We start from the raw sequence: 70,314 nt of genomic DNA, 5'->3' as shown, positions 1-70,314 counted from the left end.
GGACCAAGTAAATCTAGATGAGCCCTGGCAGGGGTTCATCCAACTTGCTCTTAAAAGCCTCCAGTGACGGGGATCCCACAGCCTCCCTGCGAAGCCTGATCCAAACGGCCCTGAGAGTAGATTGACCCTGACAGTGGATCCCTAGAATCTCACCATCCTGTTGAAACACTTTGGATTCAAAGCTTCACCCGTGATCTCTGCATAACTTACCCAGGAGCCCAGACCTGGTGAAGGATTCATTCCCTGGGACCCCGGCGGCTGTTCCAGCCTCGGGATTTCTTAGGGGTTGGTTTGTGAAGTTGTCCATAGCGACCAGCCAACGTTCGCTGCTAGATTCTGTCTCAGGCAAAGTCCCCAAACCACGTCAGCAGCAATGGGCCCCATCAGTGCCCCCAACAAGTTACCGCCGCGTCCTGGCGCTGCCGGTGTTAGGGGAGCTCGTTTTCACAAGCAGCATCACGTTTCCTGCCTCCGATTTCTACATCCACCTGCAGAAATTCGCCCTTCGCTTGGCTACGGGTTTTCCAACCCCGAAGTGTCCAGTGATTTTAAGATCGTGGCATGATCCTTTCCAGAGTGTCCTTTTTCAGTGTCTCTGGCACAACCAGCTGATCCCTGGACTCATCACCTGCTGGCGCTTCACTCCCATCACTAGATGGCAGCAGAAAGTTCCTTCCCCAGCACAAGGCCGGAGGAAAGATTTCAGCTGACACTTTTTTTCAGCTGTGAGCTGTTTTGGCAGGAGGAAAGAAATCCCACCGATTGAAAAATGTTTTGACGATCAATTTTAGCTCCATTTTATGAAAGAAAAAGCACCAGGAATCTCTGGGACACCCCCCCATGCTATACCCCACTCTTCTCCCAAAGCTGGGGACAGAACCCAGGAATCTAATTTAAGGTTTCGCGTGCCGGTAATACATGTTAACATTTTTAGAAGGCCTCTTTCTGTAAGTCTATAATATATAACTAAACTATTGTTGTATGTAAAGTAAATAAGGTTTTTAAAATGTTTAAGAAGCTTCATTTAAAATTAAATTAAAATGCAGAGCCCCCCGGACCGGTGGCCAGAACCCGGGCAGTGTGAGTGCCACTGAAAATCAGCTCACGTGCCATCTTCAGCACCCGTGCCATAGGTTGCCTACCCCTGCTATAAATTCTGTACAGCATTAAATAATATGAACCAGTAGATGAGAGACCTGAGACGCTGTTGAAATCAGAGGGGGCGTGATTAAGTCCGAATGCGGAGGGCCAGGGGTGGGAAATGAAAAGGTCCAGCCGAAGCAGAAGACGGTTTGATTTAAGAGGGTTCTGGGGCGGCTTTGCGATGCTCCAGGTGCCCCAACAGCCTGTATCCCTCGTGCACAAGCGCCAGGGCTGGGCGGGCCTTGGTTAGAGGAACAGGCCTCTTGTTGTTGACAAACTGTAACCTAACTGCGCGGATACCGCGGGGGCAACCTACGTCCTTTCTGATGAACCCCCAACCCCTTGAACTCCCACGAACTGCTTTTGCTTTCCTGTAAATCAGATGTTCCCAGGAAGCTGGGGGTCCGGCCAAAATCGGTCCCCACCCCCACGGGGCAGCTCCAGCTTGGTTTATAACCCGCTGCCTCAATGCCAGGGGCTGTCTGCTCTGCTGGCTGGAGGCTGAGCTGGGCCGTCCCGACCCAGAGCTCCTGTGGGGCAGGATGATGGGGGGGCTCTGCTCCCAGCTGGCCGCACTGCTCCTGCTGCTGCTGGTGCTGCCGTCCTCAGCGCATGGTAAGAGAGACCGAGGGTTGGAGAGATGCAGAGCCCCGGGGAACAGACCAGAGGGGGTGACCCTGCAGCCTGCAACGGGGAATAGACTGGGCGGGGGGACGATCCTGCCCCAGTGGACTGGCTCTGGCTCTTTGCCAGGGTCTGGGTTCAACAGTTAGTGGCTCTGGGGGGAGGTGAGCAAAACAGATCCTGTGCAGTGAGGGGCACAAATGATTGTGCTGCTTCCCAGCTCTGCGGTGCCTGAAGGGACCCACCCTGATCCCACCCCCAGGCCCCAGGGGCCGGCATGACCCCTCCAGCCCCTCTGACTCATTCCCACAGGAGTCACAGCCCCCCTGCCAGCTGCTGTGCCCAAACCCTCCCTGCCCTCAGGCTTGGTGGGTACAGGGAGGATGTGTGGGCCACGGAGAGCTGAGAGCAGCCCCTGCTCAGCTCACATCAACGTTCCCTCTGAAACCTACTGACGCACGGTAGCCAAATAGGGTTTGGGGTGGTGTATGGGGATTATGGGAGGAGCTATGGGACAGTGCTTTCCCCTGCCTCCCACCCTCAATGGACCCTAATGCTGCTCCTCCCCTAAGGCCCCGACTTGTAATGTCTCCCCAACATTTCCGTTCGCTCCACAGGTGCTGAGGAGAGTCAAGACCAGCCAGGTAAAGAGTCAGGACTCCTGGGTTCTACTGTCTGCTCTGGGAGGGGAGTGGGATCCAGTGGTTAGAGTAGGGTTGGGTTGGGAGTCAGGACTCCTGGGTTCTCTCCCTGGTTCTGGGAGGAGAGTGGGGTCTACTGGGTCACAGTGGGATGGGGTGGGGTTGGGAGCCAGGACTCCTGGGTTCTATACCTGGTTCTGGACAGGAGACGTGTGTTTTGTGCTGTGTTAACATGGCTTCCCTGGTTTGTGCAGTGTTCAGCCGTATCATAGGGGGGCAGGATGCACAGGAGGGTCGATGGCCTGGCAGGTCAGTGTGCAGCAATATGACAACAAGCGTGAATACTACCACAGCTGTGGAGGATCCCTCATCTCAGCCCAGTGGGTGGTGTCAGCTGCTCACTGCTTCGATCTGTGAGTAACTGAGGGAGAGGGTGGGTCCCAGGTTCCCCTTACTTGGCTTCAGAGACACCATTGACATGCCGCTCTTGGGGAAGTCCACCATCCCCATGGTACGGTGCGGCTGTTCCCCTGCTGCCCCACCCCAGAGGTGGCCGCATCTCAGTGCCAGAGGAGCCAGTGCTTTGCTGTGCAGCTGCTCCCCAGACACTGTGCCGCAGAATTGGCTGCATTCCTGCCTAGGTTCGTAGTATATCCCCTCCCGCCACTGGGTTTTCCTGGACATTTCTTCTTTTTTGATCTCCTGCTCTCTGTCCGGGTGGATTTTTCAAAGAAGAGGCTTTTTGTGGAGCGGACATTGCAGCTCAGAAAGAGCTGTCTCCGTTCCCCGATTGGTCCCTCCCCTGCATCCGCGGCTGCCAGATCCGGCCCACTGTGGCCTGGCCAGCTGGCCAGGTAAGCGGAGCTGAGAGATGCTGACGAGCTGGAGCTGCCCTCCACCTCGAGAGTGAGGCCACGGGTACCCCCGCCAGCACCCTGAAATACTGCCTCATAGTACACACACCCCCTTCCGGTACCCCCAGCTGTGCCATCCCTCCGCCTCCCACCTCCCCTGGCTGGGTCCTCTTCTGGGGAACTTGAAATCTGGTAACTCTAGGTGCGTTGTCCCCACTCCTCCAGCTCTACCCCTGTCTCTGCCTATCGCATGAACCTGGGGGAGCACCAGCTCTCCAACCCCTCCCCCACCCGGATCTCGTCCCCCGTGCGTCGCATCGTCAGGCACCCCGACTACAACGAGAACACGGGCGTCGCCGACGTCGCCCTGGTGCAGCTGACAGAACCTGTCGCCTTCACGGACACCATCCGCCCCGTCTCCCTGCCGGGCCCCTCCACCCAGTTCCCAGCCGGGGAAAAGTGCTGGGTCACGGGCTGGGGCCTCATTGGATGGGGGTGTAAAGGTGAGGGGGGATGGGATTGTGATGGGTCTAATGGGTGATTGGGGGGGCTGGTATTCAGCCCCTATCCCAAGGGCTGGCTAATGCCTCCAGAGTCTGAGAGCCCTTCCCCGGAGCGCTGAACACACAGGGGTGTGTAGCCACAAGAGGGAAACCGTGCACACACACACACACACACACACACAGAGCTGCAATCCCCTCCAGCAGGGGGCAGCACTGCTGTCAGAGTCTACCCTCACTTGAAACTGGGCGGTTTCAAAGTGAGGACCCGCATGTATTCCCCCACCCTAAAATCCTAGGGTAGGTCTCCCCTTTTGCTGCCACCACCCGGTCAATTTCGTGGGCCGGGACACCCCTGTTTCCCCCCTGTCTCCCTTCAAAGACACTCCCTGGGAACACAGATCAATTCACAGAGGAGGAACCTTCCCCCTCCCCCCTCTCTCCAGCCTGCTCTGGAGACAGAGATACCTTGATTCAACTACAGAGGGATACCTCCCCCTCCCCTTTCCCTGAGAATCCACCCAAGGAAAGACCAACAAGTCCTTAATAGAAAAGAATTTATTAAGAGAACAAAAAGAAAGTACAGAATCTCTATGAGCCCAAGCTGGACACTCATAGGGTATAACCTTATCAATCTCTGGAGAGAATCCCCTCTCCCCCTTTTCTCAGTAAAAGCAATATCAGCAAATAGGAATAAAGCATTTCCTTTAACAAACACACAATTGCAAATATAGAAATCAAATCATACGACTAATTCGCCTTTCTAATTAATACTCACTATTAATTAGTAGAAACTACTCCAGGAGAACTTGGAGACATGACTGTCCTCTGTTAGATCCAAAAACAGTTCTCACCAGACAAAGGCTTCCCTCCACAGAGATTTGAAAAAATCTTATCTCTGATTGGTCCTCTGGTCAGGTGGTCACCAGGTACTACATGTTAACCCTTTACAGGTAAAACAGACCTTAACCCTGATCTGTTTATTTATGACAACTGCACACACACACACACACACACACACACACACACACACACACAGAGCTGCGATCCCCTCCAGCAGGGGGCAGCACTGCACACACACACACACACACACACACACACACACACACACACACACAGAGCTGCGATCCTCTCCATCAGGGGGCAGCACTGCACACACACACACACACACACACACAGCCTTGATCCCCTCCTGCACTGTACACACACACACACACACACACACACACACACACACACACACACACACAGCTGCGATCCTCTCCATCAGGGGGCAGCACTGCACACACACACACATACACACACACACACAGAGCCGCGATCCTCTCCAGCAGGGGGCAGCACTGCACACACACACACACACACACACACACAGAGCTGCGATCCTCTCCAGCAGGGGGCCGCACTGCACACACACACACACACACACACACACACACACACACAGCCCCAGTCGTCTCCAGCAGGGGGCCGCACTACACACACACACACACACACACACACACACACACACAAAGACTCTCCCCTGTGACGTTTATGTGCACTGTGAGTTGCAGCTCCTAGAAGGCGGCATTGCTCACAGGCTCGGCCAGTCCGTTTGACTGGGAGAGATTTTCCCCAGCCCGTCTCCGTCCTTTCCAGCTCCCCCATCCTCTCAGTGGCTCCATCCCCGGCTCTCTCATTCCAGATACGCTTCCGCCGCCCCGGATGCTTCAGGAGTTGCGGGTTCCTCTCGTCGACTCGTCAACCTGCAGAGACCACTTTCGGGACTGCAAACGTCCCATCCGAGAGGACATGCTGTGCGCTGGGTCTGAAGTCAATCGCGATAGCTGCAAGGTGAGCTGCTTGGCTTAGGGGGGCAGTACTTTGGGAAACAGAGCCATTGGATCCAAGATGACATGCTGTGCGCTGGGGCCAGGGGTGACCCTAATGGCCCCTGCAAGGTGAGATACTTTGCTTAGGGGGGCAGCACTGGGGCTGCTTGAAATTATCTGGCCCATTGTTCTGTTTGCGAACATTGGCCCTTCCTCCCCTGCTCTCCAACAAGGCCCAGGTGGGTGATGTTTTAATTTGATCGTCCGCCGCGTCTCATTGATGGAGAAAGCAGCTCTCCCAGCACCAGTGCATTCTGGGAGATCTCACAAGTCACCACAGGATGGGGGGAAACTCTCTGAGCTCCGGCCCCACCGAACTGAGAGGGTTAAACTTCGCCTGAGCTTAATGCCAGAGAAAACAAACCTAACAAGGGTGGAAGCTCTGCCCCGGCAGGGCAGCAGGACATGGCATGAGAGGGAAATGGGATTTATCCCTGGCTCTGGGAGGGGAGTGGGATCTGGTGGGTTAGAGCAGGGGGGGCTGGGAGCCAGGACTCCTGGGTTCTCTCCCAGGCTCTGGGAGGGGAGTGGGGTCTGGTGGGTGATAGCGGGGGGGGGCTGGGAGCCAGGACTCCTGGGTTCTATCCCCGGCTCTGGGAGTGGAGGGGGGGCTGGTGGGTTAGAGCAGGGAGGGCTGGGAGCCAGGACTCCTGGGTTCTCTCCCCAGCTCTGGGAAGGGAGTGGGGGCTGGTGGGTTAGAGCAGGGGGGCTGGAAGCCAGGACTCCTGGGTTCTCTCCCCGGCTCTGGGAGGGGAGTGGGGGCTGGTGGGTTAGAGCAGGGGTGGCTGGGAGCCAGGACTCCTGGGTTCTATCCCCGCATCTGTTAGAGGAAAAACAGGAGCCTCTTTGTGGGAAGGGAGCCTCTCTGACCGCTATGTCCCTCTCTCTTGACCCAGGGTGACTCCGGGGGGCCTCTGGTCTGTCCAAGGAATGGCAACTTCATCCTGGCTGGGCTCGTCAGCTGGGGGATTACGTGCACACAGTCCACACCTGTCCCACCAGGGGTGTACGTCCGGGTCCCAGTCTATGTCAACTGGATCCAGAATGTCACGGGTGGCACCGGCCTCTCGATCGTCTCTCCTGCCATACTCAGTGCCGGTACCACGCCACCGGGGCCCCTCAGCAATGGCTTAGTCTGCTCATGCCTAGCGCTGGCTCTGCTCCTTGCTGGGCTCCTGCTGACGGCCCTGTGACCTGCCCCCTGGGGCTCCCACCCGCGCCAACCCCCCGGCCCAGATAACATGGGAGCAGAACCCCCCTCCTGAGCATGAGCTGCAGAGAGAGCAGAGCTGGCAGCCCCCTGCCGGCTGGGGTGTGTATAGACCCCCCTTAGCACCGTGTGTGGGCCCCACGTTGCTGGGGTCTGCGGGACGCGGCTGGGAGAGGCTGGTGGATGAAAGCTCAGGGATGCTACAGGGATGGGGAGCGTAGGGGTGGGGGGGTTCATCCAGCCCTCCCTGCAGTTCTGCAGCGCCCCCCGGGGTGACTGGGAAGTTGATGGGGAAGGGCCCCGTAGCCATTCTGATATCGGGACTTGTGCTTTGAAAATCGTCAATAAATCGGCTTTGCAAATTCTGTCTTCTCCTGGCAGCAACCACGACTTGCCCCGTCGCAGCTGGTGCCACCTCCCGCTAGGGCCAGTCCTGCCACCCCCACAGCCTCCCATGGGCTCCGTGGCTTGGTGTTAGCTGTGGGATGGCAGAGTGCCGGCACTGCCCATCGCGCCAGGTGCTGCACAGACTCCCCCGACCAAGATTGGGGCCCCTGTTGTGTCAGGCGCTGTACAGACACTGACCAAGATCAGGGCCCCTGGGCACAGACATCCCCCCCCCCCCGAACTGAGATCCATCTCTGCATCATGCTGGGCACTGCACAGACTCCCTCCCCCACCAAAACCTGGGTCCCCGTCGTGCCAGGCCCAGCTCTGACTCCCCAGACCAAGTGTGACAAAGTGGGAATTTTCTGAAACATTTTTATGGTCTCTAGCTGTGCCTCAGTTTCCCCTGAATGCCGCATTGTCACCCCGTGTGTGGGAAAGGACTGTTTGCTCTCGGGACAGGCTGGAGACACCCCCTGGCCTGTGCTGGGAAATCTGGTCCGTATCACTATGTCACTCAACCCCAGCCCGGCACTGCCAGTGTGCCCCACTACACCGCCCCCCTGCCCAGTCCCTTCCTGCCCCCTTATACCCAGCAACCCCCATGCCCAGGGGCCCCTCACCCAGAGATCTCCACGACAGATCCTTATGCCCAGCGATCTCCCCCCACAGCCCCTCCGCACTGCCAGTGCCCTTCTCACAGCCCCCCCACTGCCCAGTGATCTCCCCCCCAGCCCCTCCGCAGTGCCCAGCACCCCCTCACAGCCCCCCCAACTACCCAGCGATCTCCCCCCCAGCCTCTCCGCACTGCCCAGCACCCCCTCACAGCCCCCCCACTGCCCAGCACCCCCTCACAGCCCCTCCCCCAACTGCCCAGCGCCCCATATTCCTGGGGAAATTCAGCACCAAAAAGTTAAATTCCGTGCAGAATATTTTAAAATTCTGCACAATGTTGTCCATAAATCAAGGTGGAGGCTCCAGCATGGCAGTGGCAAGCACTGGCCCCTGGCTGAACGGAGGGGGGGGGGATCCCCCTCCCCTCTCCTCCTAGGACAGGGACTCGGCAGTGAGATGCCTGGGGGTGCCTGTCAAAAGGCCCCAGGGAAGCGTTTGACATGATGGCCGGATGTCAGCCATGACCCCTGAGCCATTTGAATGACAAGGAGGAAACAGCTGATACCAATCGCTGAGTCCAGCCCCCCATCCAGGCCCCTGCCTGCCACCCCTCTGGCCCATCAACCCCAAATGGCCTTTTGTTCTCTCTACGATAGAGCATTTACCGCTGATCCTGACAAGAAACGAGGCGCTTGGGAGGTGCAGTTTAATAGCAAAAGGAATTCGGTTCAGGCACCAGGCGTTTTTCCTGCCCTGATTTACACCCCTGGTGGCCCCGCACGGCTCAGGGGCATCGTCCTGGGTATAACTCAGCGGCAGTTTCAACAATGCTTCAGCAGCGGGGCTGGAGCCGTTTGCCGCCAAGGCTCCTTTGAACCGTGGCCCTTGGTTTGGATTATTTAAGGCTGGTTTTAAAGGTCTTTCCCCCCGGGGAGGGAGACGGTGCTGCGCTCTTGAAGGGACCGTTCCAAGAGCTGGTCCAAGAGGTAACTATAGCAGGACCGCTTGGAAATAGTGACCATAATACAATAGCATTCAACATCCCTGTGGTGGGAAGAACATCTCAACTGCCCAACACTGTGGCCTTTAATTTCAAAAGGGGGAACTATACAAAAATGAGGGGGTTAGTTGGACAAAAGTTACAAGGTACAGTGACGAAAGTGAAATCCCTGCAAGTTGCGTGGGCCCTTTTTAAAGACACCATAGTAGAGGCCCAACTTCAATGTATACCCCAAATTAAGAAAAACAGTAAAAGAACTAAAAAAGAGCCACCGTGGCTTAACAACCATGTAAAAGAAGCAGTGAGAGATAAAAAGACTTCCTTTAAAAAGTGGAAGTCAAATCCCAGTGAGGCAAATAGAAAGGAGCACAAACACTGCCAACTGAAGTGCAAGAGTGTAATAAGAAAAGCCAAAGAGGAGTTTGAAGAACGGCTAGCCAAAAACTCCAAAGGTAATAACAAAATGTTTTTTTAAGTACATCAGAAGCAGGAAGCCTGCTAAACAACCAGTGGGGCCCCTTGACGATGAAAATACAAAAGGAGCGCTTAAAGATGATAAAGTCATTGCGGAGAAACTAATTGGATTCTTTGCTTCAGTCTTCACGGCTGAGGATGTTAGGGAGATTCCCAAACCTGAGCTGGCTTTTGTAGGTGACAAATCTGAGGAACTGTCACAGATTGAAGTGTCACTAGAGGAGGTTTTGGAATTAATTGATAAACTCAACGTTAACAAGTCACCGGGACCAGATGGCATTCACCCAAGAGTTCTGAAAGAACTCAAATGTGAAGTTGCGGAACTATTAACCAAGGTTTGTAACCTATCCTTTAAATCGGCTTCGGTACCCAATGACTGGAAGCTAGCTAATGTAACGCCAATATTTAAAAAGGGCTCTAGGGGTGATCCTGGCAATTACAGACCGGTAAGTCTAACGTCGATACCGGGCAAATTAGTTGAAACAATAGTAAAGAATAAAATTGTCAGACACATAGAAAAACATAAACTCTTGAGCAATAGTCAACATGGTTTCTGTAAAGGGAAATCGTGTCTTACTAATCTATTAGAGTTCTTTGAAGGGGTCAACAAACATGTGGACAAGGGGGATCCGGTGGACATAGTGTACTTAGATTTCCAGAAAGCCTTTGACAAGGTCCCTCACCAAAGGCTCTTACGTAAATTAAGCTGTCATGGGATAAAAGGAAAGGTCCTTTCATGGATTGAGAACTGGTTAAAGGACAGGGAACAAAGGGTAGGAATTAATGGTAAATTTTCAGAATGGAGAGGGGTAACTAGTGGTGTTCCTCAAGGGTCAGTCCTAGGACCAATCCTATTCAATTTATTCATAAATGATCTGGAGAAAGGGTAAACAGTGAGGTGGCAAAGTTTGCAGATGATACTAAACTACTCAAGATAGTTAAGACCAAAGCAGATTGTGAAGAACTTCAAAAAGATCTCACAAAACTAAGTGATTGGGCAACAAAATGGCAAATGAAATTTAATGTGGATAAATGTAAAGTAATGCACATTGGAAAAAATAACCCCAACTATACATACAACATGATGGGGGCTAATTTAGCTACAACGAGTCAGGAAAAAGATCTTGGAGTTATCGTGGATAGTTCTCTGAAGATGTCCACGCAGTGTGCAGAGGCGGTCAAAAAAGCAAACAGGATGTTAGGAATCATTAAAAAGGGGATAGAGAATAAGACTGAGAATATATTATTGCCCTTATATAAATCCATGGTACGCCCACACCTCGAATACTGTGTACAGATGTGGTCTCCTCACCTCAAAAAAGATATTCTAGCACTAGAAAAGGTTCAGAAAAGAGCAACTAAAATGATTAGGGGTTTAGAGAGGGTCCCATATGAGGAAAGATTAAAGAGGCTAGGACTCTTCAGTTTGGAAAAGAGGAGACTAAGGGGGGACATGATAGAGGTATATAAAATCATGAGTGATGTTGAGAAAGTGGATAAGGAAAAGTTATTTACTTATTCCCATAATACAAGAACTAGGGGTCACCAAATGAAATTAATAGGCAGCAGGTTTAAAACAAATAAAAGGAAGTTCTTCTTCATGCAGCGCACAGTCAACTTGTGGAACTCCTTACCTGAGGAGGTTGTGAAGGCTAGGACTATAACAATGTTTAAAAGGGGACTGGATAAATTCATGGTGGCTAAGTCCTTAAATGGCTATTAGCCAGGCTGGGTAAGAATGGTGTCCCTAGCCTCTGTTCGTCAGAGGATGGAGATGGATGGCAGGAGGAAGATCACTTGATCATTGCCTGTTAGGTTCACTCCCTCAGGGGCACCTGGCATTGGCCACTGTCAGTAGACAGATACTGGGCTAGATGGACCTTTGGTCTGACCCGGTACGGCCTTTCTTATGTTCAAATCCCGCTCAGCTCTGCCCTGTTGGAACGCTCCCCCCTTCAACATGGAGAGAGTTGGATCGACAGGAAAAAAAATATCACGTCCCTTTTCCCTACATAAACGTTTTCAGCTACTCCAGCCTTGTCAAGGGCGAGTCCATCTCCCTCCCCAGCTGAGAGCTCGCAGCCTCCCTTGGTTCTGCAGCCGCTTTCCTGCTCCAGGTCCGTCCCCCTCCTCCCACTGTTTGAGTGTCGGTGTCCTCTTGTTGACACTGGAATATTGTGAAGGGGCAGGAAAAGCAAACACCACCTGCTTTTATTTTCCGTTAACTTTCCCTCCTCCCCAGCCTGGTTGCGTGTGTTTACACCCGTTTCCTCACGTTGGCCCCGGGAGGTTTATCTGACGTCCGAGCTGTTTCCCTTCGGAGGAGAAATCGGGGCGAGGAGCCAGGCCTGCTCTTTGCTGCAGTCCCCGTTCTGTGATCCTGGGATGCCGCCCGGGTCACGTCCAAAAGTCCAGACACGTTGATTCTCAAGCCAGACGGGACCACGGTGATCACCTCACCTGAGCTCCTGCGCTACCAGCCTGGGAAGGATTCGAATTGTATCAGTCAATGTTGGGTTTCCGAGTAGCAGCCGTGTTAGTCTGTATCCGCAAAAAGAACAGGAGTCCTTGTGGCACCTTAGAGACCAACACATTTATTTGAGCATAAGCTTTCGTGGGCTACAGCCCACTTCTTCGGATGCATAGAATGGAACATATAACAAGCTCTCTAACGCCACAATCTACGGGCCATTATCCTCTGATCCCACTGAGGATTACTGAAAGAAACTGCACCATCTGCTCAAGAACCTCCCCGAAAAAGCACAGGAACAGACCTGTACAGGCACATGCCTAGAACCCCGACCAGGGGTGTTCTATCTGCTACCCAAGATCCATAAACCTGGAAATCCTGGACGCCCCATCATCTCAGGCATTGGCACCCTGACAGCAGGATTGTCTGGCTATGTGGACTCCCTCCTCAGGCCCTATGCTACCAGCACTCCCAGCTACCTTTGAGACACCACTGACTTCCTGAGGAAACTACAACGCATTGGTGATCTCCCAGAAAACACCATCCTGGCCACTATGGGTGTGGAAGCCCTCTACACCGCATTCCACACAAAGGTGGACTACAAGCCGCCAGGAACTGTATCCCCGATACCACCACAGCAAACCTGATGGCTGAACTTTATGACTTTGTCCTCACCCACAACTATTTCACATTTGGGGACAATATATACCTTCAAGTCAGCGGCACGGCTATGGGTACCCGCATGGCCCCACAGTGTGCCAACATCTTTATGGCTGACTTAGAACAACGCTTCCTTAGTTCTCGTTCCCTAACGCCCCATCTCTACTTGCGCTACATTGATGACATCTTCATCATCTGGACCCATGGAAAAGAAGCCCTTGAGGAATTCCACCTGGATTTCAACAATTTCCATCCCACCATCAACCTCCGCCTGGACCAGTCCACACAAGAGATCCACTTCCTGGACACTACTGTGCTAATAAGCGATGGTCACATAAACACCACCCTATACCGGAAACCCACTGACCGCTATACTTACCTACATGCCTCCAGCTTCCATCCAGAACACACCACACGATCCATTGTCTACACCCAAGCTCTAAGATACAACCACATTTGCTCCAATCCCTCAGACAGAGACAAACACCTACAGGGTCTCTATCAAGCGTTCTTAAAACTACAATACCCACCTGCTGAAGTGAAGAAACAGACTGACAGAGCCAGAAGAGTACCCAGATGTCACCTACTACAGGACAGGCCCAACAAAGAAAATAACACAACGCCACCAGCCATCACCTTCAGCCCCCAACTAAAACCTCTCCAGCGCATCATCAAAGATCTACAACCTGTCCTGAAAGATGATCCCTCACTCTCACAGATCTTGGGAGACTGGCCAGTCCTCCTTTACAGACAGCCCCACAACCTGAACCAAATACCCACCAGCAACCACACACCACACAACAAAAACACTAACCCAGGAACCTATCCTTGCAACAAAGCCCGATGCCAACTCTGTCCACGTATCTATTCAAGGGACACCATCATAGGACCTGATCACATCAGCCATGCCATCAGCAGCTTGTTCACTTGCACATCTACCACTGTGATATTTGCCATCATGTGCCAGCAATGCCCCTCTGCCATGTACATAGGCCAAACCGGACAGTCTCTATGCAAAAGAATAAACAGACACAAATCTGACATCAGGAATCCTAACACTCAAAAACCAGTAGGAGAACACTTCAATCTTGCTGGCCACTCAGTAACAGACCTGAAGGTGGCAATTTTGGAACAGAAAGACTTCAAAAACACTCCAATGAGAAACTGCTGAGCTTGAATTGATTTGCAAATTAGATACCATTAACTCTGGTTTGAATAGAGATGGGGAATGGCTGAGTCATTACACTACTTGAATCTATTTCCTTATGATAACTATCCTTACACCTCTCGTCAACTGTCTGTAACTGACCATCTTGATTATCACCACAAAAGTTTTTTTCCTGCTGATAACAGGTCATCTTAATTAATTAGCCTCTTAGAGCTGGTATGGCATCTTCTCTGTATGTGTATATATATATAGTGTGATAGACCCAGGCCAGTTGGGTACAGCAGAGTAGCAGAAGGCAGATATACTGGCCACTGGATTAAGTTTTCTGTTCCCTGACTGACCAGAGCAGGGGCTGCTCCAGGCTAATGAGAACACCTGACTCTAATTAACCTGCAAAGAGTCAGGTGAGGCCATTAAGCTAATGTGACCACCTGACTCTAATTAAGGCCCTGCTGATACTATACAAAGGGCTCACTCCAGTCAGGCAGGGGAGTCAGGGAGCCAGAGGAGAGGAAGTGTGGCTGAAGGGCTGGTTACTGAAGACACCCTCAAACCATCGTTAAAGGAGCCCTAAGGTAAGGGTGAAGAAGGGAGAAGCAGGAGAGCTGTGGGGAAGTGGCCCAGGGAAATGTAGCAACTCTGGCAGTGAAAGGTTGGCTGCCAACAGCTGCTGCCATTAGGGTCCCTGGGCTGGAACCTGGAGTAGAGGGCGGGGCCGGGTTCCCCCCAACCCACCACTACAGGAACAGCTCCTGGGAGGGGAAGTCAGGTCCCTGTCAGGACAGGAGGCTGAACAGAGACTGTGGGAGTTCTCTTACCAACCTCCTTGCAGCCTATGATGAAAAGGGCTCAGTAGACTGTAACCCTGGCCCTGGAGAGAGAAGGGCTACGTGGAGGGTCACAGTGAGCCCCTGAGGCTAGTGAAACCGCCTGGAAGCGCAGGACCCACGGGAGCAAGGTCAGAGCTCTGCCACTGTATGTATGTATGTATATATATATATATATACTCTTGTTATATGTTCCCGTCTATGCATCCGATGAAGTGGGCTGTAGCCCACGAAAGCTTATGCTGAAATAAATGTGTTAGTCGCTAAGGTGCCACAAGTACCCCAGTTCTTTTAGTAAATGTTAGTTTCACTGTAGCTGTTTGCAGTGCTGTAGCCGACTTGATCCTGGGCTGTTAGAGAGACAAGGTGTGCATTTACTTGCACACTGACCTGCCAGGGCCATCGACCCTCCTGGGCATCCTGCCCCCCTGTGATACAACTGAACACTGCACAAACCAGGGAGCCATGTTAACATGGGACAAAGTGCAGCTCTCCCACTCAAAACCAGGGAGAGAACCCAGGAGTCCTGGCTCCCAGTCCCCCTGCTCTCACCTGACAGACCCCACTCTTCGCCCCAAGCCTGGGAAATAACCAAGGAGTCTGGATCTCAGCCCCCTTTGCTCTAATCTCTGGACCCCACTTTCCTCCCAGAGCTAGGGATAGAACCCAGGAGTCCTGGATCTCAGCCTCTCTGCCCTAACCACTAGACTCCACTCCCCTCCTAGAGCAGGTGACAGAACCCAGGAGTCCTGGCTTCCAGCTCCCTCTGCTCTAACCACTAGATCCCGCTCCCCTCCCGGAGCTGGGGATAGGACCCAGGAGTCCAGACTCTTTACCTGGCTGGGCTTGACTCTCCACTGCACCTGTGGAGGGATGGAAATGTTGGGGAGACATGACAGAGTCAGAGACATTGCGGTAGGAGCAGCTCAGACTCCAGCGAGCGGAGCAGACAGCCCCTGGTGGGGAGGGTGGAAGGTGGGGAAAAGGGCTGGAATATAAGTTCTGCCCATGATCCCCAGCTCCTCCCACAATGTCTATAGTCTGCCTCAAATCACAGATGGTGACTGTGTGTCAGTAGGTTTCTGAGTGAACGCTGACACCCTGCCACCCCCTTATTCACTATGGTGATATAATTATGATACGTTTGCCTTGTGATGTATCATTTTAAAAGTCTCCATCGGCTGAATATTAATACCCTGTTAAATTGTATGTGTTGTTGTTGTATCTGGAATTATGAGGTTTTGCTATGAGTGTGGGACTGAAATATGTTGTGAGGTTGGGAACCCCCAAAGCCATGAAAGGGCCAGACAGCGTTGATGGCCCATTAAGGGGGATACACCCACCCACTCACAAGGATTACCCTGGGAACTGTGTACAATGGAAACCTCTCAGAGAGAGTTTGTACACGACGGGCAGGGTTGTCCCCTTCATTCTCTTCCCCCCCCCGGGGGTGGGGCAAGATTGTCCCCTCCAGTCAATTACCCGCCTAGGGGCAGGATTGCCCCCTCTGGTCTGTTCCCCGTGACTGTGTCCCTCTCTGGATCCCTTGGTCTCTCTTACCATGCGCTGGGGACGACAGCACCAGCAGCGCAGCCAGCTCAGAGCAGAGCCCCCCAATGCTGAGGAAGCCACGGCAAGTCTGAGCCCCTTATCTCCAGTCCCAGGGTCCTCTGGCTCGGAGCCCAGCGTTTTCCTCATTAAATCTCTGATTTACAGGAAAGCAAAAGCAGAAGCTCATGGACCCTTGTCTGCCCCCCTCCGCCCCCATTGCAAAAGCTGCCAGGATGCTCGTGCACCATTGACCCATTTTGGCCAGCGTGGCTTAGCTGAGATCTGGTCCTTGCTGGGCCGTTCTCGGGGGAGGAGAAATCAGGGCTGTGACTCGGGCCTGCTCTGTGAGACCATCCCCAGGCGGGTGGCCACCTGCCCAGGTTTTCTCGGGAGGTAACCGGGCCGAGCCGTCTGTCCGGTGCCCATGGCCAGCTGGAAACGGGCTGCGTGAGCAGGTCCCTGGAAGTGGTGAGGAGCAGGGGTCAGGGGGGTGCAGAAGAAGGGGCCAGCTGAGGGGATCCTGAGCCCAGAGCACTGGCCAGGAGCATCCTGCCGCCGGCTGAGCTGCAAATAGGCAGCTCTCACAATGGGGAAATGAGGGTCCGGGAGCTTTTGCTTTCGCTTTCCTGTAAATCAGAGATTTAAGCAGGAAAACGCTGGGCTCCGTGCCAGAGAGCCGTGGGATCAGCGATAACGGGCTCAGAGATGCGGTGGCTTCCTCAGCACCAACACCCGCAGCTGGGGGCTGGCCAAAATCAGCCCCCACTCCAATGCAGTGCCTCCAGCTGGGCTTATAACCCGCTGCCTCAAAGCTAGGGGCTGACTGCTCCGCTCGCTGGAGGCTGCGTGGGGCTGTCCTGACCCAGAGCTCCTGTGGGCTTGGCTGAGTGGAAAAAACAGGTGTGGCCCTGAGAGAGCTTGGAGCAGCCCCCCTTCATCTCATGCTGGTGTCACTCTGAAACCTACTGATGCCTGGCAGCCACCTGTGGCTTGGGGTGGAGACTATGGGAGGAGCAATGGGACAGTGAGCGAGGCTGCATTGCAGCCCTAGTTCTGTTCCCTGCACAGGTGCTGAGGCGAATCGAGACCAGCCAGGAACAGAATCAGGGATCCGGGGTTCCATCCCTGGTTCTGGGAGGGGAGTGGGGGCTAGTGGTTAGCGGACACACCAGATCTACTATGCTTTGGCTTCCTGGCTTCCTCTGCTGTCTCCAGTAACTCTCTGCCTGTGTGGGTGCAGGAGGGTATGAATGAGGTGAATGTGCACGTCCATGAACAAGCGTCAACCTTTTTCTGTTTGATCATAAAATCATAGACGTTAAGGGCAGAAGGGGCCATTATGATCATCTAGTCTGACCTCCTGCACAATGCAGGCCACAGAATCTCACCCACCCACTCCTGTAACAAATCCCCAACCTATGTCTGAGTTATTGAAGTCCTCAAATTGTGGCTTAAAGACTTCAAGGTGCAGAGAATCCTCCAGCAAGTGACCTGTGCCCCATGCTGCAGAGGAAGGCGTTTAATAAAATCAATATTAGTGTAACCCTGGGTTGGTTTCTAGTGAAATTGAGGTAACAAGATGTGTACACGTGAATACACGTGTGTATCTGCACGTAAGCGTGGGAGTCAGTTTCTACAGATTTATGTATATAGGTCTCTGGACAGGCGCATGTGGTTCTGCTCTATGGATCTGTATTTGGGCTTCAGGAGTGGGCCTTGAATGGACTCATTGCAGCTGTGATAATGTGTGGTCCTAATTCCACACGTAAAATTACAATATTGGCATTTATGAAATCAAAATATATTTTCATTTCCATAACCTACCACTTTTGGAATTAGAAAGTTGGCAACCCTACACCCAGATCTGGCTAAGAAAAGCTAAGAGAACTCCTTCCGTTCTCGGTTCTCCTGGGTTTGGAGAAGCAGGACTTCGTACGTTTCTTGTAAATAACCAGACAGCAGCAAAGAGAAGAGCAGCCTCCAGCCGTGTCGCTGTCTCTCTCCTTGGCCCCGAGCTTTGACTCGCTGCTCAGGTCGAAAAGGGACAACAAGGGCCTGTGTCTCTTGGGACGGGGTTTCAGCTGTAGCAGAACAAGCCCCTCTTCTACCGCCCACATGGGCACCAGGAGACTGGCTTGATCAGAGGGTGCCCGTTACTGGGGCGTTTTGGACGTCGTTAGGGTTGCCACGGTGGATCTAATTAATCCTTGTTACAGGCCGTCACCATCAGACCCCAGTCCTTGGCCTCGCGACAGAGCCATTCAGTCACCGCCCACATGCCCTGGGCATCAGCTTGGACCCCTGTCGGTTCTGCTTTCCCCGAAATCACTTGATTCCCAGCAGACTTGGGGCTGGGGAACAGAGACAGGTGTGTGAGGGGCCATCGAGGGACCGAGATAACAGGGCATTTTAAAGGAATTTGACTGCACTTATCTCATGGCCTGGGGGGTGAGGAGCAGCAAATCTCACCATTTCTGGTGTTTTAAGGCCCAGCCAGTGAGGCAATTTATATAAATGCCGGCCTGTTCCCTTTATTCCCAGGCAGTGCTTGGGCATCGCCAGGCTGGGAGCTGCGCTGAGCCGGTCCCCTGCCGAGAGCATCTGGGGAGGCTGCTCCTTGGACAGCAGCATGAGGAGGCATCTGGGTCCCCACTGGCCGTGTTGCGGCTGGCGCTGCCCCTGTTGGAGGGTGAGGGACGGGACCACGCCACGTGCTGCTTCCTTCCTTCCTTGGCGAGATACAGGGCTGGGGAGAGGAGTCGGAGAGTAGAGCCCCCCCGGGGGGAGGGAAGGGGTGGGAGGGCGTGAAACATGGAAAGACAATCGTGACCGTCTGTGACTTAGTCCCCGGGGTTCAGTCTGGACTGTGGGACCGCGGACCCCTCCCCAACACACCAACCACAGCCGGCCTTCACATTGTGATGCTGATGTCAGGCCGTGTGGGGTGTGTGATGGGGCAGGACGGGGGATGGGGAGCCGCGCCCGGGACGGGACGGGGGAGCTGCCGGTACGTCTCTCACCAGAGCTGCCCTTCAGTGCTCCTCCAGGCCTCCATCCCCCCGGCGCGGAGGCTGGTTACTGCGGGTAACCGGACTTTCAGTGTCCAGGTGGCTGGGACTGGACCCTAGGCTAGAGCGGAAGAGAGTGGATCTGGGTGGCACTCCCTATGCACCCCCAGGGGGCTGGCCCAGACCCCCGGTACCCCCCTGGATGTTCCTCTGTTCCCCCCCCCCGGGGGGGCACACCTCACAGTTCGGGGACCACTGGCTCAGAGTCTATGGAATGTGTCTAGGCTGCTGCATGCATTCATTTCATGTGAAACGTCTGTTTCCCGTGGTATAAGGCGATATGTACGTTTGGCTTTATAACTGTAACAGTGCTCTCTTTTTGCTGGTTGGACTGTGACAGGGCTGGAGCTAGGAAACAGAAGCCGAGAGCCCCAGGTTCACCCTGCGTTAGTCCTAAAAGACAGTCAGTGCTGAGAGATTACTACAACTCTGCCACCTGCTGGAACCATGGACTGTAACTCATCTGTGTCTAGCTTTGCCTGCTTTAGCCGGTAAATAACTCTCATTGCTTCTGCCTAGTTAATACATCCTTAGTTAGTTCATGACAGGGCTGGCCGCAAGGAGTGTCTTTGGCGTGAAGTCTGAGGTACAAATTGATCTGGACAAGTAACTGGTCTCTTAGGACTGGGAGCAACCTGAATCTTTTGTAGTCTTTGGTGTGTAGCAACCACAAGCAGCCAGTCCTGCTTGCTTTCCCTCAGGCAGGACCTTCCACGGAGGCACAAGGGGCTGGCTTCCCTTGTCTGCCTAGGGGAAAGATCTTTGCCTAAGCAGCTTTCTCATCTATGTTCAGTTCCAGAAACTTCAGCCCGAACCCACACCCCTTGGTTGAAGGACACAACTTCCTCAGCTTGCAAGAGCTCTGTTCCTTTGGGTCTGTCTAGTGAAGGAGGCCAAAGGCGGTTTCTCTCCTGGCTTATATCTCCCAAAGGTCAACGAGCTTGTTTCAAGAGGCAGGATGGCTTCAGGCTGTTCTTCCTGCCTGCGGCTTCCCATCCCCCTGTGTGTAAAAGGGGCTACCCTTGTTTTCATCCCACCAGGCTTAATTTGTATAGGAGACAGGTACCTAGCACCCCCCTCCCCCACAGTCTGTAAGAGAACCTGTGTCTCCCTGTTTGGCTGCAGACTTTAAAGCATATCATAAAGTATCCACATTTCCTCATATAGTGTTTATACAGACATTTCACAGTGATATTAAGCACCGGGGGGTCATTTGTTTTCAGAAAAACCTCACCCCGTACTCTCGTATAACACAGCACTATTGTATCCAATCAGTTGATTCAGTTGATTATCACATGAAGTTCAGACCAGTAAATCTTTGCAATGGACCCTTCTGAAAAATAAAACCCAAAAGAGCTTCTCTCTCCTGCTGGGTGTAGACACCAGGCTGCCTTCTCCCCCGCTTCTCAGTGTGAGCTTTGATGGGTCTGTGTGCGGCTTGAATGTAAACTGAGTTAAACACACAGTCCTTCACTTAGGATCGATCTGTTTAACAACTCCCCCGGCATATGGAGTTTGAACTCATTTTAGTGACCATTCCAGTGTATGACCATAATTCTTAGCACCCATCGCGTACATATATCACACAGGGATATGAATGGTCAGAGAGTTATCAGTTTTCAAATGATACCTCACAATGCGTATTTTGCACAAAGATTGTTACAGTCGTGTGTAGGGTGTGAATCCTGGGGTCTAGTGTCACTGCACACATGGTCTGTCTGCACCAAAGATGAGGAAGAACTGGGGTGTGATGGGGAGCCAGTCTAGGAGGCGGGGGGACGGGGTTCAGATGACCAGTCGCAGAAGCACAACAAGGAGGAGGACCCTGGGAACGGTGGCAGACAGACTGGCACCATTCGGACTGACAGTGGTAGTGAAGTTCACCACCTTGAAAGTCACACCAGGCACGTTCTCCTGGATCCAATCGTTGTGGGCGTTCGGGCGGTTGTAGACCCCGGGGTAACCAGGAGCAACAGCAAGTTCATAAGGAGATGGCAAGCCTGCTGGACAGGGAATAATTAAAGAGTCAAACAGTCCCTGGGATGAGGAGGTCGTTTTGCTGACATTTACAGGGAGCTCCTCCCGAGTGTGGGGGCAGAATGGGAGGAAGCACGAAGGGGCTTGTTTGAAGATTTAACCAGGGAGTGATGGGGGTTAGCATCATGGGCCATGCAACTGCGAACACTGTGTGCCCTTAGCCCAGGGGTGGGCAAACTGCCCTGTCTGCAGGCGCTGCCCCTGGAGCTCCCATTGGCTGTGGTTCCCAGCCAATGGGAGCTGCAGGGGCGGTGCTTAGGACACAGGCAGCGTGTGGAGCCTCCTGGCTTTCCCTATGCATAGAAGCCGGATTGGGGATGTGCTGCTGCTTCTGCGAGCCACATGGAGACACGGCACTCGCGTTTTTGTCGCTCTTATCTGGACTCTCTGCAATTGGGCCACATCTTTCCTGAAAAGTGGTGCCCAGAACTGGACACAAGACTCCAGCTGAGGCCTAATCAGTGCGGAGTAGGGCAGAAGAATCACTTCTTGTGTCTTGCTTACAACGCTCCTTCTCTTACCTCCATATTACAAGTGGCAAACAGAGGCAGAGGGAGACTAACCCCAGGTTTTTAAAAAGTATTTAGGCCACATACATCCCATTGGTTTCAATGGGAATTAGGAACTGAAATCCCTTTAAAAAATCTGGCCCTAAGTGATTTGCTCAAGATCACAAAGGAAGCCTGCAGTGGAGGCGGAATTTAAACTCAGACCCCTCAAGTCTTAGATGAGTGCCATAACCTCTGGACCATCCTTCCTTTCTCCTGTGTGTGTCTAATGACGTGTTTCTGTCTATCTAACCCCAGACATAACCATGTCTCTGTCTATCTATCCCCATAGAAAAACATCCGTCTGTCTAGTGTCTACCTGTCTATCACCTTTTCATAATTAAAGCAGGAGCTATGCTATGTATAAGAAGTCAATTAAAACCACAAACTAGGAATAAACTCTGATAAGTTCAATAACCAGCATTCTTGTTGAAATCAGTAAGATTATGTTCACACTGGTTCACTGTATATTAACTGAGGAGATATGAATGAAGAGCAAAGTTAAGCAGCGGGAGCTGAATTAAAACTATGGGTGAGACCCTTATGCCTGCTCTGGCTTCTTGCACAGCCTAAAACTGGAGTTCTGCAGTGGGGAAACAGAGGCAGCAAGTGAGTTTGGAAAAGCTTCCACCTCCAAAGAAAAGGACCCTAATGAATACCAAGTAAAACATCTCCCTCTCTCTGCCGTGCTCACATGCAGTATCTTATCATTCTGTACAATCTACGGCTACAAATCTCTATAATTTACCGTGAGTGAGTAGAGACAGTGGCAGGACCAGTCTGTCCTTCTCAGAAGATAGTTCATTAGCAGAGTCATAAAGCAACTTCCTAGAGAATCTCCACCTAATGGGCCACAATGAATTGCACGTCAAACAGCATCAAGAAAGATGATTCCCTTGGAAGCTAGGTGCGTCCAGATGTTCCTGTTCCTTCTCCCGCTTCAAACTAAGAAGAAAACTCAACTATGCAAGAGAGATTTCATTCCATTGTTGGTGTGTATCCACCCCGAACCCATGAGACCTTCTATGGGGGCAGAGAATGGTGCACTGGGGAAGCCCATTCCATACTGTACTGTCTTTTTTCACAATCTTCTCTCTCCAGGGCTGTCGACTGGGAATATTTCACCAGCACAAAACTTACTCTGGGAAATTTTAAATGAAAATGTTTGATATTCAAATAAATGAAGCACATTTTTAGGAAAAAAACAAAACCCTACATTAAACAAGATTCTTTGAAACCAAGGGGTCTTGCCCCAGCATGCGGAGCCTGACTTGACTATATGAGGTCCCTTCCACCCTACATTTTCATCTTCATATGCACAGCGTGTGAAATCTTTTAATTCATTACAGCACAATGGACCAGACACGCGGTTGGTATAAATCACCGTAGCTCTGCTGATGCTGATGGATCCGTGACAACTGACGCCAGGTGATGATCTGTCCTGATATTCCCAAACTCTGACATGCAGCGTGCAGGATAGTTTAGGCAGTTGGTCCCATTTCACTGCAAGTTATTTTGTGAGAGAAAATGAAGACAACATTTTGGGGTCAAAAGCATCAGCACTTTGAGAACAGAAAAACAATCTTTTCTCTTGGTCAACAGAATGGTTTTCGGAGTTTTCCTCAGGTATTAGAACTGCAAGAAAAATTGCCCTCTCATCTTAGTCTTTGCCCCGTAATGTTAAAGCTTGTTGTAAGATAGAGATCTCTCTCTTGAACTCAAATGAATTGTGTAATGGGAGGTGGGGTTTATTTGTTCTGCCAACACCAGGGGACAGAATTCCTCAAAGCTCTGAATCACAGGTCAGGCACAAGCGGAGTGAGTGTGTTGTTAAAATACCAGTTGCATTTCCTGGCAGCAGGAGGTCGTTAGACACCAATATATGGTCTTCAAATATTGTTCAAGTTCTTAGACATGTTGATGCTTCCTTTTGTCTTTCCCTCTGTTTCATGCAGTTCATGTATCTGAAAATCCCCCCTAGCAAGCAGCACGTCCAATCACAAATACACTTAGAGGAGCATGGCAAGATTTTAATCAATATCTGCCAGGATTAGAGCTGTGAAGATGGTTTCTTTCAGAGCAGCAGGACTAGACATCTGTGTCGCACAGCCAAAGGGCAAGGAGCATTCTGCTGCTCAGTGCTGAGCGAGAAGGAACATTTGCAGCAGCAGCATGAGAGGGTCCAGGACTCCAGTAAAAAGTCAGGAAATGCACCTGCCCGTGCCCGTCCGATTCAGATCTCGATTGAGCGCTGCCAAGGCCCCCAGCAAAGAGCCTGTCCTGCCACATGCCATTTAGCTGAGCCCTGGCGGGATCCTTATCAGGCAGGACAACGAGGGTGATGCTGCAGCTGGGAACAGGGAAGATCCTGCCAATGGCCCTAAAGGCCAGGATGTGACCTCACATCAGATCAGGAGGGCCAGTTTGGAGACGATAGCAGTGAAAACTCTGGAGAGGGGGATGTGCCTGGCCAGAGACTGGAAGTCCAGGTGTTACTGCAGCTCTCTAACCCCTCCCTCCCATTGTTTTCCAGAGAAACTGGACTTTCAACACTGAGGATTTTGTAGGTTATGGCCAAATAATTTACTGTCCTGGATATTACGCCCTGCATTGCTGTGTGTGTCTGGGGGGTTGTGCAGATGCCACAACCTTTGCATGGCCTCCTCTCCCTTCCCCTCCCCTCCACCAGCCTTTGCTGGGCACAATCCCAAGTGGATGCAGGGCACTGGGGGGAAAGGTTTCGGAAAAGCAGCTTTGCTGTTTATCCAAGAGTTCAGAGTATGGGCTGTACGGCTTGTGCTGAAGCCCACGGTCGGTAGCAAGTTCACAACTCGAAATCAGTGCCCCTCTGTCCGTTTCACCGCGGGCAGGCGGGTGGGGGTGGAGGGGTTCAAACACGGCTTGGATCAATGCTCTCCATCCTAGCTCAGGCTTTGGTTGGTTTCCTTCGTTTCCCCCCAGTCCTGGTAGCTTATTCTGGGAAGTTTCTCAGGCAGCAGGAATTCTCCATGGCCTTTCAGGAGAATTGGGAGTGCAAACCTGCTCGGGCCTCCATAATAGCCAGGTCCCTACCACATTCAGGGCTCACTTTGACTAGTTTACAAACCCTCTGGCCTTGAACTTGACCAATGTCACCATTTCAGATGTTTCCACCTGACATTTCCTGGTATTGTAACCATGGGGGTCCCGACCAAGCTGAGAGAACGGGGGAGTTCAGAGGTTGTTGTGGGGGGGTCACAGCATTGCCACCCTCACTTGTGTGCTGCCTTCAGACCTGGGCTCCAAGGGCAGCAGCCAGCAACCTTTCTGAAGCTAGAGGAGGTTCCCAGATGTGCAGGTGGGGCCCTGCTGTTGGCAGCACCTCGGCTCCTACCTACTACTTGGGAGCACCTCGGCTCCTACCATTTTTGGGGCATCCAGAGAAATGGACCCCTGAGCCCCAGAAGGACCTGCAAGGGAAGCCCAGAGCCCCCGCTGCAGAGGCCGGGCAGAAGCCCCGAGCCCAGGCACCCAGAGCACCAGCGGGAGTGGGGAGGGGCATGAAAGTCCTGAGCCCGGTGCCCCAGCACTGGCTGCAGCCACAGGGGGCCAGAAGCTCTGAGTCCGGGCAGCCAGAGACGTGACTGGAGCAGAAGCTGCCAAGGCCAAAGCCCTGAGCCCAATGCTGGGCTGATGCAGCACATTCACTTCTGCATTGCCTCTGCAGGTGCGTCTGATATCCCCACGGAGAGGAAGTCCTGTCCCCAGCCGGGCAGAGAAACAGCTAGGAGGCCCCTACTGGGTTCTCCTGGTTGGGGGGCTCCCAGCAGGACGGGGAGATCTGATTTCACGGGGCAGGGCTAATTTCATCTAGCCAAAAAAGGCACAACAAGAACCAAGAGCTGCCAGCTGAAGCCAGAGAAATTCAAAGGAGACGTAGGCCCACATTTCTGACAGTGAGGGAGACTAGCCACTGGAACAAATTACCCAGGGGAGAGGTGGAGTCTCTGTTTCCCGGTGTCCTACCATCATAACTGGTTGGGAAGGTGCCTTTTAGTGACTTACAAGCAATTGGGCTTCACATGGTGCAAAGTGTGTGAAATGTCATAGCCTGTGAAATAGAGGCCAGATTAGGAGATTGAATTGTTTCATAACTTCTATGAAAAGCTCAGTGTGGGGTGCGGAACAGACTCTGCTGTTTTACTGGGTGGCCTGCTTGCTCCCCAGAATCAATAATGAGCAAGTGGGGTGATCCGGGGTGCAGCTCAAACATCCAGCTGGGCTGGCCAGGGGCAGACATCAGGCCTGCCAGGGAAAGGTGGGTGTGGCAGTGACGTCACAAAGGCCTTTGGCAGGAACTCAGCCTATTGGGCAAAGATGATGAGGCGTCTGTGACCTCACAGAGCTCCCTTGCCAACGGCCGGGCAGGACAGGGGTGCGGGGCAGGGGGAACCTCGGAGAGCCCTGTAGCCTGGCTGCAGCAAGCCTCCAGCTCGCGGTCTCTCGCCGAGGACCAAGAGTCATTTGCTGTAGAGGAGATTTTCTCTGCGTGTGTTTCTCATATCTGTGTGTATTTGTTTCCAAGACGTTGTCATCTGTGTAGAAGGTAAGAAAAAATATAGGCTCTAAGTACAAGATAGGGGACTCTATCCTAGTAGACTCAAAGGCATCACCACCCTCTTAGGGAAAAAGTTTTTGCTAATATCCGAGCCTTCCACCCTGCAACTTGTTCTGTCATCTGCCAGCTCTAAGATTTCATGAGAATCAATCTTTCATTAGGAAAATAATTCAAAAACGCAAATACAAAACACTTTGAGTGAAATCAACCCCTCCTGATCTCTAGTGTCTGGGAGTGTGGGCCTTGGGGGCCAGACTGAGACCCTCATGGGCTAGTAACACCCAAGAAGCCGTTAAAATAATTCCAGTTCTCTTAGCATCCAAGCCTCCCTAATCCAAGGAACAGCTGAGGGCTGCGGGAGACAGAATGTCTAACTCATGACTGAAAATACAGAGATGTGTTATTGGCTTTGGTTGGGGGACAAGTAACAAATCCGTCGGGATTCTTGCCCCAAACAACAATCGCCCATTGTCCTTTAGAGCACAAGGGCCCTAACGCGCCTGACTTGCTCAAATCTCTCTCCTGCTAGGACTGAGAGAACTTTCTCCATCCCCCATGATACCGAGGGAAAGAGAAAAGAAGTGACCTCTCTTTGGTCACACAGCAAGGCCATGCCAGAGCTAGAAAGAGAAGCATAAGAAAGAAGTTGTATCAAAATGTTTTGCATTTCAAACTGACAGATTTCTTAAACAAAGGCAATTTGATGTGTGGTTCGTGAACTGAAATGATACATTCTTGTCTCCACGAGTTTCTAGATTGATGAACCAGTAGCTCTATCCCCTAGTGTTCATCCCTAGATTGAGGGAGGAAAACAAGTTTGCCTGTTTTGTGAATTCCCAATGGCTTTCTTGAATTTCAACAAACTAGTCGATTGAACTGAACGATTTGAATAAACTGAAAGGAAGACAATATTTTCTGCACCTTTCAAGGAAGCTACTGCTGCCCAAAGCTGGGTTAGCATTTCAGCCAACTTTGCTTCCGGGGCCTTAGCTATCGCATCAGTGTGTGACTGGCTGAAAAGCTTGGCAGTGAACATGTTCTACTGAATGTTATTTTTTCTCTTCTATTTAAATTATTTAAAAGATTGTCATAAATTGGGCCCTTATCAGAGGTTGTCAATTTCCAATGTAATGATGACAGTGAGGGAGACTAGCCACTGGAAGAAATTACCCAGGGGAGAGGTGGAGTCTCTGTTTCCTGGTGTCCTACCATCATAACTGGTTGGGAAGGTGCCTTTTAGTGAATTACAAGCAATTGGGCTCAATAGGGTGCTAAGAGTGTGAAATTTCATAGCCCGTGAAATAGAGGCCAGATTAGGAGACTGAATTGTTTCACAACCGATGCCTCTATGAAAAGCTCAGTGTGGGGTGCGGAACAGACTCTGCTGTTTTACTGGGTAGCCTGCTTGCTCCCCAGAATCAATAATGAGCAAGTGGGGTGATCCGGGGTGCAGCTCAAACATCCAGCTGGGCTGGCCAGGGGCAGAGGTCAGGCCTGCCAGGGAAAGGTGGGTGTGGCAGTGACTTCACAAAAGCTTTTCGCAGGAACTCAGCCCATTGAGCAAAGATTAGTTGGGAATTGGTCCTGCTTTGAGCAGGGGGTTGGACTAGATACCTCCTGAGGTCCCTTCCAACCCTGATAGTCTATGATTCTATGAGTGAGACATCTGTGACCTCACAGAGCTCCCTTGCCAACAGCCAGGCAGGACAGGGATGCAGGGCAGGGGGAACCTCGCAGAGCCCTGTAGCCTTGCTGCAGCAAGCCTCCATCTTCGCTTTACCAGAGAAAGGTTATGAGCAGACAATGGCTGGAAGTTGAAGCTAGACCAATACACACTGGAAAGAAGGCGAGGAGCATTTTTACCTCAGAGTTTGGAGCAATTCACTGAGGGTTGTGCTGGATTTTCCACAACTGGCCTCTTTTAAAATCAAGCTTGGGTGTTTTACTAAAAAACCTGCTCTAATTCCTATGGGAATTATTTTGAGGCACATTCTATGGCCGAAGTGAAAGAGAAAGTCAGACGACAGTGGTTTCCTCTGGGCTTGGAATTAACCTGTGACTCGCTGGGGGCGTTTGGAATGTGGCCATTTTGCTTCCCTCTTCCTCCTTCCCTCTTGTCCCTTCTTCTCAGTTGGAAAACGGGCCACCAGAAAAGCCTGATTTCCACCCTGTGCCCCTTCCATTCGTGCTGTAAGCTGAAGGGCATTGTGACTTGAGAGCGAATTCAGCCAGTCAGTGCTAACTCTCCACAGGTGATTTGCATAAGTCAGTAAAGGAACCTGCAGGTTTCCGCGGGAGCGATGCCCAAGGCAGGGCTCAGGCTTCGGGTTTATGCTCCGGGTTAGTGGAGTCAGGGAGCGACAGGTGGCTGAGTTCCCTCTGGTGTCACAATGTTACTGCTCAGGTTCCTCTGCCTGCTGCACCACCTGGGCAGTGACTGTCAAGGGGAAGGTTTTGTGGATTTGAAACTTAGAAACCAGGAAGCGCAGGAGAGGACTGGCTGAGAGAGTTTGGCAGTAAAATGTAGGTTTTGTGGCAATATCCTGTGCAATTGCTACTGGATCCGGGACGGAGACAGCATTCCTGCCCCTCCCACCACCTCTTAGCTGGGCCTCCATAAAAGAGACTAGCTAGAGTTTTGCACACTTGTTTGTTTGAGACTGAGCAAATAAGGCCCAACAAATTACTGCTAGGATGAATTTTGCTGCCTCCTCTCCTTGACTAGAATACAAGCAGTTTCTGATTCTCTCAGATGAAATAGTTCTTCTAAAATCAAGGGCAAGACCAATCAGTGGCTTTTTCACAACCCAGCCCCCGCCCCCCCCAAGAGCTGTTATTTTTATTTAAACTGGGTTTTTTAAATTTATATTGAAAAAGTTTTTTTTTAAACTTATCCAGTATAAAATTTGAAATGATGACAAGTGATGTTAAGGCCTCTAGTTGCTCCAGCCTATTAAAGTAATTTAAATAACTACATATATGAAGAAGTCCATGTTTGCTGCCAAGTGTCAGAGGAAGTCAAAGCACTGAACTGTTGGAAGTCATTGCCTAAGCACCTGGGGGTCCAGAAATGATTGAAACACTCAGCCAGATTTTGGCAGCACTAGCCTCTTCTGCGGGTGCAGAAAGAATATTTTCTTCATTCCAGTTGATGCAGCTACTTCATTCAAATGTAAGAAACTGATTGGGAGTTGGAAAAGGATGAAGGCTTCTTTTCCCCTTGTAAAATATGAATAAAGGCTAGAGAGGAGGAGGTGTGAGCTACTACTTCTAAAATCTGGAAGGACGTTATGAGCAGGAACAATCAGTTCAGTGCACGAACTAGAGATACTTCTTTACCTCAGTTTGTTTGAAATGAAAACAAATGGTTCAGTCAACCTTTTTGTTTGTATGTATCCTGCAAAACCAGCAAGTCAACATGTTTGACTAGATCCCTATTCCTAGCATCATAGAAGACTAGGGCTGGAACAGACCTCAGGAGGTATCTAGCCCAACCCCCCTGCTGCAGGCAGGACCAACCCCAACTTCATCATCCCAGCCAGGGCTTTGTCAAGCTGACCTTTAAAAACTTGTAAGGATGGAGATTCCACCACCTCCCTAGGGAACCCATTCCAGGGCTTCACCACCCTCCTAGTGAACTAGTGTTTCCTAATAGCCAAGCTAAGCCTTCCACACTGCAACTTGAGACCATTGCTCTGTGTTCTGTCATCGGCCACCACTAAGAATTTCATGAGAATCAATCCCTCATTAGGAAAATAACTCAAAAATACAACTACAAAACATTTGGAATGAAATCAATCCTCCCTGACCTGTAGTGTCTGGGGGTGTGGGCCTCTGAGGCTAGACTGAGACCCTCATTGGCTAGAACCACCCAGTGAGCCAGTAACAATAGCCACTCCTGTTACCGTCCAAGCCACCGCAATCCAAGGAACCGCTGAGGGCTGCGGGAGACAGAGGGGTGCTGAGAAGGTCTAACTCATGACTGCCAACCCAGAGATGTGTTATTGGCTTTGGATGGGGGACAAGGAGCAAATCCGTCAGTCACTACAACAGGTCCCACTCGGAGCCAGGGAGACTGGGAATCGAGTCCTGCTGGCACTGCCAGCTCTGGCTTTCTGGAGGAGGAGGAAGACCCCAGCTCCCCTAGCTGACCCTGAGGCACCTTCTGGGCCCAAATGGAGGTGGCCCCGGGTACAGCTATGGAGTGTCCCAGGAGCGTTCCGCTAGTGGCATTGTATTGTTTTCACAGCCAGTTTCGATTGCTGGTTGCTACCCCTTGCCCTGCTGGCAGGGCATTGAGCGGCACCCGTTGCCGGCCACCTGGGTGCGGAGGTCGAGGAGGGTGAAGGGAGGAGTAACCCTCAGCATCTGCCATCCTGCTCCATCTGATCTAGAGTAAGTAAGTGGAGTTCTCCAGAGCCATCTGCCCCGTGTGGTGGGAATATCCCACCACTGGGGCTCCCAGCCCGTCCCTTGTCAGGGTTTGTGCCCCAGGTTGAGGGTTCCTGTGCCCTGGGGTGGGATGTCTCGGGAGGAGAAATTGCCTCAGCGGAGGGGAGGTGGGCAGGGGAGCAGGCAGGCTCGTTAATGAGAGGCTGCCTTGAAGCCAGACTCATGGCTGCTCCCCACTCACTTCCAGGATGGAGCGAATCCGGCAGATGCTCAGGAAGAAGGCCGGGCAGGTGGCTCCACAGCCAGCAAACATCAGCCAGCCTGCGCAGGCGGAGAGCGGCCCCTCTGTCCCCGCGGGCGGGGAAGAGGCTCGTGGCCAGGGGAAAGGGAGGAGCTGCTTCGCCTGCTGGAGGAGGCGGAAGACAGCAGCTCCTCTAGCTGAACCAGAGGCACCTTCTGGGCCGAAACGGAGGTGGCCCCAGGTTCAGCCGTGGAGGAGAGAGCCAGGGGAGGGCAGGAGCCGGGGGCGGCAGCTCTGGGGCTTCCTTTGCAGGAAGCCAAGGAGCCAGGAGCTGCGCCCCAGGGCCCAGCAGGAGCCGCCAACCTCCATGGCAGCTGAGGGGCCCTGCGCCGGCCCAGCCTGGCCCCGGAGGAGCCTCCCGCCAGCACCATCCCCAGCCCATCCTGCCTCCGGAGGAGCCTCCCGCCAGCACCACCCTGGCCCCGGAGGAGCCTCCAGCCAGCCCCACCCTGGCCAGAGAGGAGCCTCCCGCCAGCACCACCCTGCCTCCGGAGGAGCCTCCCGCCAGCACCACCCTGGCCCCAGAGGAGCCTCCTGCCAGCCCCACCCTAGCAACGGAGGAGCCTCCTGCAAGCCCCACCCTAGCAACGGAGGAGCCTCCTGCCAGCCCCACCCTGGCCATGAAGGAGCCTCCTGCCAGCCCCACCCTGGCCATAGAGGAGCCTCCTGCCAGCCCAGAGCAGGAGTTCAGGGACTGCGGCGCGACCGACACCAGCAGCTCCGCATTCTCCTGTGGGGCCAGCAGCTCCTCCATGGGGTCTGGCAGCCCCGTGTTGCTAGGCTCCCTCTTTGGAGGTGAGGAGAGACCCAGGGGAAAGGGAGGAGGACTGGGGCGGTGGGGGACCAGTAACACCCTGTGCCCATGGGCTCGCCAAGGCGCCGGCACTGACCCACGTGAGCCCCACTGACACCAGTGGGGGTGGCACAGCCACGCCCCATAGCAGCGGATGCTGGGTGGAGTCGGGGAGCTCCAGCCTCCCCTGATCATGTTGGGGGGGGGGCTGACTGCCACGGGGCCCTGAGGCTGATGGGGCTGAGGGCGTCTCTGGGAGGGGCAGGGTGGGGCCCTCGCCGCCATGGGGCTCCTTACAGAGAAAGGGGAAACATGGAGCCTTCTCTGTCCACTGCATCCCCCCAGCAGCAGAAGGGATTAAACTTTCTCCTTCCCTCCCTGGTGCAGACACCCCCAGTGCCCAGGTGTCGTGGCCTGAGGAGGAGGAAGAGGAGGAGGAAGAGGAGGAGGAGGAGCAGGATTTCTGCCCTGAGGAAGACATCGTCCTGGTGATCCAGCAGCACCTGCAGGGCAGAGCTGAGGTACAAAAATCCCCCAGCTGCGCTGCCACCCAGTCTGTCCTGCTCCTTGTTCCATCCCCACCCAGGCAGGGGGTCTTGCACCAGAGAATCCCTCACCCCCAATGGGGGACACATCTCCTCTGTTATCTGGCACCCCAAAGTGGGGACCTGTGTCCCACACAGGCCAAGGTCCTCGCCGACACTGTCCCAGTTCCACCCCCTGTCGGCGCAGGGCGGGGGCGGCTTTCCCTGTCCAACCCCATGGAGGTCCTGAGCCCTGGAGCTGGTTTGGGTGTGGGGTTCAGGGCATGTGCCTTGATCCTGACGTGCTGTTCATGGATCAGGGGTTCAGAGGGGATTGCGTTACCCCTCCGTGGCTGATCCCAGCCTTCCCTCCTCTCCTCATTCTCTGATCTCCTGCCTGGACTCTCCCGGGGATCCTACCTCCCACCCATTGCAGTTTGGCTGGTCCATACTCTGCTGGGTACCAGGCCCTGCACAGAGAACTGCGAAGAGCAAGGATTGACGAGGCAGCAGGCATCCGGCCATGAACTCTTGCGAAGTGTCCCTGGAGTGATGTGAATGGGAGAGGCCAGGATGTGCCTCTTGAGTCTTGCCAGGGCTCCTGGAGAATCCTCCTCATTGTCCTCTGACTGATGTAGCCCCATGTCCCATGACTGACGGGTGCTCCCTCTTCTTGCAGGCTCTGCACAACCGCTATTCGCGGAGCCTGGACACCATCCTCAGGGGCCAGCTAACAGAGACCCCCACCATGGAGAAGCTGCAGCACCTCCTGGAGGTGAGTAGAATGGACGGTCTGGGGTGGAATTGCCCCTGAGCCCTGTGGGAGGGCAGCAAAGGAGAGACTAGAAGAGCCACTTTCCATTGTGTCCTCCCAGCTTGGACCCAGCCGGCCACACGTTCCCAGAGCTGCCAGTGCAGGGGGAAGGAGCTGGGACTGTCAGCCAGAGCTCTGCACGGTTGCATTAAGCACTAACAGTGAGCACCAGGCCTGGCTGGGGCCTGAGAGACTGAACCCCCTTTTCAAGCTCTGCCACCAGGGCTCGGCTACTCCACCCTGAGCACAAAGTCTCAGCCCCTTGGGGAGGGGGAGAGGCTGGTTTGTAAAGCATGTACGCCTGCCCGCTGACCCTCCCCTGCCTCCTTCTCCTGCAGCACGTCCATCGCTCTCTCCTGGCAAACAACCCCCAGGAGAGAGCCAGGGCCGTCCAGACCAGCGCGGCCCTGCTCCAGAGTGCCATCTCCCTGCCTGGATTTGACGTAAGTGACCTCTGACCCCAGCGTCCTGCAGAGTCAAGTTCCTCATCCCCTGGCTAATTGGTCCCCCCGGGTCCGTAAGGGACTGCGTTCCATAGGCCGCTGGCTGGCAGGGTCGTGCCTGGCCTCAGGGCCCTTGTTATTCTGGAGCCGCGAGGCAGCGAGGGCCCTTGCCCTGCTCCCTTTGCTCTGAGCTCCCTTGGGGGCAGAGAGGAAGAGGGCTCTCGCTCCTCTCCCCCAGCGCCTCCTACAGAGGGGTGGGAGCAGAGCTCAGGTCCAGGGGTGCTGGGGAGCTGAAGGGAGAATGGTGATGGATTCTCTCTCCTCCTCCTTCCACCAGACCTCCTCCGCCTTCTCCAAGGCAGGCGAATTCGTTCTGCAGCTGGGTCTCTGGATATCCCACCCAGCCAGTGATATCAGTCAGCAAGCCAGGGCTGGGATATACTGGCTTTACTGGCTCCTGCTCCGGAAGAGGGGTAAGAAACCCAGCTGGGCAATGGGACCCCATGGAAACGAGTCTCTGGGAGACTAGCTCCAGCTGGCCATTGGGACGCCTCCAGAACTAAGGCCTCTCTGCTTAGACCCGCTGTAGCGGGGAAGAGGAATCCCAATAGAAACAAGGCCCCTCCTTCGAGACTCCCTCTGCTGGGCAGTGGGACCCTACAGAAAGAAGCCCCCTCCTCTGAGACCGACCCCAGCTTAGATGGTGACTCTTTCTCTCCCCCTCTCTCTGAATTAGGGAGATGAGTGTGAAAGTGCCAAGGAAATTGGCTGCTTTATCTCCGAGCTTGGCTCTGTCCCCCAGCCCAGGGAAATCAGCCCACCCCCGTACGGGGCAGCCAGCTCGTGAGGGGACAGGAACGGAGCTATTGAGACACATGGAGGGAAAGAGCCCATCATGAGGGCAGGGGCAGGAGCAGGCACCACAGGGGACGGACACAAAGCTTGTAGGGTGTCACCAGTCGGGTAGCCAGGGCCAGATCTTGACTTCAGTGGGTGTGGGGGGTTCTCAGTATTAGACACCCCATGACCGTAAGGGTCACATGATTACGGTGATGGCTGAAACAAATCCCCCTTCTGGTACTAACCCGCCTGGCATGGACCCTGCGATTCCATTGGGCTGCGGATGCCAGGAGGAGCCTGGCCAGTGTGCACCCAGAAGGAAACAGGCACTGAAAGCAGAAGGCCAAACCTCCCCAATGGGTGTGTCTTTCTCCCCCAGGGCTCAACACCAGCGAGGCCCCAGACTTGTGGTGCCGGGATGGGCTCCATGACCCCGAGCGCCTGGGGTATAGAAACCTGGCCAGGGTGGGAGAGGTAAGGACTCTCGGCCGGTGCATTGCAGCAGCTCAGGTGTGGAGCTGTCTCCCGCTGCAGTGAGTGTGTCATGGACACAGGGCAAGAGCCTGCTCCTTATTTCCACAGAGTATGTGAGGCTCCTGGGAATGTCCGTGGGGTGAGGTGTGGGAATGAAGCAGATCTAAAAGACCGCGAACCTCTAGCGGGTGAGCTGCAGCAGCTATCGCTGCTGGGAGCAGCAGGGGTCCTGGGCTGTCTGTGTGAGCTGGGTTCCAGAGCGCGCAGACACATTCCCAGCATCTCATGGCACCTGCGGTGAATCCTGCTCCAGAAAGAGCTTTTTGAGGCCTCAGTGCCTGCAGCCTCCTACTGATGGGGGTTCCTGGTCCATGGGACCCCAAAGGTTGGCTGCCCCAGGACTCTTCTCCACCTTGTGAGACACTCGAGGGATTTGGAGCCTGGTTCTGGGCCATTGTAAGGGCTCTGGTTCTTTTGGTTTTAGGCCTTTGGCGAGCTGTTTACAGAGGAGCAGAAAAGATCTTTCCTCGAGGCGGGGCTGCTGGCCATTCACCACCCCCTCCTCCGCGTCAGCCAGGCTGGCCTGGTGCTGACGTATTCCTTCCTGGGGGAAGCCGGCCAGCTGCTAGAGGACGAGGTAACCAAAGAGGGGTCACCTGGGGAGAGACCCCTAGGGCCTTTCACCTCCAGGCCATTGAAAATCACTCCCATCCCATCCCCATGCGCTGACCAGGGAGCAAGGAGAGGGTGACCCCAGACAGGTGCCATTGGTCGGTGCCAGCTTCTCCCCTGAGCAGCTCAAAGCAGGGCAGACCCAGCTCCCCAGCAAGGCTATTTCCTAACAGGCGTCACATCAGCACGACACACTGCCATTGCTCATGCTAGGGGCTGCCAACTCCCCTAGCCACCTCTGTGAGCCTTTCCTCCCCCTCGGGGCCTCAGGCCGGTTCCTAGAGCTCTGGTATCGTGTTATCCCAGCCCCCACCTGCTCTGGGAGAACTGGAGGAGTCAGTCAGCAGAGGCTGCATAAGTGCCCCATTCACCAGAGCCACTGGCCATGGCATCACGTTAAGGACATGGGGATCCCTTGGGGAAAGGTGTCCACTTCCTCTCACCCCCCGGCACTACTGCCCAAAGCCTCCCAGCCCCCGGCTGGAGGGGGCGAGGTTGGCTGAGGGGACTCTGGGGAGCGGAGCTGGATTCCCGCTGGGTTGGGAGGTAGAACAGTTCTCGCGGGGGGACTGAGAGGAGTGGGGGCAGGAGTTCATTCCACAATGGTGGGAGAGGGGATGGAAGTCACTAGAGAAGAGAGAAGATTTTGTCTCGGGGGTTGGGGGGGGGAATCCGTCCCTCAGACATGGGGAGGAAATGTTGCTGGCTCCCGGTGCCGTTAATACCCTTCGTTCTCGTGGGTGTCGGAGTCTCTGATTGATCCTTGTTCCCTTGCAACAGGAGGACATCGCAGCCTACATAAAGATCCAGCTGTTTAACATCAGGGTCTTGGGCCAGGTGCCCGACGCCCTGCAGGGGCTGTGCTCCGTGGGGCAGCACTGAAGACCCCCCCCTCGCATGACCAGCTCGGACCCCCTGCTGCAGGTACTGCTCTGTCTCACTGTGCCTGGGGGGAAGGGCTGGGGGGAGCGGCCATAGAGCCCCCCGCAGCACTGAGAGAAACCAAGGCCGAGCACCTCGCTCTGGACACCCTGCCCCACCCGACCCCTGGGGCTGGGGCCAGGCCAGATACTGGTTGGGAAGAATCAGGCTGTGGGGCTGGCCCAGAAGTGAGAGCATCCGCAGAGCCAGGGGTTGTGCTCAATAGCCATTGCAGTCTGGGAGGGGTGGCCTGACATGGGGCCCCTCCCCCGTCGTCACTGCTCAGACCCTCCCATGGCCTCTGTCACCCTGGACGCAGCGAATGTCCGACCATCCCCCACCCGGGGCCCAATCCACCCACCTGGTATCTGAGCCCTTCCCAGCCAGGAATGAAACTCCCCCCGAACACCCTGGGGCAGGGGAGGAGCCTCCCCGTCTGGCAGGTGGGAACAGAGATGCAGAGGAAGGGCTGTGGGCCTGGTCACACAATCCTGGGTGTAGATCTGGGAAGTGGACTGGGTCCCGGCCTAAAGCCTTTCCCCCAGGGGCACCTTCGCTTCTGCCCTTTATTCTCCCCTCCGGCCAGGGGGTCTGTGCGTGTGAAATGAACAGGGAGGGGGACGGGGTCCTGGCACACAGCCTGGATGGGAGCTCCCCTTGGCTTGGAGCCCAGGCTCAGAGACATCTTTGTCACCCCGCTGTCCTTCTGGTATTGCTAGGAAGGGAGTCCCCCGATGAGGGGTCTCTAGGGCTCCAGTAAGTCATCCTCATTCCCGCCCGCATGTACCCCCTGCCCTGCCCCGCCCTGCCCTGCCCTCCGGTTTCTCGCTGTTGACTCTGGCTGGACTCTTGACTCCGGTCTCTGGCTATGACTTTGGTGTGACCCTTCTTGGCTCCAGATTTGGGTTCTGAACCCCGGCTCAGTATTCTCCTTGCCTTTCTCTAGCCTCGCTCCAGGCCCTCCACCCACCCGCTGCAGCCCTGCCACCACCTCCTCCTCCTGATCTTCTCCAACCCCTTCAATTTTGACTGCATGGCTTCGATCTTTGTATGGATATGGACATTGCCTCGTATTTCTGACCACCCGGCTTCGACCTCCGGCCTGGACATGGACACTGGCTCCCGTTCTGCCTGCAAACACTCAACACCCAGCAGCAGTAGACAGGCCCCACCATTAATCAAATCCTAACCCCACCCCATGACCCCTTAGTCCCTCCCACCTGTCTCCGGAAGTCCCGCCCCATGGGGGTATTACATCGTGGTCAAGGCGGCCACATGACTGGAAGCCAGGTATGTCATGTGACCCCTCTAAGAACTCCTCCCACCACCCTCTACCAATCAGGATGGGTTTCCTCCCGGAAGGACCACCCCAAGAGGAGATTTGACCAATCAGGGTGAGCTCTGGGGTGGGTGGGTGACCTATCCCGACGTGTGTCTTGTGACCCCTCTAAGAACTCCTCTCACTGCCCTCAACCAATTAGGATCGGTTTTGTCCTGACAGGACCACCCCCAGAGGGGATCCTGACCAATCAGGGCGAGTTCTGGGGCAGGGTGACCCGTCCGGGAGTGGGCTGTTTGACCCCACTAAGAACTCCTCCCAAGGCCCTCTGCCAATCAGGGTGCAGCACCATCACCTCATAAGTCCCAGCGCCGGACGGACGAGGCCATCTCTCGCCAAGGACCCATGGTTCAGAAATCGTGGGAAGGCTGCGGAGAGGAAACCTGGACTCCTTCACCACCCCCGTGAGAACTTCGGACTCTGTCTTCACCCCGAGGGTCTTTGACCATCTGTGGAGTAAGCGCTACATCAGCGACAGTGCCGAGGAGGAGGAGGGAGCGACCGAGGGGAGCCCTTTGGCCCAGCCGTTGATGGATACGCCGGAACCCGAACCCAAAACCCAACGAGCACCCCAATGAGCATGGTGGCCTCTCTTTCTTCACCCCCTTAGAGGTGGAATGCGACTGCGGCTCGGGGGAGTCACCGGCGCACAAGGTGAACACAGGTAAAGGAAAGATTAAGTCAGGGGTGAAAGTAACTTCCAGGACTTACCGGTACTGCCGGAGTCCTGAGGGGGCGTGGCCTCAACCCGAAGGGGCGGGGCCTCTCAAGATTTAAAGATCCTGGAGCATTGGCTGTGGCTGGGAGCCCCAGGGCCTTTAAATTCCCCCCGCAGCTCCGGCAGCCGGGTTCGAGCGTGGATTTAATGGGCCCGGAGCTCCCATGGCTGTGAGGAGCCTGAGCCTTACCCGGCTGGAGCCAGGATTTAAAGGGCCCGGAGGTCCTGCCGCTGCGGAGAGCTCTCAGCCCTTTAATTCCCTGCCCCAGCCTGGGTGCTGGAGCTGCGTGGAGGGGAATTAAAGGGCTCTGGGATCTACGCAGCCATGGGGAGCGCTGAGCCCATTAAATCCTGGCCCCAGCCCAGCTGCTGGAGCTGCGGGGGGGGGGAGGGCGAGATTTAATGGGCTCTGGATTCCCAGCAACTGCCGGAGCTCTGAGCCCTTTAATTCCCAGCCCCAGCCTGGCAATGCTCTGTCTCCCTGCAGCCGTGGGAGCTCCAGGCCCTTTAAATCCACACCTGAACCCGGCTGCCAGAGCTGCGGGGGGAATTTAAAGGGCTCTGGGCTCCCTGTAGCCGCGGGAGCTCTGAGCCTTTTAATTCCCAGCCCTAGCCTGGCTCCCGGAGCTGCAGGGGGTATTTAAAGGGCTCTGGGCTCCCCGCAGCCATGGGATCTCTGAAGCAGAGATGAAAATAAGCCATTACGGTCCAGTACGGTGTACCAGGAAGAGCCAATATGCCGTGCCGGACCGCACCGGCTTCCTCAGCAGGGATTTGAACGGCTCAGAGCTCTGGTGGCTGCAGGGAGCCGAGAGCTCTTTAATTTCCCCCCGCAGCTCTGGCAGCCGGGCTGGGGCCAGATTTAAAGGGCTCGGTGCTCCCTGCAGTCATGGGAGCTCCGGGCCCTTTAAATCCACACCCGAATCCGGCTGCCGGAGCTGCGGGGGGAATGTAAAGGGCTCGGGGCTCTACGGCGGCCTGAGCCCTGGGCCCTTTCATTTGCCCCTGAGCCCAGGGTTGATTTAAAGGCCCTGGGGCTCCCAGACGCAGCCGATGCTCCAGGACCTTTAAATCTTGAGGCCCCACCTCTTCCGGTTTAAGCCATGCCCCCTTAGGATTACAGCAGTACCAGTAAATCCTGGAAGTTACTTTCACCCCTGCTGTGAGCCCATTAAATCCCGGCCCCAGCCCAGCTGCCGGAGCTGCAGGGGGGAGATTTAATGGGCTCTGGGTTCCCAGCAAGCGCTGGAGCTCTGAGCCCTTTAATTCCCGGCCCAAGCCCAGCTCCTGGAGCTGCGGGGGGAATTTAAAGGGCTCTGGGCTCCCCGCAGCTGTAGGAGTTCTGAGCCAGAGATGAAAGTAAGCCGGTACGGGCCAGTACAGCGTAGCGGCAAGAGCCAGTACGCTGTGCCGGACCGCACCAGCTTCCTCAGCGGGGATTTAAAGGGCTCAGAGCTCCGGCGGCTGCGGGGAGCCCAGAGCCCTTTAAATCCCTCCTCCCCTCCCACCGCAGCTCCGGCAGCCAGGCTGGGGCTGGGAATTAAAAAGCTCGGTGCTCCCCGCAGCGGCAGGAGCTCCGGGCCCTTCAAATCCCGGCCCCAGCCCGGAAATGCTCTGGCTCCCTGCAGCCGTGGGAGCTCCGGGCCCTTTAAATCCACATCCGAACCCGGCTGCCAGAGCTGCGGGGGAATTTAAAGGGCTCTGTGCTCCCTGTAGCCGCGGGAGCTCTGAGCCCTTTAATTCCCAGCCCCAGCCTGGCTTCCGGAGCTGCGGGGGGTATTTAAAGGTCTCTGGGCTTCCCGCAGCCGCGGGATCCCCGAGCCCTTTAAATCCTGGCCCCAGCCCAGCTGCCAGAGCTGCGGGGGGAATTTAAAGGGCTCTGGGCTCCCCGCAGTCGTGGGATCTCTGAAGCAGAGATGAAAATAAGCCATTACAGTCCAGTACGGCGTACCAGGAAGAGTCAATATGCCGTGCCGAACCGCACCGGCTTCCTCGGCAGGGATTTGAACGGCTCAGAGCTCCAGCAGCTGCAGGGAGCCCAGAGCCCTTTAATTTTCCCCCGCAGCTCTGGCAGCTGGCTGGGTCCAGGATTTAAAGGGCTCGGAGCTCCCGCAGCTGCGGGAAGCCCAGAGCCCTTTAAATCCCTCCTCCCCTCCCACCGCAGCTCCGGCAAACGGGCTGGGGCTGGGAATTAAAAAGCTCGGTGCTCCCTGCCCCGGAGCGGAAGGACCCCCCACTGGCGAATTACCGCCGAAGTGGGACCCGCCGCCGAAATGCAGCCAGGTCTTCGGCGGTAATTCGGCGGCGGGGGGCCCTTCCGTTCCGAGACCCGCCGCCGAAGTGCCCCGAAGACCCGCGGCGGGGACCCTCCGCCGCCGAATTACCGCCGAAGACCTGGCTGCACCCCACTGCCGAAGACCCCGGGCCCCTGGAATCCTCTGGGCGGCCCTGCTGCTGTGAGCCCTTTAAATCCCAGCCCCAGCCTGGCTCCTGGAGCTGCGGGGGGAATTTAAAGGACTCTGGTCTCCCTGCAACCACGGGAGCTCCGAGCCCTTTAAATCCCAGCCCTAACCCAGCTGCTGGAGATGCAAGGGGAATTTAAAGGAGGGGAATTTAAAGCTCCCTAGAGCTGCCGGAGATCCGAGCCCTTTAAATCCCAGCCCCAACCCAGCTGCTGGAGATGCGAGGGGAATTTAAAGGGCTCTGGGCTCCCTACAGCTGCCGGAGCTCTGAGCCCTTTAATTCCCAGGCCCAGCCTGGCAATGCTCTGTCTCCCTGCGGCAGTGGGAGCTCCGGGCCCTTCAAATCCACACCCGAATCCGGCTGCCGGAGCTGCGGAGGGAATTTAAAGGACTCTGGTCTCCCTGCAGCCGCGGGAGCTCTGAGCCCTTTAAATCCCAGCCCCAACCCAGCTGCTGGAGCTGCGAGGGGAATTTAAAGGGCTCTGGGCTCCCTACAGCTGCCGGAGCTCTGAGCCCTTTAAATCCCCGCCGAGGAAGCCGGTGTGGTCTGGCACGGCGTACTGGCTCTGGCTGGTACTCCGTACTGGCCCGTACCGGCTTACTGTCACCTCTGGATTAAGTGACGGTCGAGGTTGTGAGACGTTCCATAGAGCTCTCTTGGCCGCAGTGCCCATGACGGAAGGTGGTACGTTCCGTTCCGCCATGACATTCATAAACACATCCCGTCTTTAAGGTCCATGTCTCCTAGGAACAGAGCGCGTCTGGGTCACGGCCCGGACTAAGTCGAGCATGTTAGAACCATTAACCACAGAGCCTTTGTACACAAAAGCCCCTTTATCGTTCCATGAAGAGAGATTTGTAGCCTGGCCCAGCTTCTTAAGCAGTACGAATGCATTTTTCTTAGAACGCTTCTTCGCGTTATCCAGCACCTGCTGAGCAACAGACTCTGAGCTCTTTGGTGTGTCTGGGGGGTTGCAGTTACATTCAGTCCCTGTTCTGGTAGAAACAGACTGATTTTCACTTTCTCCGCATCGCTCGGCTTCACCTACATTAGGCACCTTTGAAGCTCGGCGCTGTAAGGTTTAGCCTTTTAGTATTCGGCTCAGTCGGTTCTTTGAAGAACAGACTCGTTTCAGCATCCAGTAAGTGAGTTGCGGTCGGTCGTTAGGCCCCCTGAGGATACAGAGGTCACCAGTGTTCTGAGCGAAGCATCAGATTTTTCCGAACTCTCTTTAGAATGTCGTTCTTTTAGCCCGTCCCACCCCGGGGACACAGCGTCCATCAGTTTTCTGAATGAACCATCAAACTGTTCCCAAATACTAGAATATAGGGGAGCGGTGACGAGCTTATGGTTTTGGGAGAATGGTTTGTCAGTCCTTGGTGTTTTATTCACAACCCCTAGAGCGCATGCTCCGGGTTTGTGAATGTGTGTGGTTCTGCGCACGTTCAGAGCCCCTCGAATGCATGCAATGGTTCTGCGCACGTTCAGAGCCCCTCGAGCGCGTTCTCCGGGTTTGTGAATGTGGGTGGTTCTGCGCATGTTCAGAGCCCCTCGAATGCATGCTCCGGGTTTGTGAATGTGGGTGGTTCTGCGCGCCCCTCGATTCTCCGGGTTTGTGAATGTGGGTGGTTCTGCGCATGTTCAGAGCCCTCGAGTGCATGCTGCCGGGTTTGTGAATGTGTGTGATTCTGCGCATTCAGAGCCCCTCGAGCGCATGCTCCGGGTTTGTGAATGTGTGTGATTCTGCGCACGTTCAGAGCCCCTAGAGCGCGTTCTCCGGGTTTGTGAATGTGTGTGGTTCTGCGCAGGTTCAGAGTCCCTCGAGCGCATGCTCCGGGTTTGTGAATGTGTGTGGTTCTGCGCACGTTCAGAGCCCCTCGAGCGCATGCTCCAGGTTTGTAAATGTGTGTGGTTCTGCGCACGTTCAGAGTCCCTCGAACGCATACTCCGGGTTTGTGAATGTGGGTGTTTACTCAGGGTTTGCTGTGGCAGTGGCCGCTGAGGAACTGGAGTTGTGGTTGTTGTTTACCACAGTCTTGTTTTGCCCTTGGGTTTGACAGATATGAGGTTTGGACTGCCTGGGTGCTTCATCTGCACTCTTGTGCTGTTTTGCGTTGTTAAAGGTCTCCAAGCAGATTCCTGGCTCTTTGGTGGTTCTGGAGGAGGTGTCCTTGTAGCGCGGACTAAGCATTGTCAGAAAAGTTGCCCAGGCCTATGGGGGGTGGGGGGAACCATTTTACAAAACTGAACTTTACCATCTTTCTCACCGACACCTATGTATTCACTTCAAATACAAAACCTCACAGAACAACCTAACCAAAATATATTTACTGGGCTTCATCCATCCATCATCAGTCACTGATGCTGGTGAATTTTCCCTTTCAGCTGTCTCGTTCCCTTTTCTTCTGAGCTTGTTTTCCCTCTGCTCTAAGGATCTCTCATGTTTCCACCGTACTGTGGCGCAAACAGCATTATTATAAAACACAGGAAACCGTCTTGTAAACTTCAAAACTAAATATTCATTAGGGGAGTTTTCTGTTTAAAAAGTCACAGCTTTAAAACAAATCATCCAGTTCAGGCTGTACGACAAACACCGGTTTTGAGTTTATTTCTACCACTTAAAACATAAACCAAAAAACAACAAACAAACAAACAACAACAAAAACCTCAAAAACATTTTTTTTAAATGCATCTCATTTTGCAGAATAAAAACCAAACTGCTTTTAAAATCCATTTTAAACCACATTTTGCACAGGAAAAAAACCCTGTTGGTTTGAAACAAACCAAGTACTTTTAAAACCCTACACCTATGCCTTGCCCAGACCCCTCTCACACACAAATCAGCAGCTTTAGAAACACACCAAACCAAGTTTGCCTCCCTATACTGTTCAATAACACCCCTTACCATCTTAGCCCATTGTTCAAACAGACTTCAGCAGAGTAGCTAGCAGGTTAATTTAATCCCCACAGCTCTGAACTAATAGATCCTTGAGGACTTTAGGCACCCCTCCCGCAGCACCCCCTGTGGTGATCTGGGGTGGGGGGACCAAGCTGTCTGCACAACAGGGCTTTTTTTTTCTTTTTTCTTTTTTTCTGTAAGTTAAAATAAATGTTTCTGTGGGGCCTTCTTAGAGTATTGAACAGTCCCCATTTCCAAGCGGGGGGCCCTTTGCAGAGATCAATGAATGTCTTGGGGCTTGGGGTTGTTTTTTTTAAACACGTTTCTTTCATGCTTAAAGTTTGGGGTGGGGGTGTTTTCTAGAAAGAATGACCCAGAGCATTCAACCAAGTCCAGGGCCATATTTAATCTGTCCAATAGTGTTCCACCAACTCCTGGGGTCATATTGAAACTGTCCAATTGAGTTCTGTCAACTCCAGCAGTTATATTGAAACTGTCCAATGGCATCTGCGAATTCCTGAGGTTTTATTTCATTTCATATTAATCAGAACTCACCATCCACCCCCACCCACCCCCATCAAATTTAACCCTATGGCAGCAAGGGTAAGTAATCGCAGTCACCTTGGCTATTCAGTGAGGGGGGGTGGGGGTTAAACCCACTCAGTTCAAGAGGATAAGTCAACTCTTTTGTACTCAAACACAGGTCTGAACAGCCTGTTTGTTTTACTGTAAGCACATTTCTTAGGATTTGCCCTGCCCCCCAACATACATTTCAGCTTTTTGCTGTAAATGGGTCACTTTTACACACAAAACCCACAAGCGCTAGGTTCTCACACACAATTGATTTTTGATTGAAAAGACATACAGCTCCTTGAAACCAAACCAAGACGCTTCATTAACACTTCTAGCTCACTTAAGGGCCAAAGGCCTTCGAACAGAAACACAGATAGTCACAAAGCCCTTTTCAATAGGGTTTTTTATTTTTAATTTACAGCTACCAAGTTTTCTATCGCGTGTTTGTCCCCTCACCATTCTCTAGCTGAATCCTTTTAGATTTCTTACAAATAGTCTTTTCCTTAAGCAGGGATCTGTAACTTTTTGTGCAGACTAGACGGCCAATATCATGCCGTGTCGTGGAAAAACGACCCCGCATTGTGTTTGGATCAGAATCACCCGAGGCCCCTTTATTACGAGCATGCCGGGGGGGGGGGCATCAAACTGTCATCCCCCTGAATAGAGATTTTTCAACAGGTTTTATAGCAAAAAACCCACAATTCGTGATACACATGTCCTTGTTCACATGATTGCCATAACTGGAGAAATGCTGTGCAAGTGAGTGGAGACCCTGACTGTGTTTTAAAGAAAATGAACCAGAAGGTGCCTGCAATTTTTCCACCCCAGCTGTAAGCAGGTTATTTTCTTTAAAACACAGTCAGGGGCTCCACTCAATTGCACAGCATTGAACAAGGTCCCCCCTTGCGCTAAATGTTCTTGGCTTAGGCACAGACATTGCACAGCAGAACCTCTGACAATAACGGTGTTTAATCAGCTTTCCAAACCCAGCTCAGCACATAGGCCCCGGAGCTTGCAGTTGATATCTATGACACGTCCCTCACATTCTTTACAAAGCTTTTCCCTCAGGCAGTGCTTAAGGGCAGCATAAACAGCAACACATACAATAGTCTGCGTGACTTTTTTACGCTCTTGACGAGGCACTGGCTCAGTTACTATGCCAAGCCTCCTCTGAAACACCTCATGGCCATCATCCTCAGAGTCCTCTCCAACAACTTGTATCGGTGTTGAGCAAAACCAAGGTGGGCCCGGTTATCTTCCCTGCTTGATGCAACGCTGTCCAGGGTTTCCAGGCCGTCTAGAAAGGCATCATTGAGCTGTTGATTTTCATAACAGAAACAGTGTAAGCAGCCCACTGCTTGTTTTTAGATTTACACAACCCCCGGTTCCTTACCCATTAAGAAGCGATTGCTTCTTAATCATTCATTTACCTGTGTGACGTCTTTTCTGTTCACCTTCTCCACCGGTGACACCCCTGAGCCTCAATCGCATTCCACCTCTAAGCGGGTGGACAAAGAGAGGCCACCATGCTCATTGGGGTCTCTCACAAGCAGTTGGGTTTGGGGTTCCGGTTTATCCATCAATGGCTGGGCCGAAGGGCTCCCCTCGGTCGCTCCCTCCTTCTGCTCGGGACTGTCGCTGACGTAGCGCTTTCTCCGCGGATGGTCAAAGACCCTCGGGGCGAAGACAGAGTCTGAAGTTCTCACGGGGATGGTGAAGGAGTCCAGGTTTCCTCTCAGCAGCCTTCCCACGATTTCTAAACCATGTGTCCTTGGTAAGAGATGGCCTCATCTGTCCGGTGCTGGGACTTATGGGGTAATGGTGCTGCACCCTGATTGGCAGAGGGCCTTGGGAGGAGTTCTTAGTGGGGTCATACGGCCCACTTCTGGACGGGTCACCCTGCCCCAGAATTCTCCCTGATTGGTCAAAATCTCCTCTTAGGGCAGTCCTATCGGGTCAAACCCATCCTAATTGGTAGATGGCGGTGGGAGGAGTTCTTAGAGGGGTCACACGACCCACTTCTGGATGGGTCACCCCACCTCAGAACTTACCCTGACTGGTCAAATCTCCTCTCAGGGTGGTCCTTCTGGGATGAAACCCATCCTGATTGGTAGAGAGTGGTGGGAGGAGTTCTTAGAGGGGTCACATGACACACCTTGCTTCCAGTCATGTGGCCACCTTGACCCCGGAGTTAAACCCCCCCATGGGGCGGGACTTCCGGTGACAGGTGGGAGGGACTAAGGGGTCAACGGGTAGGGCTTGGGAGGGTCAAGGGGAGGGGTTAGGGTTTGATTGATGGTGGCGTTCCTGATAAATACCAAGATTACATGGATACCGTGGAAAGAAATGTGGACTCGTTACCTCTAGACCAGGACTATGACTGCCCTGTTGACCTACTACCTTGGCTGAAAGTTGCTTTTCCCTGTATTTACGCATTGTTGGGACCAGAATTAGTGGATCTCCCTGCGTACAGTCATGAGAACCGGTCCTAAGAGCAGGCCCTTTTGGGGAAGAAGAAATGTGGGATTCTGCAACGCCTCTCTTTAGACAATCAGCTCCTGAACAAAGTGATCATTTGAAACCATTACCCTCTGCTGTGAATCCCACAATTGTTGGCTCACAGGAAATCTGCAAAGGGTTTCATCAACCTTCATCTGCAAGGATTTCCAATCTAAGGCTCGTTTGGGCAAGAGACAAATGGAAGACAGATTTCAAAACAGACGACGGACATTTTAATGCTCTGATATGCTATTTGAGCTAACTAACGGTCCCCTGACCTTGAAACACTTCATCAGTGATGTATTTGGGGACAGTGTCATCTATTGGGGTGACATACGTCTCTTTTTGGAGAACTCAGAGCAGCACGCGCAGCACATCTGAACCTGGAGAGGGTTCGGCAGCATGGTCTCAACACAGAATTGGAAAAGCGGAACCTCCAGCCAACTCTCCACAGAGTTTTGGGGGTACATCCTCTCCCCAGAAGATGTTATGATTGATCCAAATAAGGTGGAAGCCATTGATAAATGGGGCGAAGTTGGAAGTCCTCAAGAAGTGCAGCGCTTCCTAGACTTCACTCATCCTGTGAAATCGAGACATGCTGGCTCTCAGTGAAGCTTAGACGGAAAACCACGCACCCCACACAGAGGTTGGAACCACCCACTCCCAGGTTGTCCTGAGGAGCCATGATTTCTCCAGGAGCTGGGTAAAGGGACAAATTTCCAATCTAAGGCTCGTTTGGGCAAGGGACAAATGGAAGACAGATTTCAAAACACACGATGGACATTTTAATGGTCTGATATGCTATTTGAGCTAACTAACGGTCCCCTGACCTTGCAACACTTCATCAGTGATGTATTTGGGGACAGTGTCATCTATTGGGGTGACATACGTCTCTTTTTGGAGAACCCAGAGCACCACGCGCAGCACATCTGAACCTGGAGAGGTTTCGGCTGCATGGTTTCAACACAGAATTGGAAAAGCGGAACCTCCAGCCAACTCTCCACAGAATTTTGGGGGTACATCCTCTGCCCAGAAGATGTTATGATTGATCCTAATAAGGTGGAAGCCATTGATAAATGGGGCGAAGTTGGAAGTCCTCAAGAAGTGCAGCGCTTCCTAGACTTCACTCATCCTGTGAAATCGAGACATGCTGGCTCTCAGTGAAGCTTAGACGGAAAACCACGCACCCCACACAGAGGTTGGAACCACCCACTCCCAGGTTGTCCTGAGGAGCCATGATTTCTCCAGGAGCTGGGTAAAGGGACAAATTTCCAATCTAAGGCTCGTTTGGGCAAGGGACAAATGGAAGACAGATTTCAAAACACACGATGGACATTTTAATGGTCTGATATGCTATTTGAGCTAACTAACGGTCCCCTGACCTTGCAACACTTCATCAGTGATGTATTTGGGGACAGTGTCATCTATTGGGGTGACATACGTCTCTTTTTGGAGAACCCAGAGCAGCACGCGCAGCACATCTGAACCTGGAGAGGTTTCGGCTGCATGGTTTCAACACAGAATTGGAAAAGCGGAACCTCCAGCCAACTCTCCACAGAGTTTTGGGGGTACATCCTCTCCCCAGAAGATGTTATGATTGATCCAAATAAGGTGGAAGCCATTGATAAATGGGGCGAAGTTGGAAGTCCTCAAGAAGTGCAGCGCTTCCTAGACTTCACTCATCCTGTGAAATCGAGACATGCTGGCTCTCAGTGAAGCTTAGACGGAAAACCACGCACCCCACACAGAGGTTGGAACCACCCACTCCCAGGTTGTCCTGAGGAGCCATGATTTCTCCAGGAGCTGGGTAAAGGGACAAATTTCCAATCTAAGGCTCGTTTGGGCAAGGGACAAATGGAAGACAGATTTCAAAACACACGATGGACATTTTAACGGTCTGATATGCTATTTGAGCTAACTAACGGTCCCCTGACCTTGAAACACTTCATCAGTGATGTATTTGGGGACAGTGTCATCTATTGGGGTGACATACGTCTCTTTTTGGAGAACCCAGAGCAGCACGCGCAGCACATCCGAACCTGGAGAGGTTTCGGCTGCATGGTTTCAACGCAGAATTGGAAAAGCGGAACCTCCAGCCAACTCTCCACAGAGTTTTGGGGGTACATCCTCTCCCCAGAAGATGTTATGATTGATCCAAATAAGGTGGAAGCCATTGATAAATGGGGCGAAGTTGGAAGTCCTCAAGAAGTGCAGCGCTTCCTAGACTTCACTCATCCTGTGAAATCGAGACATGCTGGCTCTCAGTGAAGCTTAGACGGAAAACCACGCACCCCACACAGAGGTTGGAACCACCCACTCCCAGGTTGTCCTGAGGAGCCATGATTTCTCCAGGAGCTGGGTAAAGGGACAAATTTCCAATCTAAGGCTCGTTTGGGCAAGGGACAAATGGAAGACAGATTTCAAAACACACGATGGACATTTTAACGGTCTGATATGCTATTTGAGCTAACTAACGGTCCCCTGACCTTGCAACACTTAAGCAGTGATGTATTTGGGGACAGTGTCATCTATTGGGGTGACATACATCTCTTTTTGGAGAACCCAGAGCAGCACACGCAGCACATCCGAACCTGGAGAGGTTTCGGCTGCATGGTTTCAACGCAGAATTGGAAAAGCGGAACCTCCAGCCAACTCTCCACAGAGTTTTGGGGGTACATCCTCTCCCCAGAAGATGTTATGATTGATCCAAATAAGGTGGAAGCCATTGATAAATGGGACGAAGTTGGAAGTCCTCAAGAAGTGCAGCGCTTCCTAGACTTCACTCATCCTGTGAAATCGAGACATGCTGGCTCTCAGTGAAGCTTAGACGGAAAACCACGCACCCCACACAGAGGTTGGAACCACCCACTCCCAGGTTGTCCTGAGGAGCCATGATTTCTCCAGGAGCTGGGTAAAGGGCACCGGGATCAGCCTCTCAAAGGTAGGGGAGGGTCGTGTGAGGAGAGGGTCTGAGAGGAGGAGCGTGGGCTAGGCTCTGTGTTTGGGCTTGGCAGGGATCGAGAGAAGGGAGAGGGCTGTTAGAGGGCAATGCGAGGTGGGAGGGGGGTCGGAGATGGGGGCAAGGCCTGAAAAGTTCAGCTGCTTTAGATCAACTGTGCCAGAGAATCACTGGTTGAAGTGACTGAAAGCTCTGAGCTGGGGCTGGCCAAAATCCTCCTCCTCAGATGGGAACATCCCAAAAGTCTGTAGAAGCTCAGCCTCTGAGGTGAACGTTGTGGCCCAAACCTCTCTCTGCTCTGTACCTCACAGGATTCCAGCCGGCTGTTCCAGTCCAGGAGGACACCTGTGCCACTGAAGTCTCCCAGCACCTGGGCAGTGAAGTGCCACTTAACCCCGCTGTGATGCACAGACCTTGCCCTGGCTGTCTGCACAGGGCTGAATTTCACCCCTTCCGAGTGTAAGGAAATAATTGGCTGAAGGCCTTTTTCTTTCTTGACGTCTGTCTAGTGGGAAAGAACCATGGGGATTTTTAACCTGTTTCGCTCCCATGCCTGGTGCTTCAATGATGCAGAGAAGGGCTGATGCATTGGTTGATTTCCCCACCTTTTAATCCACTCTCTTCTTCTCTTTTAACAGGTATTCTAAGGGCCCCCCGTGCATCATATGGGCATTCTTGGGGGTGCAGATGGCATCAGACCTGCACCTAAATAAATAATAGGGACTGAAATATGCAGACACTAAAGTTCTGCAGCCAAATTCTCAGGAACCTTCCTCTTCCATGTAGGATCAGGATTTTGTTTTGAATTGTTTTATTTTTTTTAAAAAGTGCTAAGCAGATGCTACCCTGTAAGAAGAGGAAACAGAAGCAAAAACTGAAAGACTGTTACTAAAACCAATGAACAGCTGCAGAGAGTGGAGACCCAGCAAAGCAGACAAATGAATACTGTGAGTAAATAACCTGAAAGCAAATGGGGAAGAAAACCTCCTCTGGGTAATTGTGGCTCTTGGGACCAAAATCAGGTTCCTGGTACGTAGCCTGGCTGAGATCATCCCTTTTCCCTGGATCCCAGACCTGGGATTCAAATGTCATTCTCTGTGTGGTGTCCTTATTTTATTCCTAGGGAAAGGATCCCCAAAGGAGGTGTAAGGATCCGGGACTCTAGTGTCTGCCAGAAGCTTCAGCCACCTTCACAGGTAGAAGTCACTGGCTTTCCTACAATGCCACTAGTGCTCTTCCTGCTCTCCAGATCTGCTCCCTCCAGCAGGACAGAGACACCCCTTAACTCCCTGAGTCCTGATTTTCTGCTATTCAAGGGGCTGAGGGTTTGCATTGCCCCCACCCCAACCATCCGAGACTTTTCCTATGGGAATCTCCCTAGAGCAGGGAAGAAATCTGTTCTTTCATTAGAACCAGTCTGCTCAGTAAATCCACCCACACTGACCTCATCTCAGCTGCTTTGTTTATCCGAGATTAGTGGTATCTTTGGAAAACCCTGAGCGTGTCTGGGTGTGAGGTGGAGCAGGGGATGCAGGAGCTCCAGCAGATTCTCCTGAAGAACACCTCCCTGTCTTTCTCTGGTCAGGTTAGAGCTCGCCCTCCATTGCGGAGGTGAAGACCGGATGGGAGCTGCTGAATTGACCTTGATGTGCCATGTCCTTGTGTGGATGAAGGACCTCCATCTCAGGGGTGGCCAGCAGCAGATGTAACACGTGTGTCCAGGAATGGGCTAAATAACCTACCTTGAGAGGTAAGTAAAATCATGGCCACATGTAGACATCACAGGAATTGGTGGGGATTGACCCAGGGTCCTTCAGCACAAGCCCCTCTCTCTCACTGTCAACAAATCCAGCTCCACCCACTAGACCACACCCCATTCCAGAGCCCCAGATTCCAGGAGCCCTGATTCTCAGACCCAGGCCTCACATCACAAGGCCAAACCTCCTCCCGTTATGGGCACTGCAGAAGGGACGATTGGCAAAATCCCCCTCTACATTCCCCCTGTCAGAGACTGCGGCCACGGGTGACAAGTGAATGAGCTGAGATCTCCCCTGTGGGAATCCGAGGGGCTGCACATTTGGGGTTTCACAGGGACGGCGTCTGGCAGCCAGTGTTCCTGGGAGGAGATTTTCCGTCTCTAACAAAGGGTTTCTGTTCCCCCAGATCTCAGCCGCTCAGCAGAATGCGGGAGAGCCGAGTGCTGATGGGCTAGAGGGTCCCAGGAGTCGCTGTGCAGCAGGGGCAGTGTCTGCAGTCACCGTGGGCCACACCCTGCGCTCCAGACAACCCAGGCTGGTTCCCTGGATTGCAAAGGGGACTTTGGCTTGTGGAATCGGTGATGGTGCCTGTGTCCACAACTGGGATGTTTTCCTGAGGCTACTCCATGGTCCAAGAAGCGCCATGCAAGCAAGAGGAGAATGGACATTAGAGAGCGAGGCCGGGACCTCTGCGGGGCTGCTACAGTCAAACATCCACAGCCAGAAGAGAGACGATGGGAAACGCGCTTCGATGGCTGGCCACAGCCGCAGCAGCTGTCTCAGAAAGCTCTGCTCATGCTCCAGCCAACAGAGGCAGGACGAAGAGCCACACAGGGAGAGCCTGGGTTGCAATTAGCAAGTCACGGTTTTTTCAGTGGATTATGCTGCCCTGACCGTCTATTTCCTGCAATGTGCACATCCAGCCTCCCTGGCTGACCTCAATGGGAGTTAGGTTCTCCGTACCCATAGGACAGGGCTGGCCTTACCAGGAGGCGAACTGAGGCGGCTGCCACAGGTGCCAAACTGTGGCAGGGCACCACTAGGACCCAGAGCGTAGAAAATTGTGTCTGGTGCTGGTGCATATGTTTTCTCTCTGCTGTAGATGCACAGAGCTGGTGGAGTGCTGTGCTGGAGGAAGGGGGCACAAGAGACATAACAGGCAGGCAGGAGAAACGGGGAGAGGGAATAACAGAAAGCAACAGGAGCTGCAGGGAGAGAGAGGAGGAGGAGCCTCTAATGTACCTCTTGAGCACCCCCAGGAGTCTGGACTAACACCAGCTTGTCAGGGAGCTTCCTATTTCCTGCTGCTTCCCTGAACCCGCTTGAGGAGAACAGGCAGTCAACTGAAGTAGTAGGAGCCGAGTAGGCTCTTAAGACGCTGATCTCTTCCCTCGCTCAGACCCTGCTACCAGCCTGCTTATTTGTCCCCTGCTGCTCTAGCTGGCACAGAACAGCAGTCATGAGTGAAAGAAGAAAACGCCCCTCTGGGGCAGCATTCAGAAAAAGCAAGAAAGCAAAGGAAGCTTTTCTGTCTAAGCAGGAAGGAGCTCTCCTGAGATACATAGACACAAATGTTCACGTTGAGCCTTCCGGCCCCAGTGAGGATGTGAGTGGTGAGGAGATGCCTGATCTTCCAGGTAGTCAGAGTGCAGGAGACCTGGCAGCTACTGCAGCATCCATATCTCCATCTCAAATGGATGTAACCATGCACATTCCTGGAGAAAAGTGTAGATCAGAGAAGAGTGTGGTGGAGGCACAAGAAACAGCTGCTGCTGAGTTCAGTTCCTGAAATCTAGATGATCCAGGACTGTGGACCCACTTGAGCAGTAGCCTGAGGGATTTCCTCGTACTGCCTGGGCCACAGCGAGTGAAAAACGTTATGTTCCCCAAAGACAATGAAAATAGAAGTTTCCATCCAACACATTCCTGGTGTGAAATCCCCAATGGCGACAAAGCGGAGAGGCCATGGCTTATGTATTGTGATAGACCCAGGCCAGTTCGGTACAGCAGAGTAGCAGAAGGCAGATATACTGGCCACTGGATTAACAGTTTTCTGTTCCCTGACTGACCAGTGCAGGGGCTGCTCCAGGCTAATGAGAACACCTGTCTCTAATTAACCTGTAACGAGTCAGGTGAGGCCATTAAGCTAATGTGACCACCTGACTCTAATTAAGGCCCTGCTGATACTATACAAAGGGCTCACTCCAGTCAGGCAGGGGAGAGCCAGAGGAGAGGAAGTGCGGCGGAAGGGCTGGTTACTGAAGACACCCTCAAACCATGGTTAAGGGAGCCCTAAGCTAAGGGTGAAGAAGGGAGAAGCAGGAGAGCTGTGGGGAAGTGTCCCAGGGAAATGTAGCAACTCTGGCAGTGAAAGGTCGGCTGCGAACAACTGCTACCATTAGGGTCCCTGGGCTGGAACCCGGAGTAGAGGGCGGGCCCGGGTTCCCCCCAACCCACCACTACAGGAACAGCTCCTGGAAGGGGAAGTCAGGTCCCTGTCAGGACAGGAGGCTGAACAGAGACTGTGGGAGTTCTCTCACCAACCTCCTTGCAGCCTATGATGAAAAGGGCTCAGTAGACTGTAACCCTGGCCCTGGAGAGAGAAGGCTACGTGGAGGATCACAGTGAGCCACTGAGGCAGCATAAACTGCCTAGAAGCGCAGGACCCACGGGAGCAAGGTCAGAGCTCTGCCATAGTACTCAAAACCCCAGAATGCTGCATACTGTTTTTGTTGCAAACTCTTCCAGTCTAATGTTCCAGCCACACTGATTTCTACAGGAACAAAGGACTGGACAAATCTGGCTAGAAATGGGGCATGCCACGAGAAGGCAGCAAATCAGCAGAGAGCATCCAGAGGTGGAAAGAGCTTGAGATGAGCCTAAGGTTAAAGGCCACCAGAGCTGATGAGCATCAAGGGAAGATTGCATCAGAGTTCTGAAAAGGCTCTTTGCCATTGTGAGGGGGCTTGCTACCCAAAACCTAGCACTGCGCGGCACTTCAGATCAGCTGCATGTGGTTTGGACAGTACTTGCTTTTTAGGCAAAACAATGAATGATGCAATCTGAAGCTGGTATTGCGTCATACATGATATGAATTGCATCATGTTATTCCGAGAAGTCATGGATGATGCAATCGTAACGAAGCTTACATCACTCTGCTGAACAAATTGCCCTATATCAGCTCTAGAAATCATACAGTGTCATGCTCTCTTATTTGTCAGTGTTTGATTTTGCAAAGGGACACATTTCTGTTTAGCCAAAGTGAGCAGAGATGCCTCGTACTTGTGTGAACAGTGCAGATAACTTCTGCTACGTTTGTGGTGAAGTGACTTTTGCATCACAAAAGAGCAGTATAACCACTATGGTTAAGAAAGCCTATCACCTTTATTTTGGCTGCAAAACTGGAGATCAGGACAAGAGGTGGGCCCCACACATATGCTGCAACACTTGTGCAACAAATCTTCGCCAGTGGTTGAACAGGAAAAGGAAATCTATGCTTTTTGCAGTGCCAGTGATTTGGAGAGAGCCAACAGATCATACCAGCAATTGTTACTTCTGCATGGTGCCTCCAGTTGGGAAAGGTGTGTCAAAGAAGAAAAAGTGGACTGTGCATTATCCAAACATTCCATGAGCTATACGCCCAGTACCCCATGGAGAAGGACTGCCGGTTCCTGATGCACCAGAATCATTCTCACTTGAGTCAGATGAGGAAGAGGAAGAGGATGAAACTTCTGGTCCTGAACCATCAATGTCACAGGACCCACATTTTCTCCCATCCTCCTCCTCTGAACCACACCTCATAACACAAGGTGAACTGAATGACCTTGTCAGGGATTTGGAACTACCCAAGAGTAAGGCAGAGCTGTTGGGCTCCAGACTACAGCAGTGGAATCTCCTGGCAGGTGATGTTAGGGTTTCCATGTTCCGTGACCGTCAAAAGGATCTTGTCCCATTCTTCTTCATGGAAGGTGATCTTGTAGCCTGCAACAACATCGATGGTGTGATGGCAGCCCTCAACATCGTTCACGATCCAGATGAGTGGAGACTGTTCATTGATTCATCGAAGACGAGTCTTAAAGCTATTTTACTGCATAATGGCAATGTTTTGTCATCAATTCCAGTTGGTCATGCAGTCCATATGAAGGAAACCTATGACAACGTGAAACAACTTTTGAGGTGCATAAACTATGACCAACGTCAGTGGCAGCTTTGTGGCGTTTTGAAGGTTGTTGCTCTCTTGCTTGGTCTGCAGACTGGATACACAAAGTACTGCTGTTTTCTCTGCGAATGGGATAGTCGTGCAAGAGATTCCTACTACATCAAGAAAGATTGGCCACTCCGACAGTCATTGGAGCCTGGGAGGAAAAGTGTTCAGCATCCACCACTTGTTGAATCAAGGAAGATTTTGTTACCACCCTTACACATCAAGCTGGGTCTGATGAAGAACTTTGTCAAGGCCATTGACAAAACACAAGCAGCTTTCAAGTACCTCTGTGGACAATTTCCAAGGTTAAGTGAAGCTAAGATAAAGGAAGGTGTCTTTGTTGGTCCTCAGATTCGTGAACTTCTTTGAGATGATGCATTTGACCATGCACTGCGTGGCAAGGAAAAGACGGCATGGAAAGCCTTCCAGTTAGTGGCAATAAATTTTCTCGGAAACAAGAAGGCAGACAACTACAGGTTGTTGGTGGAAAACCTCCTCAAGGCATACAAAAGCTTTGTTGCAACATGTCACTAAAGATACATTTTTTGCACTCTCATCTAGATTTTTTTCCACCGAACTGCAGAGCAGTGAGCGACGAGCACGGCGAGAGATTTCACCATGACATTGCAACAATGGAGAAATGCTATCAGGGCAAATGGAGCCCATCAATGCTTGCAGACTATTGCTGGACAGTGACAAGAGATGCTCCATTTAATGAATACAAGAGACAAGCCAAGAAGCGCTGAGTAGACACTGAATAGGACTAAACTATGTACATAATAGTTTTTTGCCTTTTGTTTCATAATAAATTTTAGTTAGATAACCCTTTTGCTGATTTTTAAAGTGTTACATAAACAGGACAGGTGAAAAATTATCATGTAAAGCAACCATAAACACATGAAAAGACCTAGGTTTACAATTTATGATTAAAACTCTACTATCTACACAATATACATAGACATAAAATGTAAAAACTTAAATATCTTAGAAACAGTAGCCAATCAGTTGTTTTAATTGTCATATTTGAATTCAGCACATCAAAATACATAATAAATACCACATTTTATTTCTGAAGCAGACGACTTCTCAAAAATTGTAGACCAGTGTAATTCACAATAGATGACTATTCATCAGAAGAAAGAAAGAACGTCCTAGTTCTTACATCTCCTGCTTTCTTTGTATGTGTCAGTCGTCCTTAGATCATAGGGGCTTTGTATCAGGGAGTGTCCTTACTTTCTCTGTCTTGTAAAGTGCACACTAGTGACACTGACCAGATAAATAATGGAGACATCGCACACACACAAAAATAACCAAGCCCTTTGTTATGGAGACTGTTCTCCTCAGTAAAGCAAGCTATAAACATTAGGAAATGCACAGAGGACTAAAAGGCTGCAAAGTGAAGCACTCTCAAGTTAGGAAATACCAGTATGAGCATTGCCTGTGCAACGTTAACTCTGCAAGAAATGAGGCAGGGATCCTACAGGCAACAGACTCCTTCAATACCCAGCCCCAGAGCAGAAACCCCTGTGCGCTGAATAAGGAAGGGGTCCTGTGGGAAAAAAATACTATGGGATCATGTCATTAAAGTCTGCATCATCCTGCAAATGCGCAATGGGACTGAATTGAGGGTGCCAGGGCAACACTACTTTGGACAAGGCTACTGCTCAGGCAGCACCAGTGTGATGTGTGTGTGTTTTGGGGGGGGGGGGAGGCTTTCCCAGTGCTCCTCTTTTCACACATTTCCTAAAGAAGCCAACAACATAACTACCCAGAATACACAGTAATGGTGATTCCACCCGCATGGTAATTAGTCACTGAAATTTGATTCAAATCCCGCATGGCATGTTTAGAAACAAGGGTTCCAAAAAAGGAGAGGCCTTGTAAAACAGGAAATGTTGATGCTCTGGTGCATTTGTGGTTGTGTTAAAATTGAATACTGTGACTTTAAATGTTGGGCAGGGTTCTGGGCGTGCTTGCATGCTGGGGAGCTCGGTAGGGCAGCACACAATCGGGGCGTAGCAGCAGCCAGTCAGCAGGTCCCCAGTGAGTTGTGTCTCTCTGTGATAGGCAGTAGCCTACGTTCTCTGCCTCTGAGTTTTGGGTTCTTACGTGTTATTGTTCTGGCTCCTAAGAAACAAATTAAGGAGACCTTGCGAACGTCCAGCAAAAGTATTTTATGATGTCCTCAGTGACCAGCTCACAATCCCAGCAAGATACCAGGTCCCATCCTTTCCACACACCAGGGGTCCCCCACTGTCACCCTAGAGACGGGGACAGAAATAGGGTTTTGGGGGTGGGGTCCGGGCTCCATAAGGGCAGTGGTGGGTTCTCTATCTCTCGATGGCTTCACATCCCCACTGGCTGCCTTTCTGGGAGATGCTTTACCCAGACACAAGTCCCTGGGCTCAGTGAAGGGGTAACCGGGTCCAGTTCTGGTCCGGGGTATCCAGGAGGTCAGACTGGATGGGCTGATGGATCCTGCTGACTTTATACTCTATGGCGCAGCCTCACGCTAAGAGGTGTCATGTCTGAACGCTGGGGAATGAACTCAGAGCTCAGCCCCTCCATCCAGGACCACGGATTGGTGGGTCCCACCCAGAGGTGAAAACTTCCTGAGTTGCTGGGGGGGGGGGTGCTTGACCCCCCCTTCCATCCCAGGCTCCACCCCCACTCTGCCCCTTCCCCCAAGCCCCCCATGCCTGCCCCACCTCTTCCCCTTCCCACCGCACTCTGCCCCCTCCCTTGCCTCTTCCTGCTCCCACCCCTCCCCTCGCCCCTGCATCTTCTTCATGCCACTGAACAGCTGACTGTGGTGGGCAGGAGGCGCTGGGAAGGTGGGGGAGGAGCTGATCGGTGGGGCCGCCAGTGGGTGGGAGGATTGGGGGGAAAGGGAGGGGGAGGAGCTGAGCCATGGGACCCCCATGGAGTTGGCCCCTCTGGTCCCATTGACACCCAACACCAAGTCAACAGGGACAATGGGCCAGGAGCAATGAGGTGGGGGGGTCCCTGCAGCACCCCGCACAGAGAGGGGGTCTCCAGGTCTCCTTCTGAGAACCTCACCCAAGCAAAGCCTTTACAGCCGTGCATGGACCCGGCCCACATCATGTCCTCTGTGACGGGGCTGTAACTCGCAGGCTCTTTTAATGCTTCACGGAAGAGACTGTTGCAGCTGATGGAGCCTACAGCGAGCACCTCCACCTCCTGCAGCGGCGATGGGCGGGAAATACCCGCTGGAATGACGGGCCTGAGGGCAGAGTGACTCGGGTGGCGTGAGGGGCGGTCACACTGCAAGTTGTCATATTAAGGATCTGTAAGACGTTCCCAGCTCTGGGAGGGGAGTGGGGTCCAGTGTATTAGAGCGGGGGTTGGGGCTCAGAGCCAGGACTCCTGGGTTCTAGCTCCACCTTTGGGAGGGGAGTGGTGTGTCTAGTAGATTGGAGAGAGAGAGAGAGAGGGTGTGTGGGTGGGTGGGTGGGTGGAAGGGGAGTTGACCAGTTTAACACGTGCTAAAGGCAACAACCCAGATTCTAGGTGTTGCTCTGCTCAGCCTTGCAGCCCTGAACTGATTTTGGAGCCTAAATCATAATACAGACACATGGGGCCAGATAGTCAAAGGGAGTTGGGCACCTATGGGTGCAGGAAGGTGCCAAGCAGGATTTTGAAAAGCTCTTAGGCACCTATAAAAGCTGGCACTTTCGAACCTAAGTATAATAGAGAGTCAATGGGAATTAGGCACTTAATCTGCACAGCTACCTTTGAATACCCTGTAAGGAGCACAGCTGCACCATTAAGTGCCTAAATCCCTTTGACGCTCAGGCCTGTGGGGCACGTTTGACAATTTTGAGCCCCGTCCACACACAGTTTGCCCTGGTTTGGTTCAAGGGGTTTAAATCTCTGAGCTGATGCTGCTCAGTTCCAGGTCAGGCCTAACACAGGGCCCTGAGGCTATAACTAGGTGTGTGATTTGATGCTGCTGGGTGCCATCTGCTGGCTGCCTCTGAGATTGCGTCCTGTTGGTCTGGAGCCGGCATGTGTGAATAGACAGATGCAAACTCCACCAATAGGTGTGGTTTGTGTGACAGATTGTGTCACAGAGACCCCCTTGGGCCTGCCACCTGATGTGCTGAGACTGCCTCTGAGCCTGTTTTCCCTGCCAGCCTGGGACTCCAGAACCCTGTGTGACGGTGCTGCCCGTGGGAGCCAGCTGAGGTCACTCAATTAGGGTGAACTGCAAACCAAACAGGGCAGACAAACCCCAAATGCTGGTGGTTATTCCAATACTTAGATTTACCAACCAGCACAAAACAGCTTCTACAGTACCTTACTGGTCACTTAGAAGTCCAAACCATGCAGTTCCCTTAAAGTGCCCAGCCTCAGGCCTCCGTCCAGACACACCTGTCAGATATGATGACGATTCCTAAGAATCTTACTTCATCATATAAAAGAAAAGGTTCTTCCAATCCCAAAGGATCAGCCACATACCCAGGTCCAATTATAATTTAGATCTTACCCAAAATACACGCTATAGCCAATTCTTATTAACTAAGCTAAAATTTATTAAAAAAGAAAAGATAGAGAGTGTTGGTTAAAAGATTAATCTACAGACAGTCTTGAATTCAATTCTTGAGGTTCAGATACACAGTAGAGATGAGCTTGTAGTTGCCAAAAGTCCTTTTAGAAATAGTCCAGAGGTTATAGTCCAAGTTCCATATTCAGGGTGGCTCCAGTCAATGACTGGTGATCTCAATCCTTATGGCTTAAGGTTTCCCCCTCTTGAAACCCAAAGCAGATCTGAGATGAAGAAGGATCATGTCCCAGGCTTCTTATACATTTCCAGCAGCCTTTCGGCCTGAGAAAACAATAGGCTCAACTCCTTCTCCCAAACATCCTGGCAATTAGCACAGAGTAATTTATCCATTAAACAGTTCAAATACAGGTTAACACAACCTTCAAAGAGACACAGAGACAATAATACAATTTTACTCAAGTATCATTATAAATGTTAATATTCCTTTTTTGATCTTTGAATTAAAACGACAGCAATAGACAAGACTTGTTTGCTGCCATCACAAGACCTGAGCAAACATCTCCCCTTCTACCTCTAACAATGCAGACTTGCATTTCAAAGCTCTGTTCATTTACATATTTTCCTAACCAGTTCTTAAGGTTCACCCATGGGTCAGGTCAGTCTGTGAGTTAATTAACTCTTTCTGGCCCTGTCATCTTTCAATGAGATATTATATCACAGTCATAACGTCACACCCCCAACGCAAAATTGATGCAGGAAGGGATGACACAAACATCACTGACTGCATCCCAAAAGCTCCCCATCCTGGGTTTTGTTTTATTACAGCTTGTATTGGGTTAGAAGCCATGTCACTGTATAACAGAAATGGTTTACCCAACTCATGTTCAATAACATGATTGAATCTTTTTATGAACTTAAGGTAAAACTTGGTTAGAACAATAGTGGATTGGATCTGCTCTTGCAGCAGGGTTCCTGTATGTTTCATGTGATCTTGCCAAGAGCTAAAGAAACTAGCTATTTTATTTATACAAGCTTTGGCAAATGCCTGGAACCCAATTAACATTAAACCAATGTAGATATTAATGTTGTTCATTGTACAGGAATCTTGGCATTTAGCCATGCAAGCAATATGGTAGTGTGCCTCAGTTTCCCTTTTAACACAGCACATTAGGTCTGGAATGTCTTTTCTCCTATGAAAAGTTCCAAGACTGTTTATAGGCACTAACAGTGAAACATTAGTATAACAAGGCCTTTTAACATAAAGTGGGTTCTTATGCATTACTTTTAACATGTTCAAGGGATTTACCATAAGATTAGGCACATTGTACATTTTTACATTTCTTGGTAATAGCAACACATTAGTTACAAACATTACCATCAGCAATAACAACAAATTTATTGCAGGTGTCCATCTACCATTATGTTTGCTATGCCACACCTTTGGCTCAATACCATTGGGGTTTGGGCCTTTTAGGGTTACCCTGTGGCTTTCCTTTGCAAAATTAAGTTTTTTCTTTTCTCCTTGTCCTGAAGGATTAAACCCTGATTTCTTTTGTTTAACAGAATTCACTGGCTGATGGGGTGGGCTCTGTTTGCTAACAGCTATTAGCAAGTCTTTCTTCTCCCTGCCAGCCAAGTAATTTGCATCAACACAGACACTAGCTTTTAGACTTTTAGCTGCTACCCATTCCAAGGCTGGACTTTGTTTTACAGAGATATCACACAATTCCAAATAGTTTGAGGGTGAGAGTTCACTTGCTTTCCCCTGCATCCTCAAGCATTCAGCCATAAAACTGTTCTGCTTTGAAACACCAGTAACCAAATTTCTTTTTAAATCCTGAAGCACAGACTGGTTACTTACAGAATCAGCATGGAGACAGTCCTGTTCCAACACCATGGTCTTTCCAACAGGCTGGCCACACACAGCCACCTGGTTATATGGCTGCTCAACTTTCTTAACAGCTTCTACTCCATCTGAGACCTTCTTTAAGCTACCCACACTGGATCTCTCAAAAGGAAAGTCAGTGGATCCATTCACAACAGAAAATTTCTGGCTGTTAGGAAATGAAACTTTTTTGATTAAATTACTTTCACACCCTTCAGTCGCAGTAAACTGCTTGCACAGATTACCAGGAGGATTTCTCTCCTTAGCAGCTTCTCTAAGCAACAATTTACCTTTCACAGAAATTCTGCTCTTACCCTCTTCACCCAGGGCTTGCTCTAAATGAACACTTTTCTGAGCCACAACAGACTCTTTCTGGGTTTTACTTACATCCATGATCATTTTTGGCCCTTCAGGCAGATTTCTAGACAATTCCCTTTTAGGCCAATTTATAGACTTTCTGGATAACAGGTTAGAAGCATTCTCCTTCCCTTGGCCATGAACAAGTTCAGGAATCTTTTCCTTCTTGCTACAAGTTGTTAAACTGTTAGTAGGTAACACAATTAAATCACCTTTCTGCTCCCCTTGTGCCCTGGCTAGGGTATCACCCTGACCAGACAGAGCTGCTACACCCTTTTCCAACCACACATTAGCAACTGGCAAACTACAAGCACCAGAATTGTCTGGTCTCTGGGATTTTGCTAAGACACTAACTGGATGCAACCTAGTTACAGTGCCATTCTCCCCAGCAGACACAAAGTTAGGACCATTCCCTTCCTGGGCTTTAGCTGTATTTATAACCAACTTCGAGACAACTGAATCATCTTCAACCATCACAGGCTGAAAGGCACCTTCTGTCTGCTCCACAGACACAGAAGAGCTGGAGACATATTCTCCTCCACCAGACACACAGCTTGGGATCTCATTTCCCTTGTTCCAGCACACAGGGCTGTTCACAGACAACTGCTTGGAGACTGGGGTAACTTCCTCCATAGGCAAGTCAATACCCCTGACAGACACAGGCACCTTCCCTTCACTGTCACAATTCTCCACACAGGAAACAGGTAAGGGATAGGGACACTCATTTTCCACTATCCCTCCCTTTCCAAACTGCTGACCAGATAAAGCCATCAGCTCACAAGGCTGCCTAGGCTTATCCAGACTTTCCCTGCCAGGCACATTGCCACTCCCAACAGATAAACTGCTGCTCTTTTCACTACACTGAGCTACTTCCAGCAAATCACAGTTACCCATTTTAGGTTCACTTTTACAAGCTGTACTAGCCACCAATCCATTACCCATCACAGATCTACCCTTTCCTTCCTCAGTTAGGGCTTTCACCTGATCCTCTACTTTAATCTGCTTCTGAGAAATATTCTCCTCACCAATGAGATTTTTCTGCTCCTGATCTAATTCCAGATTCACTTCTGAGACATTAGACAGACATTCAGAAACTTCATTCACAGACAAACAGCTATTTCCCACCAGGTTAGAATCCCCCTCTGCATAGCCATAGCAAAACTGGTTAAACACAGAAAACTGCCCAGAGTAATACCACATATCCACACAGTTATAAACTGGATTTTCAAGAGGATACAGTTTCTGCTGTTCTTCCCTTGCTTTTTTGACTTGGAGCTGGAGTCTAGCAGTTTCTTGTTGCATCTTCTGGGTCTCCTGTTCCAGCTCCTGTTGCCTCTGTCGAGCTTTCTCCTCAGCAGCCAGTAGCTCCAGACGCCCCTTACGAGCTTTTTCTTCTCTCTCATCAGCCTCCTTCTTTCTTTTAGCAGCTTCTTTCTCTCTTTCAGCAGCTTCTTTCTCTCTTTCAGCAGCCTCTTCCTCCAGCTGGGCCAAGGCTTGCTTCTCTTTCATTCGAATTTCTGCCAGTTTTTGCTCATGTTCAAACTGCAGGCTCTCCATCAGGGCTTGCAGATTCATTGCTTCTGCTGTTGCTCTCTGGCTCATGGTCACTGATTACTTAACCAACCAAACTCTCAATACCAAAATTCCAATTTGGATAGCGCGGGGTTCTGACCCAAAGTCTAATTGACCTGGTTCTGTGGATCCTAGCACGACTACGCCACTGTGACGGTGCTGCCCGTGGGAGCCAGCTGAGGTCACTCAATTAGGGTGAACTGCAAACCAAACAGGGCAGACAAACCCCAAATGCTGGTGGTTATTCCAATACTTAGATTTACCAACCAGCACAAAACAGCTTCTACAGTACCTTACTGGTCACTTAGAAGTCCAAACCATGCAGTTCCCTTAAAGTGCCCAGCCTCAGGCCTCCGTCCAGACACACCTGTCAGATATGATGACGATTCCTAAGAATCTTACTTCATCATATAAAAGAAAAGGTTCTTCCAATCCCAAAGGATCAGCCACATACCCAGGTCCAATTATAATTTAGATCTTACCCAAAATACACGCTATAGCCAATTCTTATTAACTAAGCTAAAATTTATTAAAAAAGAAAAGATAGAGAGTGTTGGTTAAAAGATTAATCTACAGACAGTCTTGAATTCAATTCTTGAGGTTCAGATACACAGTAGAGATGAGCTTGTAGTTGCCAAAAGTCCTTTTAGAAATAGTCCAGAGGTTATAGTCCAAGTTCCATATTCAGGGTGGCTCCAGTCAATGACTGGTGATCTCAATCCTTATGGCTTAAGGTTTCCCCCTCTTGAAACCCAAAGCAGATCTGAGATGAAGAAGGATCATGTCCCAGGCTTCTTATACATTTCCAGCAGCCTTTCGGCCTGAGAAAACAATAGGCTCAACTCCTTCTCCCAAACATCCTGGCAATTAGCACAGAGTAATTTATCCATTAAACAGTTCAAATACAGGTTAACACAACCTTCAAAGAGACACAGAGACAATAATACAATTTTACTCAAGTATCATTATAAATGTTAATATTCCTTTTTTGATCTTTGAATTAAAACGACAGCAATAGACAAGACTTGTTTGCTGCCATCACAAGACCTGAGCAAACATCTCCCCTTCTACCTCTAACAATGCAGACTTGCATTTCAAAGCTCTGTTCATTTACATATTTTCCTAACCAGTTCTTAAGGTTCACCCATGGGTCAGGTCAGTCTGTGAGTTAATTAACTCTTTCTGGCCCTGTCATCTTTCAATGAGATATTATATCACAGTCATAACGTCACACCCTGCTAATACGAACCATCTTGGTAGAACTTTAACTCATCCTGTCTTCATTCTGCCACTATGTGAGAGAGAGAGAAAGAAAGAAAGAAAGAAACCCCACATTTCAACTCAGACCCTCACCCCCATGATAACCCTCATGCTATAACGTCCTGACCTCATTATAACCTCAACCCTATGATAACTTTAACCGCCTGTCCCTAACCCCCATGACCCCATCTTATCCCTCCTGCTCTAACCCACTAGACCCCACTCCCCAACCACAGCTGGGATAGGACCCAGGAGTCCGGGCTCCCAGCCTCATTCTCATTCCACATGCCCAGGGGAGGGGAGGCTGGTGTTTTGCTGTGTGTCTTACCTGCTTGGTTCTGACTGCCCTGGGAGTGAAGAAAGAGAAGGGGAAGATATTAGGATGTTGGTGGTGCCATTGCTGGGGTCTGACACGATGTGTCTGGGGGGATGAGTGCCGGTAGCTTCACCCATAAATCTCAGGCTACACCCACTCTCCTGAAACAGCTGTGCTATCCTTAGCAACAGTTAAAATTCTTAGCAGAGTCACTATTCAGCTTGCCATCTGTAGGTTCCAGAGTTAACAATCCCTATTGCTCTGAATAGGGTGGCTGAGGAGTGAAAGCAGAACTAGGGGCTACGTAGGCAGGGGCATCTATGAAGGGTGAAGGGGTTGGATCCCCCTGTTATTCACTAGCCCAATTCTCTTCTCTGCAAGCCCATCTCTCTCTTCTCGCCCCCGGGGATGCAGGGTCCAGGCGCCCATCTCCACTCCACCCCACACTCACCCTGCACCAGGCTTGTCGCCAGCAGAGCAGTGACCAGCAGGGAGCAGAGATGCCCCATGATCCAGCCTCGCCTGGTCCCATCTTGGCCAAACCCAGCTGCTTCCATCGCTCCAACCAAATACCAGCTGGGGACTGAACTCCCTGGGCAGGTTTTTATAGACACCAGCTCCTGCCTCTGCCCTTCCCAGGTCTACAGAACAGATGTGACCAGTCCCACAACGAGCCACTCGAGGAAACAAATGCTGCTGAATTCAGCACACGAACAGAGTGTGACCCTACTCATGCTGCTCTGCCTGGAATTGTCCCAAACATAAAAGTACAATGGCCAAGGTTAACATGGGGAGATTTTCACTTCCGAGTATCCTTAGCAATTGATTTTGCCAAGAACACCTGGCCAGTGACAGATTCCCGGCAAAGGTAAGATTGTAATGGGGGTACGGTTATCGGTGGGGTTCATAGAGTCTAACCTGAGAAGGCACCACTCTAATAATCCAGTCTGACCCCTGGCATAACACAGGCCAGAGACCTGCCCCCAACTAACCCCTTGAGCAGAGCTTTCAGAACAACTGCCAGTCGTGATGGAAAAATGGTCAGTGATGGAAAATCCACCCCAACCTTTGGTTAATTGTCCCACTGGTTATTTACTCTGGCTGTGAAAAAATTACACCTTATTTCCAGTCCGAATTTCTCTAGCTTCAGCTTCCAGCCATTGGATTCTGTTTGACCTTCCTCTGCTAGACAGAAGAGCCCAGTATTAAATATTTGTTCCCCGCGGTATTTCCAGACTGGGATCAAGTCACCCACAAACGGTCTCTTTTTTAAGCTCCATAGATTGCGCTCCTTGAGCCTATCACTCTAAGGCAGGTTTTCTAATCCTTCAGTCATTCTCACGGCTCTTCTCTGACCCCTCACGCTGCCCGGGTCCTGGCCAGCGGGCCGGGGGGCTCTGCATTTTAATTTAATTTTAAATGAAGCTTCTTAAACATTTTGAAAACTTTCTTTACTTTACATACAACAATACCTTAGTTATCTATTATAGGCTTATAGAAAGAGACCTTCTAAAAACGTTACAATGTATGACTGGCACGCGAACCCTTAAATCAGAGTGAATAAATGAAGACTCGGCCCAGCACTTCTGAAAGGTTGCCAACCCCTGGTCTAGTGTTTTAACCATAATATCGTGTGGCGCCAATTGATACGCGTGGCAGGAGTTTACAGATATTACGTTACCTGTATTGCCTTTATCAATGAAACTTGGAACCTCATCAAAAAAGCTAGAGAGACAAGGCGGGGGAGGGAATATCTTTTATGGCACCAGCTTCTGCTTGGGAGAGACAAGCTTTCCAGCTGACGCAGAGCTCTTCTTCGGGCCTGGGAAACCTATCAAAGTGTCACTGCTAAATACAAGCCTGAACCCTTTAGTATATGTGGTTAACATGTATTGCAAGGGGCCGGTCGAGGGAAAGAGGTTCGTGAACACCTCTCCAGGCACGGGGAGGAAAGGAGGAGTAATCAGCTGAGGGGGCGGGTGGATGACAGATTGTTGTAATAAGCCATAAATTCAGTGTCTCTGTTCAGTCCGTGATTTTTAGTGTCTAGCGAAGTTGTGAATTTAAGACACGGGATTTATGGCTTATTACAACAACCTGCCACCCACTAACAACCCCCCCTCACTCCGTACCCCCTCCCTACCTTCCAGTGACTGAACCAGTGTTAACAGGCCTCTCCACCTCGAATGGTGCCTTGAAATATCTGGTAACTAATTGTGTTAAACAAACTGTTCCACCTTGTATTTAGCAGTGACACTCTGAGGTAGTTTCCCAGATAGCGTGAAAATCGGGACAGTCCTGATTTTTGGGTCTTTTTCTTCTATAGTCTCCTATTACCCCCACCCTCCACCCCAGACCCGATTTTTCACATTTGCTGCCTGGTCACCCTGTTCCCAGACCTCTGTGTGCTTGAAAGCTTGTCTCCCTCACCTACAGCCGTTGGTCCAAGAAAACACATTAACTCTCCCACCTTGTCTCTCTAATACCCTATGACCAACATGGCTACAACAACGCTGCGTACAAAAGAAAACATCTGTTGGTTTGACAGAATCTGTTTTCCATAAGCCCACGTTGATTTGCATTAATTCTATTACTCTCCTTTAGTGCTTTATTAATCAAGTCCCATCTCAGCCACTCCGTGATTTTGCCCAGGGTTGAGGTCAGGCTGACAGGCCTATACTTACCTGCATCATCCCACTTACCCTGTTTAAAATTAGCACCACGTTAGCTGTCTTCCGGTCTTCTGGAACTGCCCCAGTGCTCCAAGACTTATTGAAAATCAGCATTAACGGTCCAGCAAGGTCCTCCGCCAGCTCTTTTAAAACTCTTGGATGCAAGTTATCTGGACCTGCTGATTTTAAAGTGTCTGACTTTTGTAGTTTCTGTTTAACATTCCTCAGAGACACTAGAGGACTGGAAAGAGTGTTATGATTCCCATAGCATGAGACAGAGGCCTGGGCTGCACTAACAGGGGGAGGTTCGAACTAAGATGCGCAACTTGTCGAAGTATCTTAGTTCGACTTACCTGGACGTCCTCATGGCGGCGAGTCGACTGCCGCGGCTCCCCCGTCGACGCCGCTTACTCCTGCCGAGGTGGCATATGGGCGTCGATTAGCAGATCAATTTATTGCATCCGATACAGCGAACACTACACGCCGATCCAGCGGGTAGTCTAGGCGTACCCTATATCATCTGTTTTTCCCCCAAATACAGAACGGGAATATTTATGGAATAGTTCAGACTATTCTGCATTATGATTGATAATTCTACCATTTTGATCTAGCAATGGACCAACACCATTGTCAGGATTCTTTTTGTTCCTAATACATTTTAAAAACTCCTTATTGTCCTTAACTCTGGTGGGCATAGATTTCTTCTTATGCCCCTACGCTTCCCTTATCAATTTTCCACAATTCCTAACTTCTGATTTATATTCATTGCTATCAACTTCCCCTTTTTTCCACTTGCTAGATTTTTTTTAATGTTTTACAGCTGCCTTCACTTCCCCTTTAAACCAGGTTGGTTTGTTAACCAGCACAATCTTCTTCCTCAATTGTGGGATTGTGGCTTTTGGGGGTTCAAGTAAGGTGTTCTTAAACACTTCTCAATTATCATTCACATTTCTCTGATTATATCCTTCCTCTCAGTTGCTATGTCTCAGAATTGTTTTTAGCTGTGTGACATTGGCCCTATTAAAGCACTACATATATATCTGTCACTTCTCTGGACTTTCTTCTGTTGTACATCGTCACTTGTACCTAAGCAACCACTAACTTTTAGTTCTGTGATTAGCTCATCTTCATCGGTTAGGAGAACATTTCTTCTCCTATGTTACCAGATGTGCCCGTTACTTTGGGGTACGCTCATTTAGCAGGGTTACTCTTCTGAGGGTGGGGGGTTCTGGAATTCTATCAATGTGCTGCTTGTGTCACTTGTGTGTTCATACGGGGCTCTGCTTCTCCCGTCTGCAAGTCCCCTCCCAATGGAGCTACCCTGCAGGACCTGGGTTCCCCTGGGCTGGGTTCTTCCATCCCCCGAATGAGAACACACACACACACACACACACGCACACATATTAACAGAGCGTGTCTGAGAGGACCAGATTAATCAGCACTCCCAAGCTGACCCCTTATATGTCCCTGGACTCAGCAGGCTGGGTCGAACAGCACCACCGAGCTGTCACCCTCATATGCCATGGGCACCGCACCAGAACAGAGCCCGCCCGAGCAGGCTGGATCGAGTAGCACTTTCCACCTGCCACCCCCATATGTCCCAGGCTCAGCACGTCCCTATCCCCACTTTCACATCACAATTGTTCTGGCAGTAACCCACTGGATGAGCAAACCCCACAGGACTTTTGGGCGCTGCCGGGATCTTTAGCTTAGGTACGAGGAGCGTTGCTGCAGAGCAAATGAGGAAGCCAAAAAAACACCCACGGGGAGGTGTGGGGGGGAGAGAGAGAGAGAGAAAGAAGCAACCACCTTAACCATGAAAGTTATTTATTGCCAGGTAATAACCGTACAGGAGCCAAACAAACAGAGCAGTTATAATATTAAATGTAAC

The 70,314-nt window shown here is 51.7% G+C and overlaps 1 protein-coding gene, 1 long non-coding RNA gene and 1 pseudogene across 7 annotated transcripts; all 3 read left to right on the top strand.

The window, feature by feature from the left end:
- The first annotated feature begins 1,646 nt into the window (after positions 1-1,646).
- On the top strand, positions 1,647-6,829 carry LOC123367912 (annotated as a pseudogene).
- A 24,644-nt stretch (positions 6,830-31,473) lies between these two features.
- LOC123370297 lies at positions 31,474-37,738 on the top strand. 6 transcript variants are annotated; one of them, XM_045016707.1, is made up of 9 exons: positions 31,481-31,736; positions 32,122-32,255; positions 32,938-33,033; positions 33,411-33,515; positions 33,853-33,988; positions 34,735-34,829; positions 35,314-35,466; positions 36,282-36,425; positions 37,369-37,738. In XM_045016707.1, the coding sequence occupies exons 1-8, from the start codon at positions 31,562-31,564 to the stop codon at positions 36,381-36,383; spliced, it is 996 nt and encodes a 331-aa protein (XP_044872642.1). In that variant the 5' UTR covers positions 31,481-31,561; the 3' UTR covers positions 36,384-36,425; positions 37,369-37,738. The 6 variants fall into 6 exon arrangements, 5 of the variants coding, with proteins under 5 accessions (XP_044872645.1, XP_044872641.1, XP_044872643.1 ...); XR_006579360.1 differs by lacking the exon at positions 34,735-34,829 and having other exon boundaries at positions 31,476-31,736; XM_045016710.1 differs by lacking the exons at positions 34,735-34,829; positions 37,369-37,738 and having other exon boundaries at positions 31,474-31,736; positions 36,282-36,540.
- Positions 37,739-49,789: 12,051 nt separating this feature from the next.
- Positions 49,790-50,994, top strand: LOC123370300. The gene is made up of 3 exons (XR_006579362.1): positions 49,790-49,854; positions 50,184-50,331; positions 50,511-50,994. It is a non-coding gene; the product is annotated as an uncharacterized LOC123370300 (long non-coding RNA).
- Positions 50,995-70,314: the final 19,320 nt, after the last annotated feature.

Source organism: Mauremys mutica, chromosome 4 (assembly GCF_020497125.1).
Source record: "Mauremys mutica isolate MM-2020 ecotype Southern chromosome 4, ASM2049712v1, whole genome shotgun sequence".
In the NCBI taxonomy this organism is placed as follows: domain Eukaryota; kingdom Metazoa; phylum Chordata; order Testudines; family Geoemydidae; genus Mauremys; species Mauremys mutica.
The sequence above is the reverse complement of the archived record's forward strand: the minus strand, read 5'-3'. Positions and strand labels throughout refer to the sequence as shown.

Excerpts from the sequence above, each read along its gene's own strand:
- LOC123370297 (XM_045016706.1), top strand. The coding sequence starts at position 31,562 with ATGAAGGAGCCTCCTGCCAGCCCCACCCTGGCCATAGAGGAGCCTCCT. Across the intron at positions 33,516-33,852 it reads TCTCCCTGCCTGGATTTGAC|ACCTCCTCCGCCTTCTCCAA; the intron begins GTAAGTGACCTC and ends TCCTTCCACCAG. Across the intron at positions 34,830-35,313 it reads ACCTGGCCAGGGTGGGAGAG|GCCTTTGGCGAGCTGTTTAC; the intron begins GTAAGGACTCTC and ends TTTTGGTTTTAG.